General features: G+C 38.1%; 3 protein-coding genes across 4 annotated transcripts; 2 read left to right on the top strand and 1 right to left on the bottom strand.

Annotated features, from left to right (window-relative positions):
- The first annotated feature begins 22,503 nt into the window (after positions 1-22,503).
- Positions 22,504-27,864, top strand: LOC122070241. The gene is made up of 7 exons (XM_042634367.1): positions 22,504-22,686; positions 22,824-23,073; positions 24,992-25,159; positions 25,234-25,495; positions 25,585-25,751; positions 25,857-26,006; positions 27,322-27,864. Exons 2-7 carry the CDS (start codon positions 23,029-23,031, stop codon positions 27,667-27,669), a joined length of 1,140 nt encoding a protein of 379 aa, XP_042490301.1. The 5' UTR covers positions 22,504-22,686; positions 22,824-23,028; the 3' UTR covers positions 27,670-27,864.
- Positions 27,865-29,968: 2,104 nt separating this feature from the next.
- LOC122070244 lies at positions 29,969-49,464 on the top strand. 2 transcript variants are annotated; one of them, XR_006137708.1, is made up of 9 exons: positions 29,969-30,253; positions 30,333-30,426; positions 30,532-30,657; positions 30,757-30,915; positions 47,762-47,880; positions 47,994-48,185; positions 48,281-48,371; positions 49,022-49,218; positions 49,294-49,464. XR_006137708.1 is itself a non-coding variant. In XM_042634371.1 (8 exons), exons 1-8 carry the CDS (start codon positions 30,105-30,107, stop codon positions 49,133-49,135), a joined length of 1,044 nt encoding a protein of 347 aa, XP_042490305.1. In that variant the 5' UTR covers positions 29,969-30,104; the 3' UTR covers positions 49,136-49,367. The 2 variants fall into 2 exon arrangements, 1 of the variants encoding a protein (XP_042490305.1); XM_042634371.1 differs by having other exon boundaries at positions 49,022-49,367.
- A 17,095-nt stretch (positions 49,465-66,559) lies between these two features.
- LOC122070242 (transcription factor HHO3-like) lies at positions 66,560-69,474 on the bottom strand. Its single transcript, XM_042634369.1, has 5 exons — positions 68,893-69,474; positions 68,510-68,778; positions 68,130-68,400; positions 67,876-67,952; positions 66,560-67,170 (listed from the first exon to the last, which is right to left on the bottom strand). The coding sequence occupies exons 1-5, from the start codon at positions 69,014-69,016 to the stop codon at positions 66,817-66,819; spliced, it is 1,095 nt and encodes a 364-aa protein (XP_042490303.1). The 5' UTR covers positions 69,017-69,474; the 3' UTR covers positions 66,560-66,816.
- Positions 69,475-72,089: the final 2,615 nt, after the last annotated feature.

The raw sequence follows: 72,089 nt of genomic DNA on the forward strand, positions 1-72,089 counted from the left end.
TAACTGTTTCTCCGCCATTAGTGCTGTGAAGCGTTCTCCCACCGAGGACAAGACGTGAGACAACCCCGCTCCACTAGAGATGACTTTGGAAGAGAATCAGAGACTGAGTGATCGCTGGTCTAAGCAGAATTGCAGATTCAGATGCCTATGGACAGGTCATCCATAAAACCTGCTCTCTCTAGTCTGTGTTTCGCGAGGTAAAAACCAGAGCCCCACACGCTTTCCCAAAAGTGGGTTTCGAAACCTTCTCTGAGCAAAAAGAAATTGGGGTTTGGACGGTGGGTGATTTGGTTAATGACCAAACCAATGATGGCATCGTTAGGGCCTTAATGTTTAAATTGACCAGATTTGGAGTTTTTGGGTGACGGTTTCTCGGAAAGGCAGTGTATGAAGAAATGTACAAGCATTTCGTTTTTCCTTTTTGGTAGGATGTGCAAGCGTTTCCAACGTCCATAAAAGCCAACAATTGTCGACCAGGGTCAAATCAGATTAGGTAGGATTGGTCTAACTGTTCTTATGGTGTCAATTGGTGTGATTCTTGTGCAGATGACTTTATAAAAAATTTACCTCGTAGTGAATTGAATCTTCTATGTAAGATTTTCTTTTAAGTATAGTTAAAATCAAATCATTTATGAGCCGTTTGATAACACTTCTATTCCTAGAGAGTGTTCTTTTACAGAAGTGTTATTTTTCGATTCCATGCTGTGAAGACACTCTGACGGAACAGAAACAGCGTTTGACAAACACTTCTATTCCTGGAGAGTACAATAATGAAAATTCACTTTTGAACAAAGAAATCAATAATTACAAACATGCTATTATGGTCAAATTTAACTTAAATAAGGAAATAATTTGTTTATGAAACTATCTTTTAAAATACTTTTACTTAAAGGAAATAATAAAATATAAACATAAAGAGTTTCCACATTTATCTTAATAAGAAAACAAAAAAGTCTACTATTCAAGTTTATAGGAATTACAAAATAAAAATCATAGCTGCAAATAGGTGTCTTGAAATTTTATTACATAAACAATCAAATCAAGGGGTAACCCTTATCTACTGCCATCTGATTTGCAATTTGTATCCTTAGCTCATTCATCTGTCTTCCTTGTACACGTTGACTGCCCTGATGAATTGTAGTAGAAGTACTCGCAATATCACCATCTTCTTGTTCTCCGTGAGCGTTGACTACCCTGACTCTCTCTTCATTAGGATCATATTAGTCATCTTCCCCATATTGTTGAAAAAGTGCATCTGCTATTTGTTTAGATTTAATATAGTTATGAAGTTCACAACAAGCTATCACAATATAACTTTGGTAACTAAGTGAGAATTGAGACATGTTTTTTAAAATAGGGAATCTTGATTTTAAAATCCCAAAACAACGCTCAATATGATTCCTTAAAGAAGAATGTCTATAATTAAACAATTCCTTAGTACTTTTGGGTTGTCTTCTTCCTCCATTATAATCTGGTATATGATATCTCTCTCCTTTAAATGGTGTCAAGTATCCATTCCTACTCGCATATCCTGAGTCTACAACGTAATACTTCCCTACAATATGATAAAGCAAGACATTAAAAGCATACACAATAATCATTTGCATACATGATAATTTGGGAATTGATATACCTTGGGGAGGATGAGGAAATCGTAAAGTATGATCCTCTAGGGCTCTATTGAATACACGACAATCATTTGCACTGCCTTCCCAACCCGCATATACAAAAGTGAATTTCATGTCAAACGAGCAGGCACACATCACATTTTGGGTTGTTATCCCCTTCCGTCCTCGATATGGGATATGTTTTCCCTTGAGAACTATAGCAGTAACATGTGTACCATCTATGGCACCAATGCAATCCTAATTAAAATAAAACAAAAAACCAACCAAAAGCACCATTATGTGAAACAAAAAACGATCATAAGTTAAAAAAGGATGTAAACTTATTAGAAAGAAAATTGCCAATTTACCTTAAAATATGGCCACCATTTGTTGTTTGCAATTATTTCCATAGGAATCTCATCAAACGATGGGGCTTTGATATACTCCTTAGAAAGCTTAAGCACCCCTTGCAATACTTTGCCAAAGTAATAGCTGACAGTCTGTCCTGAATGTTGGAATCTCTCCTCAACTGCTCTATTAGTAGGACCTACACCTGTTATTCTGAACATGAACATTGCCAATTGCTCATCTACCCTAATTTTGCGACTGTCTTGTAACCAACCACGATGTCTCATTAGTAGGCATAAATTTAAAAACACATGTCGTTCTATGCCAAATTCTTCGTAACAGCGGTTTGCATGCCCATGCAACACCTCATGTACCCATGCTGCCCCTGTGAATGCACTATCCCTGCATGGTTCTCTATTATATAAACCGCTGGAATAATGATATTGTACTATCAACAATGTTGCGAGAATCAATTCTTCTACATCATCGTCAGTAGAGGAGATTATTTGAGTATTATCGACATTTGCCATAACTGATTCATACAAATTATAAACTTGTTAATATCATACAAATGTTTATCCCCTAATACAAATTTTCCAAAAGATCTATAAAACTATAATCATCCAACATGCCCTAATTATCAGATGATGTAATAAGTATTTAAAACAAAAAGGCATCCAACAGAATCATTGCTACAATAATAGTAAAATTTAACTGGCATATTTAGAAAAGTAGCATAAAGTGTAAATATCCATATTACACTTTTACATCAAGTGTAACTAACAAAATATATCGATCCTACTACAAAAGGTCTTAAATGTATTTTATTACAATCATCCATATTAAAAAGAAAAATTTAGATTATCATCCATCAATCTAACACATCAAAAGCCAATTGTTTCGTTTCATCCTTGAGAGTAATGAATAATTCTCTCCATTCCCAATCCACCAATATCCTCTTGCACGCCTTAATATGCAACCCTCTTGGGATATCATTCATAGTTTCCAATAATCTAACACAAATAGAAGTGCTGAAATCTGTGGTATTTGGAGTGAGACCCATTGGAGTTGAGCTAGGGGTTGAAGTATTCTTGTTTGCTACTGACTCGGCTAGGGTCTGTATGGCGCGTTCAATACCAGTTGTCCTACTCTTCTTCCTATATCCTGTAGGTGTCCTATCAAGTCTTATGTTGACTCTAGGACGATCAGTTCCTGGATCTTGGCTTTCATAATAACTTGTTGGCAAGGTATTAGCCAATGGAGTAGTTGGAGTTACATCTACATCTGCATCCACCTCATCATCAACACCTCTCGATTCCTCTTCAAACCTGAAATCAGATTCATTCCCGAATCCGCCTATCCCACTAGCATATTGAATCCCCAAAAATTATACATAGTTCAGGCCAATGTGGTAGCCCATTCCTCCTAAACTTTGACCAATCACGATTTGCCTGAAAATTTTACAAACTAGCTATTAGATAAAATTACACCGAATATTAAAAAAATCATATAAAAGTACAGTATACCTTGATGTGTACATCCCAAACACTGTCATCTTCAACTGTACAGGTCCTCGTCATGGAATTCCAACCAAAACCTGTAGTATCCAGTAGTCTCTTGAAAGCGCTGTAATCGAATCGCATTTTATTCATCTTATTCCTTAATTGAACCATCGTAAATGACCGATTAAATTTTTCCTCAAGCCCCTTCTTGATATTGTTCCACCCACCTTTATTGAAAGTGCTAGAACTCTTATTACCAACTTTCACTTGTTCAACCATTAATTTCAAGAGATAATCTTGTTCGCTTTGAGTCCATTTTGCTGCCTCGTTATTAGCTCTCGAAGTGGATGCCATTACTCTAAAATTAGAAACACATCTCATTATAGCCTTAAAAAAGAAATACATGTCTTTTGGCAAGGTATTTGTTTACATCATGCTCAAGAACTTCAAATTGATCTTTCCATTTGTTTACATAATAAAAGCCCTTTTCCAGCTCCAAAATATCAATATCATTAAGCACTAAAGATTTTATTAGTTTAAAAAAGGATCAATAATGGTAACTCTGGTCTTTTAATCCTCTAAGTATATTCTATAGGAAAAGGGACCTATAAGGTGGATCTCCAACCAGAGAAATAACAGGAAAAATGATAGGGACTAATGAACAAAATAGAAGATAATAAGATAAGATTTAAAATCAGACAATTTAGAGTAGATGAACTAGAGGAGAAAATTAATAACTAAGAAAAGATCCAACTGTCCTAAAAACCTAGTCAAGTGATATTTATTATGAGGACTGTTGAATGTCCTAGTGCTAAAGGAAGGCCAGTGACAAGCCTTTTGGTTGTTCCCCAGTGATGTGGATACTAACAACCTGGAATTTAAAGATTGTATTATGCCTTCAATTCGTCCCTTTGGCATGAATTTTTGTTCCCCAGTTTTCAGTTTGAGTTTTACTGATGGGATATTCTATATGTAGCTGCCAGTGAGTGATTTGGTTACATTAGGTTTGTAATTAAACAAGATTACTATAGTTTGGCATATGGTTGTTGTTCTTTTTCTCACTTGTTTTTTTTTTTGATGGAGGACAGAGTCCCAAATCCCTTCGTAAGATTAGTATGTGGTTGTCTACCTTATATTACATAGAAAATAGCTTCAAAAGTATACAGATTAAAGACACACAAGCTCTTTGGTCCTAAGTTGGTTGGATATAAATGGAATCAGGATCAGGAACTAGGCCTATAACCGACCTCATACTAGATGCCACCTTTATTCACTTTTATGATAAGTTTGATCTCAAGTCTGGATTTTTCATGAGTTGACATAAAATCCGAACAAATCTTTAACATTGAAATCTGATAATTGGAAAATGAATTGGACATGCCACATGCCAAATCTAAGAGCTTATTGGGATATCGAGAGAGTTTTGTTAATACCTGCTGCAGGGAAGATCGTGAGTTGCAGGGAAGCGACGATCGTGAGAGGCAAGGAAGCGGCGACCGGCGACCGACCTGCGAGTGAGAGAGAGACAGTGAAGCGACGAAGGAGAGAGAGGGCAGCGGCGACTGACCTGCGCCCAACCTGCGACCGAGAGAGAGAGAGAGACAGTGAAGCGGCGAAGGAGAGAGAGGGCACCGGCGACCGACCTGCAACCGACCTGCGACCGAGAGAGAGATACAGGGAAGCGGCGAAGGAGAGAGAGGGCAGCGGCGACTGACCTGCGCCCAACCTGCGCCCAACCTGCGACCGAGAGAGAGAGAGACAGGGAAGCGGCGAAGGAGAGAGAGGGCACGGCGACGCACCTGGATACTAACAACCTGCGACCGAGAGAGAGAGAGAGGGAATCGGCGAAGGAGAGAGAGGGCAGTGGCGAAACCTGAGAGTGAAAACCTGCAATAGGTTTTCCTTAGGACTTGGGGTTTTTTGATCGTGAGATGGAGAAAAGGGATTGGGGGTTTTGAATAGGGGATTGTTCTTTTAAGTTTATAAAAGAATAGAAAAGCAACTTTTTGGTACTCTTGCAATGTATTCTTTACTCATTCTTTTTCATTGGTTCATTCCGGGGGAATACAAAAATGAACCGGACGTGCCAAACATATTTCTGTTCTATTTGCATTCCCGCAGAATAGAAGAACACCAGAAACATTCTCCCAGAGTGTTATCAAACGGCACCTTAATATACGACTTCATATATTAAAATCAAAATTATTTATAAATGATTTATCTTTAAATGGTTTTAAACGAGCAGAGTCCTTTATACCCAAAAATAAAAAGGAACAAGGCTCTTATGGATGCTCCAAGGGGTCGCTCCATTTATGGACAATCTTATAGGTCAGCATTCGCCATGAGGCGTGTTGGAAAGTTGAGGAACCTTCAAGATTGGTCAAAGAGGACCGACGTATCTCACCATATGTTCAAAGGCAAACTTTTCTGATGTATCTTGCCACATGTCACCTCTTGATTGATAGGTCATAATTTGGTTCATAAGTCACCAAAACAAAATTTTCAATTAAACTTGAAATGGCTAAAGGAGCAGCCTACTTTGGTATCGCATGTGGTGTCCCCCCTCCCTCTATTATTCTTTCTAGTGGAAGGCCTAATTGGAGGTCAAATCTTTGACTTTTTTACTTTCATTCTTATTTTTAATATTTTTAATAATGGCATTTTATAATAATTCCTCAAATTCTTTCAAGTAGGATTTTTTATTTTATTTTTTTCAAATTTCAGTCGTACAACATGCCCATCTAATGGCTAAAAGGAGGTTTACCAAAAAAAAGGGGGCTAAAGAAGCAACCTGTTTAGGCATCAACATGGTGCAACCTTGCACAAAAATCCTTTGTGAGGAGATAGTGAGCATTCAATGGCTGAGGTGTATTATTGGATCCTCCTAGTCTTTGAATTCTCATTGTCGCTCACCGCTACAGAGGATTCTTGTCCTGCATCCCCATCCCTACTCTTTATGACATTTTTCCTCATGAAAAAAACTTGCTCAAATCTTTGGATTTGTTACAAATAAAATAGTTCAAAGTTTGACTTTATATCTTTGAGGGATGTTTTAGGATCCTAGGATGGTGGGTCAAACCTTCTTATGTGGTGGAGGAAAATATATTTAATGAAAGAGAGAACACCATCTAATTGCATGATCTTTATGCTAATACGAGACAAATGGGAGTAGTGTGTGCCCAAGCATCCAATGTAGGGTGGAATGGTCATTTCACCACCCTTGTGTCTAAGCATAAGAGCGCACGATCTAATAGTATTCTCTTATCATGACACCTCATGGAATCATGTCATTCTTATCTACAGTTGTCTATTTAGGCTGTAAAGATCTCCTAAGTTGCACATTCCATAATTGTGAGGATAATAATAGGTATATGACACCTCATGGAATCGTGTCATTATTATCTATAGTTGTCTGTTTAGGCTGTAAATGTCTCCAAGGCTATACATTCCATATATGTGAGAATAATAATAGGAAACTCATCATGTATATATTGACCATTAAGGACTCAACATAATTAAGATGGTGCGATTGCATCTTCCCAAATATATTGTTAGCACATTCTCTTCTTTCTTTTATTTATTATTTATTTATTTATTTATTTATTTTAATGCATACACTAAAGAGAATAATAGAAAGTTTCTCCACATCCACGGTGAAGGTGTCACCCAAGGCTTAGCTTTGCTGTCAAGATATTATTAGAAAAAATATATATTTTTTGAATTTTTGAGGTTGGCTTACGTGTCCATCTCTTTCCTCAAATTTGGTTTTTTTTTTTTTAATTTTGATTTTTTTTACGACCAAATTAAACCCAAAATATTAGGATCAATATCACTCTCCCTAGTAATTGAAGGTCAAAATATCCTATCTTTATACTTTTTTGACAACTATCCCATGAGAGTTAAAACTCCTTCATTGTGGGAGCAAGAAACTATCTCCAAAAAATTTCAACGATAGTATCATTTCATTGCAACTCCAAATCCTTTTCAGGAAGCTTCTCTTTTCTGCTTCAAAAACCCTAGTTTACCAATATTTCATATATAAAGGCTAATGGAGCAAATTGTTTTGCCGTCAACCAAAATGGTCAACTCTTTGGCTTCCTACTTTTTATTCTTGCTAGAAACTACACACGTGCAAATGCTTGTGTAGTAAAACATTTTTCTTAGAGTGATGTGTTGATAAAGAGACATTCATCGCATTTTCATTTATTTTCTGTTGTCAGCAATCTAAATTAATTTCCAAGATTCAACAACTCTTGCAAATCTAAGCGTTATAAGCTTTTACTCGTAAATATTTTAAACGATATCTTCGTCAAGAGAGTTGCTCATCCTTTTCAGATATGTATTTGGATTAAGAATAAGTCTTATATCAAAATATGTATATGAATTAGCAAATACCTTTCTGTTAAAAAAAAAAAGCACCTTGATATTTAGATCTACATAAGAGTTAATAAGCCTTCCTACAATTTAACTAAATTTTGAGTTTTGTCAACATGACAAAAAAAAAAATTTTTTTTTGGTAGAAAATTATTAGGACAATCATTCCCAAGGGAATGAACTTCATGATATAATTACGGTATCCCACATGTGATGGTCTCACACGATAGTGATGGGTAATTGTCAAGCTAGCATTTTTTTTTATTTGTACACATACATGATTAATGATCTCAAACCATCAAAATAGAAAATGAGAATATAGTTTCATTGCCGTCAATTGTTAGTTAACAAATGGTAGCTTTAAAACCTCTCAAAGTCATGAAATTTTAGTTAACAAATTTATTTTCAATATTATAAGATGTTTGTATTTAAGCATGTTTAGCTCAAGGATATATACTTGATTGCATATCCCACAAGTATATGTCTCTATTTTGGATTCTTTCAGCGATTAAATTATGGATGTCCAGTCTGAAACTGACATGTTTACATTCCTTGCGACGCATTGAAATAAGTAAGCTCTTAGGCTTAAACAATTTTATCCCAACAACTCTAACTCAAAAAAAGGGGCTTGGTGAAGGGTTTTTTTTTTTTTTTTTTTCCTATCTCCTTTCATTTATAGTCTAGATTGGGAATGTAAAGGCAACAAAGAACTACAACATAATGTCAAGAGTAACTTATGGCAGCAATGCCAAGTTGCCACATGAAATATCCTGTGAGCTGCTTTTCTATTGCAAAGGGGCATGCTCATGGTATTGTAATAAACTACTATCTAGAAACCTAGGCTAAAATTTATGAGATATGGTCTTATAATAATCAGGCACTGGTGAAGAAATTGCTTTTTCCAATTAATACTATAGCTTGTTCATGTGTCAAAATCAAACAACATTAGGAAAGATTTGTGACACCCAAAAATACGACAATTGTCAAGGGGTTTGGAAGATCGATGAAGATGTACAAACTTTAGTCTCTCATCACCTATGGGGAGATTACTAACTAGACTAGTTAATAACTTATAGTATCCTTAACATGACACAATGCGTTTTAAAGCCTTGATAGGACAATATTGTGCAAAGTTAATAAGGCTAGGGTGTTATAAATCGTACTAGAGTAGACCCCGACAATGTAGGAGGGAGTAAAAACACAAACCATTAGTTTCACCATAGGTTATGAGAACACCTTTTGTCTAACCCTTGAATTTTTAGTAGAGACCAGAATTTGCTTAATTTTCATCGTAGAACTTTTTAATTCTCAAAAAATTTTAAGGCAAAATAAAAAGGGGGGGGGGGCAAGAGTGAATTACTGATTTCTCCTGATTCCCCATGAATATGTTATCAATTGTAAATCTACAAAAATAGAATAATAAGAATAAATTGTACATTATATCATGCATGGTGTTTATTTTTTTATTTTTTACCAAAACAATGGAAAAGAAGTATAAACTAACTAAACTGTAACGATTCTAACTAATATAATGCACAAAGATGGATCCAATAACATTCTTTCAAAGATTTAACAATCTCTCACAACAAATATAACTTTCTCAATGAAAAAAATCTATTTAAAGTTGAAATTCCATGGATATCAAAGCAACGACAAGGGAAATTCTAGGGCAAATACCGCACCTCTGTGTAGCGATTTGAGGCTACCTTGAATCAGAATCATAGTAGGGAAAATAACAAAGTCTATGAAAACACTCAGACTTATGGCTTCCTATGTGAGGCTTCTTATGGGATCTAGATATCGTCTAATGGACCTGGATTGTAAGTTGCGGCAAGTGGATAGTTAGTGGGTATCTCTCTCTCACTCTTGGTTTAACCTGGTCAGTAAGTTACGGGTTTAGGAGTATAGGAGTTTCAAATTGATACGGCAGAATTTGTCACCAAATAAAGCGAGGACACGTGGCGACCGAGGGAGGAGCACGTGTCGCCCATCCGATAGAGGCCGCAAGGCTCCAAACCACATAAGGGAAGGTTCCAGAAGGGGTAAGGCTCCCAACCACATGAACGGAAGGTTCCAGAAGGGGCAAGGCTCCAAACCACGTGAGGGGAAGATTCCCGAGGGGGGTTTCCGAAACCCTAGGCCCAGCAACCCTATAAGAGGAAACCGAAAAGGGACCTAGAGGAGGTACGCCGACACCCACCATTGCTCCTGTGAATACACTGTTCTATCGGTCACTAACTAAGGCATCAGAGGACTAATCTTGGGGATACCTCCAGGCCTCTGCCTTCTGTGCTTGTGTAGGATTAGCTCGTAGGGGATTTCGGCAGTAACAGATTGGCACCGTCTGTGGGAACGACAGTAATAGTGGAAAAAACCTACAATCATAAGAAAACAATAGTAGCGCCGAGCATAAATATGGACGAGGAGGAACCTTCAGGAGGGCTCCCTTTCTCAATGGAAATCAACGAAGAACGGGGAAACAATGATCGGGAAGGTCCGCGAGGAACTAGCGTTCTGTCAGATATTCGATGCACGGAGTTAGTAATCCTCTCCCTCCTAGGGCACAGGAATATGTGACAAGGGATCAGTTCGAAGCCCTTTAGGAGAAGTATGACCGGATGTCTGAGGCAATAAAGGAGGTCTCTAAAGTCGTCTCTCAGAAGACCGGCAGAGCACCGTAAGGCCCCCATATCCAGCCAGAGCACACTCAAGACAAGGACCGAAGTAGTATAGGATCGATAAGGTCTAGTCGAAACCATCGAAACCGAGCAATGAGGAAAAGTCCCGCACCCAAAGAAAGGATGCGACACACCGCTGGAACCAGGCATGGGGAACCACACCAAGGAGACAGACAGAGACACGAGGACACGGGGTTGAAGCGGATGATCCTAGACCTGAAAAACGAGATCAAGAAGCTAGTGGAAAACCAGACAGGAACTCGCGAGCCAGACCTCACTAATGACACGGCTCTAGCCGATGAGGTCATGAGGGATCTGCTCCTGATCGATTTTTGCCTGCCCAAGTATGACACCTATGACGAGTCTGTGGACCCCGTCGGCCATCCGGAAGGCTTCAAGGTTGCTATGCAGTTCCATCGAGTATCAAAAAACATCATGTGTCGCGCCTTGCCTTTGACGTTTAGAGGAGTGGCAAGGCTGTGGTACAACCGCTTGCTGACGAAATCGATCCACAACTTCAACGATTTAAGTTACTTATTCGTGAAAGGATTCTCCAGTAGCCAACCCCTTCAGAAGACCACGTTGAACCTGACTAATGTCTAGCAACATGAAGGGGAGTCACTGCGAAACTACATGAAGCGCTTCCAACAAGAGAAGATCACGATAAGAGGTCTGGACCCAAAAGAAGAGTTCATGGCCCTGCTGGGAGCCATCATGGATAAGAAGCTAAAAGGTCTTTGGCGAAGCATACACCGAGGAACCTAGCCGAGTTGAGGGCTCGGTGTGATAAGTACATCTAGATAGAAGAAACCCTCCAAGCCGATGAATAAGCTAAAGAGAAGACACGAAGGAAAAGGAACTTTGGAGCCGATGACAAACCTTCCAAAGAAGGCAAAAGATGAAAGTCTGAACCTGATCGGGTACCCAGTCCACCGAAGAAGTTTGAGAAATACGTGCCCCTGAACCAGAAACGAACGGATGTGCTAATGCAGATAAAGGACTCCCCAGACGCCAGAGCCATGAAGTGGCCAGGGATAATGGGACGACACCTGGAGAGACGCAATATGGACAAATATTACCACTTCCACAAGGACCATGGCCATGACACTGAAGATTGTTGGTACCTGAAAGGGGAAATAGAAGGAATGATCTGAAGAGGATATATAGGCCGATTCGTAGAATGCGAAGAGGAGGCCCAAGACGGTAATGACCGCAGGGATAACCGCTCAGAGGCCGTCATGAAAGAAAGAGACCAGCCTGCAGAGGCAACCAAGAACGGTAAAGGGATCGGACACCTAAGGAAGCTGACCATCGCCTCCGGGATGAAAATAAAAGCCTAACTAGGGTTATAGCGACAATCTGTGGAGGCCTAGCCACTGGAGAAAGTTTAGTCTCGGCCAGCATGTGGCTGAATGGTCGAACAAGAAGGCGAAGACGGGGACAGTTATTTCCTTCTTGGATGAGGACCTGGAAGGGGTGCACATGCCACATGACGATGCCCTGGTAATCACCATGACCATAGCCAATTGCAGAGTGAAAAGGATCTTGGTGGATAACGGCAGTTCAGCTAATATCTTATTCCTTGAAGCTTTCCAGAAGATGGGCCTGGACGAGGGAAAGCTGAAGAAGGTTGAGCACCAGTTGTAAGGATTCTCTGGTGCCCCGGTCAAAGTGGAGGGATCGATTGAGTTGCCAGTAAGAGCCGACACCGGAGACCACCAAGTAACAGTCATTATCAACTTCCTGGTAGTAGGCATTACTTTGGCGTACAACGCCATACTAGGGAGAGTTGGTTTAAACCTGCTAAAAGCTGTCGTCTCCACTCCACACCTCAAAATGAAGTTCCCAACTAAGAACGGTGTCCGTGAATGTCGAGATTGATCATGAAGCATCCCGGAGGTGCTACGCCACCACCTTATGGGGAAAAGAAAAGGTGGGTGAGGTGCTCCTAATAGAAGATCTACGTGACAACACCAGTTATTAAAGGGGGGAGCCGACTGAGGAGTTGATATAGGTTAAATCTGAAGAGGGGGACAACACTCACCAATTCCAAGTGGGGGCTCCAATGCCAACGCAACAACGAAAAAAACTCATCTCATTCCTTTGAGACAATTCTAACGTCTTCGCCTGGTCAGCCTCAGACATGCCTGGAATAGACCGAGAAGTAATAGAGCATCATCTGAGTGTCAACCTGACTAAGAAGCCTGTACAGCAGAAGAAGAGGACCTTCGCCCCCGAAAGGCAGTGGAAGATAGATGAAGAGGTAGAGAAGTTGCTGAAGGCCCAGTTCATCCGTGAAATCTAATACCCGGAGTGGATATCCAATGTGGTGATGGTTCTGAAGGCAAATGGGAAGTGGAGGATCTGCATCGACTTTACCGATCTGAACAAGGCCTGCCCAAAGGACGGCTACCCCCTACCAAAGATAGACTTCCTCATCGATGCCACAGTAGGACAAGAGGCATTGAGCTTCATGGATGCGTACTCAGGGTAAAATCAAATCAAGATGTCTAAGGTCGATGTCCCGAAGACATCCTTCGTGACCGAGGGGGGATTGTACTGCTATGAAGTCATGCCCTTCGGACTAAAAAACGCAAGGGCCACCTATCAGAGATTGGTGAATAAGATCTTCAAGGAGATGATTGGAAAAATCATGGAGGTATATGTGGATGACATGCTTGTGAAATGCCTGAAGGCAGAACACCATATTCGAGACCTAGAAAATGCATTCCAGGTGCTGAGGCAATACGGCATGAAGCTGAACCCGATAAAGTGTGCATTCGGAGTAGCATCGGGAAAGTTCCTCGGCTTTATTTTCTCGGAGAGAGGAATTGAAGCCAATCCAGTGAAAATACGGGTCATTCGAGATATGAGGTCACCACAGAATGTGAAGCAAGTCCAGGAGCTAACAGGTAGAGTCATCGCCCAAGGACGATTCATGTCTTAGTCGGCTGACAAGTGCCTCCCCTTCTTCAAAGCCTTGAAGGGATTCAAAAAGTTTGAATGGACGGAGGAATACAAAAAGTCCTTCGAACAACTGAAGGAGTACTTGGCCACACCCGCATTGCTTACAAAGCCAAATACGGGGGATACCTTGCAGTTATACGTAACTGTATCGGCAATGGCACTGAGTGCGGTACTGATAAAGGAAGAAGGAAGACAACAACGACCAATATATTACGTTAGTCGAACGCTTTTGGACACAGAAACAAGATACAGAAAAGTGAAAAAAGTAACATATGCCCTGGTGATAGTGGCAAGAAAGCTGAGGCCCTATTTCCAGTCGCACATGTTGTGTGTGCTCACAAAACAACCACTAAAGAAGATACTATAAAATCCGGATATGTCCGGCCGCCTAGTAAACTGGACCGTAGAATTGGGAGAATTCGACATTCAGTACAAGTCGAGAACCGTAATAAAAGCACAAGCTCTAGCGGACTTCATAGCTGAGACAACACTCCCAGATGAACCCCAGGAGCCTATCGAGGTTCAGGCGAAAAGGAATTGGGCATTGTACGTGGATGGTGCATCCAACAATGTGGGAAGCGGCACTGGGATCATACTTGTTAGCTCCAAAGGATTCAAAATCGAGTATGCAATACAGTTCGACTTCGATGCCTCCAACAATGAAGCTGAGTACGAAGCCTTGATAGCCATAATAAATCTGGCACGGGCCTTGACGGTACAGGAGTTAGTAGTGCACAATGACTCATAGCTCGTGGTGCGACAGGTGAATGGGGACTATGAAGCCAAGGAATAAAGGATGTCCGAATACTTGAAGATGGTGCAAGGAACAAAGGAGAATGCTAGCACAGACGCACTGTCACAATTTTCCACCTCCGACTTCACAGACCTTGGGCGATCGGTGTACTTTGAAGTATTATCCCATCCAAGCACCAAAGAACCCCAGGAGGTATTACCCGTAGGCGAATACTGCCCTAGCTGGATGGATGCCATAATCGAATACCTAAAGGAAAGAACACTCCCCGAGAATAGGGACGAGGTAAGGAAGGTACGAATGCGGTCAGCACACTTCCTTTTGAAGGACGAGACGCTGTATAAAATAGGGTTCACCACTCCGTACCTCAAGTGCCTGAACCCTGTCAATGGTGAGTACGCACTCCGAGAAATGCATGAAGGGATATGCGGCCAACACCTAGGAGCCCGATCCTTGGCCCATAAAGTGTTACAACAGGGCCTGTTCTGACCGACAATGAGGAAGGACACGAAATCGTTCTTCAGGAAGTGCGTTAAGTGCCAGATATTCACCCCCGTTCCCAGGCAGCACTCTACCGAGCTCTCATCTCTATCGGTCTCAATACCATTCACCATGTGGGGAATGGACATCCTGGGCTTGTTCCCCCTGGCAATGAGACAAAGAAAGTTTGTAGTGGTGGTGGAAGACTACTTCACGAAATGGGCAGAGGCCAAAGCACTGGTGATGATATCCGAAAAGAATGTAAGGGACTTCTTCCAGAGGGCGGTAGTCTATCGATTCGAAATCCCTCGGGTGTTGGTAACGGACAATGGAACTTAGTTCTCCAACCCCACTTTTGGCTTGTTTTATGATGCCCTCGGCATTGACCACAGGAAAACATCTATCGGTTATCCATCGACCAACGGACTGACAGAGGTAACCAACCGTATCCTGCTCCAAGGAATAAAGAAGAGACTGGATGATGCCAAAGGACTATGGGCAGAAGAGTTGTACAACATCCTCTGGGCTTACCGCACGACTGAGAGGTCAGCCACCGGAGAAACACCCTTCATTTTAACTTACGACACTGAAGCTGTACTCCCGGTGGAGGTAGGAGCCGTAACCCATCGGATTCAGTACTACAATGAAGAAGAAAACGATAAAGGACTCTGAGCTAATTTAGTCCTCTTGACTGAACTCAGAGACACCTCGCAATAAATGATCGCCGCCTACCAGCGGAGGGTTGCGAGGCACTACAACTCCAAAGTCCCAAAGAATGAGTTCATAATAGGTGACCTCGTCCTCAGAAGGGTAGAAGTATCGGACCCGAGGCATCAAGGAAAGCCAGCTCCAAATTGGGAAGGTCCTTATAGAGTCTCAAGGATAATACGACTAGGGTCCTATCACTTGGAGACTACGGGGGGAGAAAAGGTACCCCGATCATGGAACCCGAAGAACTTGAGGAAATTCTACCAATAGAACATTTACATTTACATTTACATTTCGTAATTTTTTCCTAAGCACTTCCAAGTTGTAACTCTCCTTCCAAAACACTCCGAAGGATTTTCATCTCGTAAATATATGAGCTGGCTTACGGTTATCACTTCCCGATGGTTGCAAATATAAGGCTCAGGCAAAGGCTGAGTGGACCTTACCGAAAGTCACAACCCCGGTAGGGTGTTCAGGCGAAGGCCGAGTAGACTTGACCAAATGTCACAATCTCGGTTTGGGGGCCGACAACTGGTAGATGTTATGATGGAAGCACCTGCAGCGATGAAAGACACCCGAGGTCCGTAGGAGCCTCGGCCTTTATTCCCCCACCATCGGACCAATGGCTCAATAGGACCGAACCTTGGGAAAAGGTTAGCTCCCATAGCCACTCAAATAAGAGCTTCGGCCTCCATACCTCCACCCGTAGGCCGAAAAGCTGAAACACCCCATCGGATTCGGTATTGGTTTTCGGGATTATAAAAAAAGAACTTGAATGAGAGATTCAAACTTCATACCTTACCTGTAGGCTGAAGATCTAGAAAATCCCTCCGGATTCGGAATCAGTCTTCGAGATTACAAAAAAAAAGTCTGGAAGACAACATAAAAAAGGGAGCATTTCATTCATGAAGCCCGAAGGCCAAAATTACATGAAGCTCGAAGGACAAGATTACCAAAAAAAAAAAGGCTAAGTTACAAAGTGGCCTCATAGAGCGTCTGTTGGAGGGATGGCCTCACCCCCGGCATTGTTGGCAGTGTCTGCATCGGAGTCTCCTCTCCCAGGAGTAAAAGGGACCTCACAAGAGGCATGGGCCCCCTCTCCCTCACTGTTGTTGTCCTCGCCATCTGTGACATCAATGGCGGTAGGAGCTGCATCGATATCCTCAAAGATAAGGCCACTCCCCTCGAAGGACACCTCGGGATGATGATCGAGGACCCAATCTCGAACATCAGTGGCACCCATGATGAATCCAGGGGTGATGGCACGCTTTACCAACTCCCTAAAGTCCTCAGAGGACTTGTAGCTCTCGATGGCTCAGGTTTCGACCTCCCTCAATTTCGTGACCATCTGCGCCTTTAGCTCTCAGAGTTTTCGATCGCTCTCTTGATGTGCGCGGAGGGAGTCGGCCTCCGATGCTCCACTTTCTCAAGGAGGACTATGCACTTCTTATCGAGGGTCGACTTTTCACGCTCGGACTCCTCGAGGTCCTTGGCCAGAGCTTCGATCCGGATAGTAAGCTGGCCGACTTGGTTCTAAGCCTGAAAGAGATCAACAGTAAAAAAAAAATTTTTTTTTTTAGGCCGAAGACCGAAGATTACTGCTGCTATAAACATGCAAGTGCTTGTTATCATTGCCTTGGTCCCTTGGCTTTGGGCCTCGGCCATGTCTCCTGGCAGGCTCCCCTTCTAGATGAGCTCTCGGGCAACCCGCCTGATGGTCAGTGTCTCACCCTCCTTAATGGACCACTGAGGGACGAACCCAACTTCGGCCCGAGGATGACTACACCTCGGACTTTGGAAGTCTGCACTAGAGGAAGAGGCCCTCGAAGGAGATGCATCGTGGATTGGGGCCCAAAGCGCTTGAGCTACCTCGGTAGTAGGGCCTTCGGATCTAGGCTTCTTCCTTGGGAGGTCCTAGGAAGTCGAAGCCCCTCTTTTCTTGCCTTTTGGCTACTTCTGCTGGACGTCTCGGGCCCTAGCCTCCTTCAGCTGGCCTGCCTCTCGGCCACGGCCACTCTTGCTTTTGCTCTCGATATTTGCACTGCAGAAAAGAGGATAAAGATCAGTACGAGAATGCTAAATCCGAAACAAAAGCAGTTGCAAACCTAGGACTCACCCGGGCTAAGCTCGAACTGGAACAGGAACGCATCCGACTGGAGGCTACTGGACTCGACAGGCTGACAGAGGGTCTTGTCCTTAGCCATCGATAGTGAATCTGCATCTATCTCGAAGAGGGTAGGTGCAGAGTTCATGTCCTTTAGGTCTGGGATGTCCCAAGCATTACCGAAGGGGAACCCTTCAGACACCTGAGTCAAACCCAACTACTGACCGAATTCTCCCTATACTCCGCTTGAACAAACGTTAGGCGACCAACTCTCCCGAGTTGAATGTCTTGTCCAACCAAAACTTATGTCTTCATTACCAACAACCCCTCTTCCTCCTTCAATCCCTCCTTTCAAACCTTACATCATACCACAAAAAACAACAAAGTCAACTTAATAAATCATTTTTACTTGATCAAATTAACCATCGTCTCGCAACCTTGACGGCTCCCGAGACACCAACACATGATCAATCTACTGTCGAATCTGCTAATTGTCGGGTTCGCACACTTAAAAAATACTCCTCGGGTTCCTCATCCAGTTCTAACCCTGAGGTTCCCTGAGTTAATCAAATTGGTCAAAGCTCAACTCAACACCCGATCTTCCTTGACCTCCAAATCGAAGCTAGGGGAACTACTCACTAGGATTCTTACCAAAGTGATAGCATCTATGAATGGAACATAGATGGTCTCTCCGAACATAATCTTATGAACAAACTCCAAGAAATATATATATATATATATATAGTCTCTCCGAACATAATCTTATGAACAAACTCTAGGAAATATATATATATATATATATATAAGGGTACCAATAATTTATACAAAAATATATTAAAAAAAAAAAGGAGAGAAGGATAAAATACAGGGATAAAGTAGTCAAGTGAAAGATTTGCCACTTCAAGCTTTTATATAGTAGTATAGTATGATTTCAATTTTAATGACTTATATTAAAGCTTTTAGTAACGCATTTGATTATAATGAAATTTCAGGGCATTCAAATTTTTCCCATTTTTAAAATTTAAAGTCACTTTTAGGGTCTCTCATTTGAGTTGAAGCTTGAGATGGGTTTGGGATAGGACCTCCTCTTACATGGTCAGTCTTATGTTTTCCATGTGGCAAGTTGTGATAAATGTGAAACATTACGAAACAATAGCAATATCTATGATGTACTCTATCTATTTGTGATCAGGTCACAATTATTCATAAAATTAATATTCAATTGTTAATTTTAATTTGATTTTCGTGAGTAATTTGACCACATATTGAGATGGCATAGATTTGATGCTAAATGGATGGATGTGGTTCAGTCTAGAAGTAAGGGCAAAGGGTCAAGGACAGAGTTGGAATTTCTAAGAGAAGAAGATAATCTATTCCACACGTTCTCTTCTCCCTCTCCTACTTTCTCTCATGTTTTTCTCTCTCCTTGTCCCAACCATCTCCTAAATACCCTCATCTAGCCGATCTCTATCTCTTTCTGTCCTAATCTAATTCATCTATCTCACCCACGTATACCCTCTCTCTCTTTTCTCCCTATTTCTTCTCTCCCATCCCACGGTTTTTCTCTCATAGATTTCCTACTAAATTTCTCCCCTTCACCCATGCTTCTCACTTTCTCTTTCCCAATCCCACACAATCTCTACGATTCCACGCAATCTTCTCTCTCTTCCCTTTTTTTCTCTCCTAATTGCATTCGATCTCTCCCATCTCTCACCGAATTTCTCTTTCTTTTTCTTTTCCTATTTTCTCTCCCCCATCCCACGGTCTCCTACATCTTACACACATTCCCTCTCTCTCTCTTTTCCCTATTTCTTCTCTTTTCTTTCATATTCCAATTCTAACTCCCATCATCCACACACTTCTCTTTTCTTTCGTACTCCAATTCTAACTCTCATCACCCATGCACTCTCTCTCTCTCTCCCATATATCCCTCTCGATCCTTCTCTTTAGGGGGACTTTTGACACTCATTCTTGAGGAATTAAGGCTGCCATATCACACTTTCACAAACATTGCTGGATTTTCTTTCTTAGTTCTCATAGTTCTCTTTTCTTCTGGGATTGCACCTTCTTGTGGACGGAGTTGCAGAGACAGCATTGCACATAGATGATTGCCATGACATTAAGGGTTCATCACCATCATCATCATTGCTGCCATTACTTCATTAGCGCCATGAGCGGCTAAATTCCTTTCTATCTTCAGGTCTAGATGAAGTTTTGAGTTATTGTTATTTAATTTTTGGTTTAAATTCATACTTGATTGTTTGATTATAAAGACCCCTTCCCATTGTAGATGATTTTTAATGCTTAAATTAGTTTAAGATATTTGTTTCTGTGATTCAATTATTCTATTCAAGCAATGGTATTTCATGTGATTTTTGGCAATACGCTAATGATAACCTTTAACCAATCAAACTAAGAGTTCTAAGCGAAAGCGATAGACGATAGTGCTGGACAGAATAAGTTATGCTTAGTATAGTCAAAGATTGTGTTTTTGTGGTTGCATTGGAACTTATAGTTTCATTGAACCAAAGTATAAACCAAAAATCGGTAATTATGCTAAAACGGATTCGAGACCTAAGGATAACTTCTTCTCATTAATTATTGTTCTTGTTAATTGGTTTATTTAGTTTTAATTTAAATTCTGAAATTTACAAATTTAATTTTCAAAATAACCTTCACCTCAATCTTAGTAAATTTAGCCTTCTAATTCTTTGTGGGTTCGACCCTTTTCTTATCACTATCTCATAGTTTAATTAAGGTTTATTTTGATTCATTCACGACAACGATCAAATTGAAAGGAAAAAAAAATATAAAGGCACTTTAGTTAATAAATGTATTTATATCAATACCCCTAGATTGTATCTTTCTTATGCCATGTGAGTTTTTTGTTTTTTTTTCGTTAAGTCATGTCATGCGAGAAGACTAAGTTATTGTTTGTTATTTGTTGTTTGTAATTATGTCATGTGAGTTGAATGAAAAATGAATGAGATCACCCGTGAGGGTTTTTTTTTTCCCTCTCATCGAGTGATGTAATTATAATCACAATTCACAACCCTTCAAAGGGAGAAGAGTTGCAATTAAATATTACCCCATGCTTCAACGTGGAGAAACCATAAAGAGTATAATTAATTACATAATTTATTTCTTTGATATTATTACTTAATTTGTTAAAATTTATTACATGTTAGAATTAAAAAAATAATTATTTTGACATATTTTGTAAATAAGAATGATTTTAGGAGATAATTATTAAGAAAATATGCAAAAGCTGCATTCTCATTTGAAAATACTCAACTCAAGCGGCAAAAGCAATATATAATGTTTTTTTGGTAGAAAAAACGCAAGATAGAAATAAAACCTTGGTAAGCCGAACATGTAATAGGTGTCATTGGGGCAGAATCAGGTGGATGGGATCGGTGTTAGTCATGGCCAATTCCAATCCTGGGGACTGGGGTGATCCCGTATCCTCAATACGGACGAAGGGTAAAAAGGTAATTAATCAGTTTTATTATATATTTACCTTTGGCCCTTACTTGTGTATCGGGCGGGATTGGATGGGGGATCAGCCATAAACAATCCAATCCGGTCCTGGTTTTAGAACCATGTTTCAGATCTTCTTTTGTATCTTCAAATAAGAGGGGGTTATTTTAAACATTTTACTCTTCTAGATGAACAGTGTAATGTGAATGAGCGTGTGAAATGAGTGACAGATATTATTATTATTATTATTATAGTAAATTACATCTCCCTTTCTTATACTTTGCTCTTATTATAAATCATCCCATGTATTTTTAAACATTACATCCTTATCCCCAGTTAGTTGACGGTGTTAATGTGGTGTTAGTTTTGAATGATAAAAATCGATTTTGGCCTTGTAAAGTATTCGTCCAAACAATTACCTAATTTACCCTTAGTTCTTCTTAAAACCCTTTTCCTTCAAATTGAAATGAGAAGAGTATATTGTGTTTAGTTCACCATCTCCAGTGAAGGTGAGGTAATGAAAATCTAACCCTACCTTTTGCAATTGTGAAGGGTAGTGACCTTCTTCGACGAAGGTGACATGATTTTGTGTAATTTTTGTTTCTGTTGTAAGACATAATGGAAATGATAATATTGAGTTTGATGAGTTCAACCCCACTGGGATGGGTGTTGCACGGTTAAACAACATATGTATTGTTGGTTATCTCTTCTATCTTCTTCCTTTGCCTTTGGTAAGCCTTTTAAATTTTAATTTATCTACTTCTTTCTCCCATCCTCCAGTAAATTAGCCACTTCTACGGTTTTTCTTGTGAAAATTTAGAGGCAGTTAAAGCTTTAGATAGCATCTTGATACACTCAGAATTCTCATCTCAGGTAAGAAATGACGCAGATCTCTCAATTTCAATCTCAAATTTATCTATGGCTCAGACATTTCCCAAGGGTAAAGTGATGGAATGAGTGAAACTTGGAGACAAACTTTGCACTATTTCTTTGAGTTCAAATTGCACATCTGGATGTGCGCTTCAAACTAGATTTATCAATCTAAGAAGGAAACCGTGGGGTGTTTGCTGGTAACGAGAAGTGGCTAATGTAGAATGGTATTATGGGTATCAAATATAGGACAAACTTAACGATATAAACTTACCAGAGTGGGTCTACTTGTAAGATCTAACATATTACATGGGAGGGGTTGTAATTTTTGAAAACATAAGGGGTACTTTGTAATAAAAACAAAGTAGGGGAGGGATGTAATTTGATTATTATATTATTTTATAAAAAATAAATCAATTTTTTGATCTGAGAGATTTACCCATATATATATTTTTTTAAAATTAAATATTTTTGGATCATCCTACTTTTATACTCTACTAGTGGATCGGTATCAAATCCGTCAGGATTGGGGATCGATCTCGGCCGATACCGATCCAATCCAATCCAAGCGATCCTGACCGATCCAAAACCCCGCAATCATAAGGACGTCAAACTCGTCAACATTTCACTAAGCCAATACTCCCTTCGCATCCACAAATCCTTAATAGAGAAGGAAACGATGAAATTTAGGGGTAACAGGGTGACAGCGACGATGGTGGGATCACGTAGAGGCGGTAATATAAGGATTATGATCGGTACCATTATTGGAGGCATCGCCGGCTTCTATGTAATGCACAGCGTTGAAACTAGCTACAAGGTTGTTCCAGTTCCAATGTCAATTCCAATTCCCAATTCCAGTTCTGTTTCCGCTCTCTCCATCTTCTTCTTAGCGTTTCGATTACTGAATGAATTGTATTCTGATATAATTAGTTATTTCTCTGATAATATGTACAGGAGAAGATGAGACAGAGGTTGATTGAGTATCAAAACCAATTGGAGCAGAAAGAGAAGCTGGAGGAGTTGGAAGATCACTCATAGCCCAGAAGAGTCGTCGTCGCTTTCTTTTTTTTTCTTCTAATTTTTTTTTTTGGTTCCATTTTGATTTTCTTTTCCTTTAGGTAGAATTGGGGAGGGTTGATAGGTTTTTGGATTGTTAAGGATGATGCTGCGTTTTGGAGACCCGGCGAAACTAAAAACTAAGAGGGTAAGCATCTGATTCCAGTATTGCGTTAAAGTTGAATCGTTTGTTGGTATTTTCTTTGTATTGAAACTAGTGTTCAAGTCTAGGTTATAAATCAGTGAATTTGGTAGATGAATGGTTGCACTTTTTAGAGTCTGGGTTGGCTCGCTTTGTGCTTCATTTTAGATAGAGGTGTGGAACCATGTTTCATATGAATACTTCACTTTTTATGAAAATGAATTTAGCTGTGAGCTTAGTTTCCTTTGGCAAACGTAACTTCAAAACCTCAAATGCTACCTTTTCGGTTGCTGATATTATCAGAACAGGATACTTTGTGTGTTGGGTGTTCCTTCTCTTAATTTCTCTACCCCTTCTATCTCAGGAATTTATGAGCTGAAAAGTAGGAGATTAGAAGAAGAAAAGGGGAAGAAAAATGGTTAAGTATCAGGGTAGATCATTGATAATTGATGTCGTGCTGAATTCTAAAACACATGAGAAAGAGAAAGGTTTCCCATCAATAATTAAAGGTTTCCCACCAACAATTGTCACTTATCTCATTAACAATAATATCTGCCTAGTGAAAAGGGGACCATATAAAAACCATAACAAATTGTAAATAAATGACATAATTGCACTAGTAGCTCATTCAATTACTAAATAACTTTTAAAGCAGTTTCCAAGCCTTTTTAACTTCCCTAAGAAGCACAACTGCCAACACTGCGTGGTATATGAACTACTTTAATTTTTGAAGGGAGATTGATGCATGTGCAATCCCGCTTGAAGGGCACCACAATAATCACTAAAATCTGGGAGTTTCAGATGCTATATTTTAGGAAAGATGGGCCCGTTTTTTCTCTTGGTATATGTGCCCAGTAAGGTCATACTATCAGTTCCTTTTTAGTGGCTTTTAGATGTTCCAAGGATTTGGGATCAGTAGTTATCTTCTAGTGGTTGAGGTTTTTGTGTAGGTGACATCACTGCAAAGAATCTTGAGATTTTGATCAGATAAAGTTTCCATTTGCTAAAAACATGTTGAATATGCAAAAAGGGTGAGGAATGTACAACAATCTCCACATCGCGTGATTGCAAAAACAACTGGGAGCTATAACTTGTATCTACTCTTGATGAACTGGGTGGAATGTGTGGAACTTACTTGGATTCTCCTAACAACTTGGTTTTTGTCTTGTTTGGGTTTTTGGTGGCATCCTATGGAGAGTGATAACATTTCTATTTCTTGGGTGGTTTTTTAAGGAAATCAACAAATTTTAGGGAAACCAATGGCTCTGCCTAGGATAGTTATGGACATTTGGTCCTATCTATTCCACTGGGTATCTGCAGCTAATGAGTTTGCAGGTATTGGTAAAGCATCTTTTGGACCAGATTGGAGTTGTGTTCTTATTGTATATTGCTATTCCCTTTCCTTTAAGAGAGGAAACTTAGTACTTTTGTGTACAAATCATGTATGATAATTTATTTTTCTGCCCTTGCTGATTAAAAATAGTAGTTATAAAAAGATGTCTCCTGAAAATGTAATGGATTGGTCGAAGAGTCGATGAATATTTCTGAAACATGAGTGGCTTGTCAAGATTGTCATAGTAGAACTTGTCATGCCATGAGAGTATCCATCTCATAAATATATTGCCCACTTCACTGGCCAAACATGGGTTCTCTTTTGTGGAACATCTTTGAAGTAAAACATTTTCTTTTAAACTAATAGTTCTATGCTAGAAAGAGGTTTCCTCTAAACCATATGTCAAATTACCCTCCTTCTTTTCTCTGTTATTCTGTCATGGGATGATTTGAGTAATTCTGCCGTTTTTAACTTTTAATTGAGTGGTAGTAGCAATGTTGTGTGTTATTCCTCTTACCCTGGGACCTCTAAGGGAATAGGGAAGTTCATTTTAGTCTCACCGCTTTGGTAATGAAATATCAACTTTGACAGGTGGTGTTTGAAGAAATTTTCATTGCACTTGATTCTGGCACATTAGAGCAGCTGAAAGAGTTGAGTTCCAGGCGCAGAGCTGTTGAAGAATCAATTAATGAGAGCAGCTTCATGACAGAGGTTATTGCGAGGGAAATGGCAGGAGGATTGACTTCTCGTTATGAGCAGGTAGTCCTGTTTTATTGATATTGAGCCATGTTTAGCATGTGGCTAGTTGCACTTACATTTGCAAAATGTATCAGGACCTGCAAAAACTGGAGCAGTATTTGCCACTTTTAGAAAATTTGATGATTCATGTTCAGTCACTTAGCAACAATCAAATAATTGTTCGTTGGACTTCAGGCCTTAAGATAAGATGGACTAGTGCTCTTAGTGCTTCTTCAATTTTCAACCTTAGGGGCGCAAAGTTCTATAATATTGATAGTTTGCACTTAGAGCTTGGGATGAACCTTTTCCTTTATGGTGCAATTTTGCGAGAAAGGGCTTTGGAAGTTCTAACAGAAGGTACTTGAGCATAATTCCTCATTGACTTTATTTTTTTATGTTTCTCTTTTCCTATACTATATGATAGTTTTGGTTCTTCCAATGTCCAGATCTGGTGCAGTCTGCTACTCTGTACAGGAAAGCTGCCGGAGTTTATCACTATCTGGTTAATGAAGTACTTCAATCTTTACAACCTCCATTCACTCAGGAAAGACCGCCAGAATGTACCTCATCTGTGTGTTCCATTATGAGCTTAATTTGCCTTGCTGAAGCACAGGTTGGTATTTTTCTTCTCTTATGGTTGTATGAATGGATTTTCATTGTGAAATTGTTGATTCCTGAAGACTGCACCTTGTGTTCTTTTCTTGTTGCTACGCGTTAGGCTGTGACTACCAGAAAAGCTGAAGAAAAGGGTACTACTCACAGTCTTTTAGCTAAGTTACACTATGGCATTGCAGAGTTGTTTGATGAGGCTGGCAGTATTCTACATTCAGTGAAGAAAGACTGCAAAGATATTTCGGCACGCTTTGTGGTATGTATCTTTTCTATACAATTGCAAACAAGGATTTCCTTTGTCCTCATTCAACTTTTCTTTTTCATAATAGTTGTCAGTATTTTGCTTTTGCTTATCCTTTATTGATAGATTCTATGCTATAAGGATATCCATTTATCATGTCTATGTTTTCTTGTCTTTAAGTCATTACCATTTTGTTTTCAGAAATTTCTGTGAGCTTCAACTTATTTGAACAAATTTTTCTTAATTAGCTGGGAAACAGGAGTGATGATTGTATACTTGGTTAATATTTCATAATGATGATGAATGATTGTTGTCAATCTTCTTGTAAAATATGTAGGTCTTTGTAATGTATTCCTTCTTTTTCAGTTAGTAATTTTATGTGTTAATGTATCAGTCGCTTGATAATTGTTTCTAATGATTCTATCGTGGTCTATCAGAAAGAATTATGGTTTTATTTGTACACATATGTACATGTCAAAAAGCAATTGCATGATAATAGAAAAGGAAAGAAAAACTTATTGTCCTTGAGTAGCCCCTCTCTCTCTGAATTACAAATGCATACTATGGTAATTGCTGTACTTTACCAGCTTGTGTAAATTACAAATGCATACTATTCCAATGGATTTAATCAATGGTGGTAATTTAAGATGAGGGGAAAAAATGGACTTGTGTTAAAAAAAAAAACCTTGGCCAGCAAGATTCGTATTCCTCTTGATTTGTTTTGCCTGGGGGAGCGTGAAACCTTAGGTGTAAAACCTGAATATTGGCGAGACTTTGGTTAAAAATGAATCCTCAAATGGGAGCTACAAATCTGAGCCCCTCATGAAACCGATGAATTTCCACTGTGAATGGAAACTCTAGAGACGCAGAAAATTCATTTAGTAATCATTTTCTATTAGCAGTGGAATTAAAAAAAGGAAAACGTAAAATTAGACCATTGACTATAAGTGCTCATATACTTTTAATGCCTCGGGGGTTAATACATCCACCATATTTTTGTGCTTGATTTAGTAGTGGTGCATGCTTGATTAAGATTTCAAACCATGGTGAAAAGTTCAGGGCTATTTATTTATGAAATTGGTGGGTTTTTTTGTCCCTGCTACATCATTGCCCTCCCTCTTGACCTCGTGTGTTGGAGGATACTCTTGATGATCACTTACAACTATATTAGTTACAACATTCATGTTTAAGTTGCTTCATTGAATACAAGCAGCAATAGGATGCCTATCTTTTCTTTTGGCCTCTTCATTTGGCATATTTTTTTTTTTTTTTTTTGGGTTTTGTTTTGGAGTTCTTAGATACTTGTGGATGGTGCATGTGGCTTGTTCAGGGCTTCATATCATCTTGCAGAGCACTACATGAGTTAAGAAGCCAGAAACATCTTGCGGAAGATTTGAAGGGTGCTGGCCAACTTGGGGTTGCAATTGGAGTTCTCCGCTATGGTTTAGCAAATGCAAAGGCCAAAATGCCAGGGGAAGAGTCATGGTGCTTGGTTTTCAGGCAGGAGATGGATGCTGTTTGTGAGATGCTCAGGAAGTTTGAGCATGAGAATGAATTTGTATGGCGCAACAAGATTACCACAGGTGATGAGTTGCCGTTACTGCAAGGTACGAGAATCGTGAGTCTCATCCCATATAGTACCCAGAGATGGGAGAGGGAACTAGCTTTCAGGATATAGAAATATATGATCCAGCTTCTAAGCTGGGTATACATCTTCCATTAGGGGGAAGCAAAAGATAAATGTCTCTTTGGCTTTCGCTTATCGAAGCTGTAGAGAAAAGGTGTTAGGGTGTGATGTAGAGTGAATTTGGATCTTCCTGTAAACGTTATGAGCCTTTGCTTTCGTTAAAAATGACCGAAGGTTTTAATTGTTTGTTTTTGTTGCATGATTATTATAGCAATTTGAAGCCCACTCCTATTTTTACCTCCTCATCGTATTACTTGAAGGTTAACACTCAAGGCATGCTTTCGACATGGGAATGTGCTTTGATGTTGCTGGCATGTGCCATGATCTCATACTAGAGATACAAACCCATCAGATCAAGTTTTTGAAGCCATTAAATCCTTTATTCATGGAAAGGTAACATTGCGGCATTGCCACTTTAGATCTGCCGTGGGACCGTGTCTTGTTGATTGGATGATGCAGGATCAAGGAAGGCTTGTAGTCCATGTGCTTACTACTAGCACTGTGGCTAGACTTTGAATAAATTGTTCTTTCAGAGAAAAGTTCTTTTTCGTAAATCTCGAACGAAGAATACTGAATTCAACTCAGCATCCTAAGCTTTACATGTCTTTCTTTTATGACTTATATAGTTTTTACCTTTTGCTCTTTTAGCATTTTCAATTTGAAATAAATCACTTCTCCATGTTAAGGGTATTTAAATGTCTCCATTGCTTATGTACAAGCCATTTAAACGAGTTTGTTGCAACTTATCATGAATAGGGACAACGCCTGATGCTTGCTCTAATATATCAAAGAATGTTACCTTGTTGGGGGCAGAAAACGCCCAGACACAGCAGGGTGTGTAGAGATTGTACTGCCCCTGCAACCATGCACTGAAGATGTTTCTGTTGCTGGCATGTGCCTACATCAGTAGGGAAAAATTCTTTTTTCCTTATTTATTATAAGGGGAGAGAACGATACCTTCTGATGCAGGTATACGTTAATGTGAACGTTAATGTAAGCGGCCAATGGAAGAGTGTGTACGAACATTATCACGGGGCAGTACTGCCATTATTTATTGGGCAGTTCTCTACACCTCTTTGTATGCTAGTGTAGACTGATCTGAACGATATTAGAAGCATGGTTTGCTTGGCCAATTTAGCGGGATCTTATTGATTAGGCAATTTACGATGCCTAATCACCAATATCCATCACTTGGAGGCATGGTTTGTAATCTGGGGATCACATCGGTCAAGTGCCCTTTATCGGATTGGTATTGGCGACCTCAATTCTTGATATCCATTAGTTTGACCCGAAGGTAAAAAGATAATAAAAATTATTTTTATGAGGGAAATTGGATGGGGCGCAATCTTTGGAGATAGGCTTCTAACTCTCGTTCCTTTGATAAGATTTGGAAGATAACATTTGGAAGGTCATCTCCTTCGAGGTCAGCTCCTCGATTGATATCATCACAGTACCGTCCGAAATATCCCAAAGAACAAGCTCATTGTTGTCTTTTGGGGCCTCTCCCCCATCATCATCTCCCCCATCCCCACTTGATGTTCCCCTCCCTTTTATTTTGGGATGCTTCCTTTTGTAGTTAGGCCCCTCGGCCTCTTTGTCCCCGCTTCTAGGGCTTAGAGTTTTGCCCCCCCTCTTTTTTCCTATTGTACATTTTTTCTCTTTTGGTGATGAATTATTTATTTAAAAAGGAAAAAGAAAAAAGAACAAGAGTAAATTCGTTTGACAACTCTCCGATTCAAGGCAATTGGATTGGTATTGGGCAGCACCAATCTTGATCCAAGAACTAGTTACACCATGTTAGAGGATTACAATCCTCTTCAGCATGGAGATCAGATCAGATTCATGTACGAGAACAATCTTATACGTTTTTGATCCATGGATTTGAAATCCACTTTATTCACTTTATTTTATAGATTTTAAATCCATAGAATAGGGACATACGAGAATGTTCTCCAAATTCTCCAACATGGGAGGGGGTGCTAGAGAGGGACTGATGACGTTTCTCTCTTTCTCTCTCTCCTTAGTGATCCCTCTCTAGCATATCTCATGCAGGAGAGGATCCAAATGTACTCAGGAGAGGACACCATGGGCCATTTGAGTGTATCCTCGTGTATTAAGATGCGTATTCAGATCGTCTCAGCCATAGATGCCTAGCGCACAGCGGCTATATATTTAGAGAGGTTCTAAATCTGAAATATTGATTATACCATCGTTGTGAAAAATAGGCGAATTATTGGGCCGAGCTGAATTTAAACCGGCCAAACCGAACTGAACCAACAAAGATATTAATGGCTTCAATTCGCGGGAACACTTGGACGCAGATGAGACGCTCAACTCGAAGAACCTGCAAATCAAATAGTTGTCGATTTTGATTTCCATAAATTTTGTAGCAGTGAGCCTTGCGCTTCCTTGTCTTTGATACCTTCATGGCTCTTCAGTTCAACTCTCTCCTATACTCTTACAAAACCAGTATACGCAGCAGACCCTCTATTCCATCCTCGTCTCCCCATAGGTTTCCCACTTCTTACAGTCCAATCTCTCTTCCTTCCTGCAAATTGAAGCTGCCAAAACGCAGGTTTCTCTCTCTCATCTTCTTCTTTACAAGCTTATGTCACGAAGGTGCGAACTATATCACCACTCACACTCGTTTACAGGTGCAATCGGGTTGTTTCTGCTGTGGTTTCCGAAAAGAACGCGGTTGAATCGAGTTTCTCCGGCACTGATTTATTCAAACTCACCTACTTGGAGGTGAGTCCTTGCTCTCCTGGGACTAAAATTTTCCTTAAATTTGCGTTCTGTTGCATTTTTTTTTTTTTTTTTTTTTTTTTTAAATTATTGTTGATATTTGTTTAGGGGAATAGTTGGTTGTGGGATGTTGGTGGGTCGAAAATATTGGTCGATCCAATCTTGGTTGGTAACTTGGATTTTGGAATTCCTTGGCTTTACGATGCAGCCAAGAAGTTTTTGAAGAGTTTCCAGGTAGGCTGTCGATATCCATGAATCTAGTTTCATTAAAAAAGGTTCTGCCATTTTTGAACTAATTAAGTTCGTTATCATTGAATTGTGGTTCTAGAGCAGCTTAGAGATCTTCCGGAAATCAATTGTTTACTCATTACACAAAGCCTTGATGATCACTGCCATATGAAGACCTTGAAGCCGCTGTCTGAAAAGTTCCCAAATCTTCCAGTCATAGCAACTGCCAATGCAGAAACATTGTTGAACCCCCTTTTCAGAAATGTAAGTGACGCCACTCTATGACTGTGTTGACTTAATTCTGTTGTCCAATGGCCAACCTCTTTTTTGGGTAGAAAATAGAAAGGCAGGGGTGGCGGCCCTGCCTGGGGGGGGTACCGACGTCCATGGTAGGGTCTGGAATCGTGTCCCTGAGACTTGGGGCCGGTAAGAAATTGGGTCTTTTGATTATTTTTTCATGTTTCCTTTAATTTATGTTAGTTGTCCAAGAAACTCCATGAAGCGAAAGTTTACCTTGCAATCTCATTTTCTTCTCTCAAAACATCTCATATGATGAAGCATGTAAATTACGTTCTTCGTGTTATGTTTAGTCCGCGTATTTTTAATTTTGACGATACAAATCGTATACTGCTTTTTTTGTTTTCTGTTACATAAGCAGCATCAACTTTTAAACCAAATAAAAATACCTATATGTGAAAACATTGGAAAAGGAACTACCTTATATATAACTTGTGAGAGAATGATTTGGAGGAGGGTATGAAATCATAGAATCAAGAATGCTCTATATAATGGTTACGTAGAAAAGAAGATGTGAATGAAGCTCCTATGGGCCTACAATTTGCTTCCCATGCTGATAGTCTAAAGTGAGGAGGAAAAATTAAATGTAGAAATACAATCTTGCTGCTTATTTTTCAAAGCGCATTCCTGATTCCAGGAAATATTGAAAACGGAATATGAGGAATTCAAAACCTGTCCTTCTCACTGGAGAGGAAGACCCATTGAGACTTAATCTTGTTGCTTCTTGACAAGAATCAGGAAGAAACTATGTACGGTTGAAAAGGCATAGAAACTTTTAAGTGACTCTGAAGTAAAGCCTTTATATGCTTGGCAAAGCTACAGAAAATCAATATGTTATATACACTGGAAAAGGAAGAACAAAGGCTTTATGTTTGCTGTGCAAGAAGGGGAAGCTGAAAAACTTAAGCATGCAGATGCGTCCTGAGCACTCCTGCTAACTAGAAACTGTGAGCTCCAAGTAAGATGCACAAGGATCAGCTAGCAAGCCTATCTGGTAAGTCAAAGTCTCCCTAGCTGTTCTGAAGGTGGATGAGGGACTTGATAGACTAGGGTAGCTACATGACAAACTTTTTTCTACATTCTCTTTCACTTAGTCACCTTCTAACTCGTCTTTTTTCATTTCAGCAAGCTTATCTTCTTCTTCTTCTTGAAAATAGATTTCTTAACCAGGTCCTACAACAACTGACCCATTCTTTGGCTATGCCAGGCAATCCAATCTATTGTGGTTGTGCCTTCTTTATTTCACTATCATTGGAAGGGATGTCAGAGCTGCATTGTCCTAGTGATGAGACAAAATTGGTTTTCAATATCCCCATTGTGAAACAGCCTCAAGAATTTCAAAGCTTCTCTTTATCATGGGAAGGCATTATGAGTATACTTTCTTGATATGAGCTATTTCTTCAACCATGTGGAGCTACCTATCTTGGAAAAAAGAGGTTAATTGCTTTGGGATTCTGCTTTTTGAGCATCCCTTGCAAGGATTTCACATTTGGGATCCAAAATTCTCTCAGGCTCTGCTAACCCCAGTACAGGTTGGCCAATTCAGCCCACAGTGGCTGAGTTTTGGGGGATGCTGGTGGGTGTAGGTATACTGTCTTTGGTTGTTATTGGCTGGTCCTAATGTTTAAAACCTTGGTTTTATATAAGTAGTAACTATTTATTCAGGTTTTTATTTATATCTATCTTATTGACTAGCATTGCAGGTCTGGCTGGTTGGTCAAGCCTAAAAACACTTACATATGTGGTTTAACGCCCCTAGAAAGACGAAAGAAAGTAAATTAAAATTTTTATTTTGACTTGAGCTAAATGCACCAAAAAAAAAAAAAAAAAAAAAAAAAAAAAAAAAAAGAAAAAAAAAAGACGGATGTTCTATTTCCAGAATTACTCAAATAACAAAGTAAAAGACTCCAAACTAAACAGAATGTATTTTTAAAACCCTTTACACATAAGATAGTGATAGAGCAACCAGGGACTGAACACAGTTTAGGTTTTGGTCAGAAATGTCCTTGTATCAAAACATTACAAAAGTTGAACTGAAAATATTTTTTCTTTGCATGTGATTCAACCTTAAAACAACACATATGCTGTGGAAGTTTGCAGGTGCCCTTGATGGGAAATCAAGGACCTGATGGAATCAAGGCATCCCTAAGGAAAGTTTCAGATGCCGATCCAACGGGCAGAATTGTAAGGCTCAAAACCAGCAGGTTAAATACCACAGTTAATCTCTAGTCTAGGGCTCAGATTAGCCCCAAACTCAAGTCACATGTAAGTAACTAGTAGTACTTCAATCCCTCAAAATAGCAATGGTTGGATTCCAAGTTATTCATCAAGGTCTGGAAATAGAAAGTCAACTAAGCCAAGGAGGTAGCTCAGTTGGCAAGGACCAACGCCTCACAATTGATAGGTAGAGTTCAAATCTCTTTGGGGCCTTGTTATATATATATATATATATAATCCTCAAATGCCCATGGCAAAACAACATATCAACACAGCCAGATTCAATACTTGACAGATGGAATATAATACTTCAAAATTAATTCAAATCGTCAGGTTTAGAGTAATCAGCGGGTTACCAAAATAGCAGGTAGATGAAAACAACACTTGGATTTAGAAACCCAAGAAACCACCTCAAACTACTTTCTCAAAACTTATCAAGAATCAGGGCAACTCCCAAATCTGCTCTAATATAGTCATTCCTTACTTTATCCTTCCTAGTCTTGTCATACATCCTTCTCAACATCCTCAGCTCTCCTACATGAAGCTAGTCAACATGACACTTTTTAACAGCCCGACATTCCGCACCATACATCATAGCCGGTCGAACGACTGTCCCATAGAACTTTCTTTTGAGCTTTAAAAGAATACGTTGGTCACACAATACTTTGGACACACCTCTCCACTTCGTCCACCCCACCTTAATCCTCTAAGAAACATCATCTATATCACCTTTTTTAGTTATAATTGATTCCAAATACCTAAACTAATCACTTTGCGGTACCTCTCTTTCCTAGTGTTAAGTGTTTCCTCATTTCATTAAACAATGGGTTGCTGGCAATTATAGGTTTAGTAATTGGAAACCTCAACTCTTTTAGCAAGGATTTCAACAACATTAACTAGGCTGTTGTATGGGCCGTGGGTCTATACTCAGACTAAATACTAGACCTAGCCATAGTCGTTTATTTCTTACTTCTCCATGTGATAGGATTGATTTCCACTAATAAAAGTGCACTAACTTGGGTAGACCTTCTATCACCATCAACACTAGCCCAATCTGCATCAAAATATCCAACCACATCAATATGCCAATTAGGTCACGAAATGAGTCCCCTTTCTTGGAGCACTCTTATGATACTTTAGTATTTGACGTGCTGCCTACCAATGAAGCTTCTTAGTTGATTCCATAGACTAACTAATAACCCCAACAACAAATGTTATGTTTGGTCTAGTAACGGAAAGGTAAATGAGTTTACCTTCTAATCTCTTGTATCGGTGCTTATCATCAAGCTTCTCACCATCATTTGTTCCAAACTTTTGGGGTGGATGCATAAATTTATCAACCGGTTTGGAAGCAAGGATACCAGTCTTAAACAAAAGACCCAGAACATATTTTCTCTGTGAGAGATTGTTAGAGCACCAAGATATATGATAATAAACCGAGACAAATTGCACAACACACAGAGATTTAACGAGGTTCACTCACCGATGTGGTGTGCTATGTCCTCTGGCGAAGAAGAAGATGTTCAGTATGCAAAAGAGAGATTACACCCAAGCAGCGGCGAGAAAACTCGCCCTGAAACCTTAGCTCAAAAAATCCCCAAAATACAATGACTTTCTCAACAAGACAACATTACATTATATACTCTAAGTCGCGGGTCGACCCATTGGGTCGCGGTCAATCTGGTCGAACCATACCGCCCCCGCACCCCCATACGAGATCATTGTTGGGCTCCGGGCTTGGGCCTATCGGCCCAACCCCTCTGCTTCCATCACAGATCTCAGAAAACTTCCCATTCGGGTCGCCACTAAAATATGTCGGAGCGGGTTAGTCTTCTAAACGGGTCAAGAATTCAAGACAAACTTAATAGAGACTAATCCCATTTTTACTCCAAAGTACATTAACACCAAGAAAATACTTGAGTGCACCTAAGTCCTTTTGAAAATGTTGTTGTGAGTAAGATTCCACCTTTATGATCCCAAATGTATCATCTCCAGATATGATAATATCATCAACATACACAACAAATACAGTTATGCCCTAGAATCTTGGTGATGAACAAACACAGAATGGTTAGAATAACATTGTGAGAACCCTCACCGAGTAACAATCAAACGAAACTTATCAAACCAGGCTCTAGGTGACTGGTTGAGCCCATAAATTGCATTGCGTAACATACATGTTTGTGAGCATTCTCCCCTTGAGCAACATACCTAGGAGGTTGCTTTATGTATGCCTTATATAAATCACCATATAAGAAAGCATTTTTAACATCCAACTGATATAATAACAAATCATAACTCAAGGCTAAAGAAATGAGCTATGGACAGAAATAAGCCAAGCAATAGGTGAAAAGACCTCAAAGTAATCCACACCATAGGTCTGAGTATAACCCTTCATAGGACTTTGAACCGCTGAACTGAACCATCTGAATTGTACTTGATAGTGTACACCCTACGACACCACATAAGGTCCTTACTCGGAGCTAAATCCACTAGAGTCCATGTCTAGCGAGAAATCAAGGCATCCATTAAAGGTGCTCACTAGGTCCCCAGTTTGGTACTCTATGACTTATAGATGCACCTCCAAGAGCACCACTAGAGCGGATTTTCTTAATTGGTTGACTGAAGTTGACATGATTTTTTACTACAAGTCTTTCAAAATGATAATAAGTTCAAGCTCACCCCACTAAATTCATTGGGTACGCATATTCGTGGTGGGATGATGTTTTGTAGTTGAGATTCATTAGGCAACTTGGACCCATCACCAATTGGGAGGTGAGTAGGCAGATATGGGTCACCAATGAGGAGGTGATGAAGTAGAGATTGAATGAGAAATTTGCTGCTCCCAACTACGAGAAAGTGCTCTTCGACAAGATGGTCGACTTATACCAAGGTAGTAAGATTTGGATACTTACACCATGGCATTCTATAAGTTGTTTTCCAGATGCAGGCTTCAAGAGACAAACCAACAACGGGTATTGAGGTATATCAGAGGGCTGAACCAAAGATTTGGTTAGAGCTTGCCAATGGGGATTTCAGATCAGGTGATGTGGCTGCCGTGTATGCCAAGACAGGCAAAGAAATGTACAACTAATTGAAGGACAAGCTCAAGGCTTCTTCAGCTTACAAGCCTACACCTGGGGTTGAAGAAAAAATTTGAGCCTTGCAAGATTGAAGAAAAAAGTTGAGCCTTGCAAGATTGAAGAAAAGATTGTGTGTCACAATTGTGACAAGAAAGGTCACTCCGGCATCAAGTGTCCCAACAAGACCCATTCTGTGACCGAGGTTGAGACGTTGGTAGGGATAGGCAACAAGGATGATGTGGAGGTTTGTGAGCCTTATCCTTCTGATCTGGATGTTGAACCCAATTATGGTCATGATGACGAGGTTGAAGCCAACTCAGTTAGTTTTACTACTACTCCTCCAATAGACTAGTAGAGAAGACTCATTTTTCAACAATAGGGTACTTTACAGCCTTACGAGGATTTTACAGCAGTCTATATAGTTGTCAGACACAAAAGCAGAAACCAACCTCATCTTAGCAAATGTAGTTTGAGCACTTAACCTTCCATGAAAGCTTATTTTTAAGATAGTTAATTGCAAGGTTTTGGGCTTAATGCTAGAGAAGAGGCCAATGCAATTGTATGAGTTAATCTACAGTTTGGGCTGCTTCACTACCAGGTGCCTTGCCTAGTTAGACCCTTAAGGCATTGTGACGTTCTCTTAAGGCGACCATGATGGCCTAAGACTGGAATTGAATGAAATATTTTTAGTTTACACTAGTTGCTGTGAGAGTTTAAGGTTGGTTCGACTGCTGTTTCTTCTTCTCAAGTGTAAGCTACCATTCTTTTTTTTACGTATCTGGTGCATGAGGCTCCCACATGTGCGAGATCTAGGGCGAGAACTATGCAGCCTTATGTTTAGGGGTTGTTTCGACCGCTTGACCACTAGGTTGCAACATTCGTTTCTTACCATTGGACCAAGCGATAGTTCACTCTGCCCAAAACAGTTTCAAAGATTTATTATTATTTTATTGGTCAATGATTTGATCTGCTACGTGTAGCATTCAAGAGATCTCTGGTTTAGGAATCTAATCCCCAAATTTCATCTTGATTGGAGTTTATACGAGAGAGAGAGAGATACCACCTAAAATTGAACTAGGTCCCCTGTTGGTTCTGTTGAATCATGAAGAACTTTCTTCTTAATTATGTTTGAGGACAGAATTTTCATAAATGTTCTGTTTTACCCTATTCTTACTTAAAATATTCTAGTTTCATCCTTCCCCTTTAAATTGAGTTACTCTTACACCCTTGATTATTACTGGTCCAAAAGAGGTTCCGAACTGTTCTAAATATTTACGATATTACCATTGATCCCATTATTTTGAGCTTTTTTCAATTTTTTGGGCCCATGGTGACCTAATTAGGGTGTTTTGGACCCTAGGTTGCATTACAAGGCCTGTTCATGACATAATTTTCCTTTTTTATCTATTAAGGTCGCAATAGATTTTAGCCTGGACTAGTTGCGGTGAACAAAGTTCAAAATATCGGGTTTTGACCCTTGGGGAGATCGAAATTTCGGTTGAGATCGAAATTTCGGTTGAAATCTGGGAATTTTCGAGGAAACCAGGGAAATTTTCACAGTTTGGTGAAAACTTTGGTTTCGACCCCCCTAAAATGTGTTTTTTTGCCTATTTTTTGTGTACGTCCTATTTTAGACATTTTCAAGCCATTTACATAATTAGTTTCGTGGATAAAACACTTAAAGTCATATTTGTGGTGTTGACGAAAGTTTGCTAATGTACGTTGAATCGTTGACTGAAACTATACTACATAAGTGCATATATAAGTTACTAACTAAAAATGTGAAATACATGATTAAAAGTTTAAAACAAACAAAACATAATGTAAATGATCCAAAATAAATAATAATATTTCATAATTGTGAGTTATCTCTCAAGTCTCAAGTCTCAAGTCTCAAGTCTCAATACTGAACATTGAACACTCAATAGCCAACACTCAACAGTCAACTCCAAGTAGAATGTCCAAGTATATTCTATAAAAAAAATGATTTTTGGGGAAGATGGGATTTACCTTTTTGGTCCAAGCTCCCTTCCCTAGGTAGATTTGCTATGAATGTGTAAGATCCAAGCTTAGAATGAAGATATGATGGCACAAGGGCAAAATCTTAAGTGCTTTCCCAAGTTTCCCACTTCATAGAGAAGAAATATGGGGTGAGGCCGTGAGGGTCGAAATTTTGAAATAAGAAGGCTTGATTTCTCATTTAAGAGATTTTATAAAGGCTGGTTCAAACCAAAGGGTCGAACCCATTGGTCCACTTGAAAATTCCCACATTTCGTAATGTAGGAATTTTGGTTGATACTGGTCGAAATTAGTGACTTTTAAAGTCACATGGTATTTGGCATAGGAGTCTTGGGATATTGTGGAAATGTGGGAAATTTTGACGGTATCGGTTGAAACCTTGAACCATGGCGGTGTCCATGTCCATCCCTTTGTTGTTGGATTCCTGGCTTCCTACTTATGAACTAACTCGTCATATTCCTCTAGTTTTTTGATTTTTGGATTACGGAGAGCAAGTTCTTTTATTTTCTCAGGGATGCATCCTAGCTTCAATCTAGTTGAACATTCTTTAGATGACAATAATTCTAGATGATTGTTACATCCGTACTACATGGTTGTAACTTGCGAGGTTTAAGATCTCACTCTCGCCACCCATCTTATTGATCCAAAAAAGAGAGATCTGGGCGAGATCTCGCCGAGATCATGTATTTTTTCCCCGGTCGACTCGGTGGCCGTATGGTCTTTGTAGCCCTTGAAACTTGGTATTTATCCTATTTTATGCTTTCTAAACACAATGGAAACATCAGTTTTTCAAAAATCAAACTGAAAGTGGTACTTTGACTTCGTGCCCTATGTAAGTAGTCTCTGACTCTTCGGATCCTAGGCTAGTATGCTCTATTCCACAATCCACATTCCACAATCAACACATGATACAACATAATCGTAAGAATTTAAAAGACATCATAGATAATTACTTAATTGTTTAACAATTAACATTGATGACTGATGAGTTACATTCACTTACATTGAAAATTTGAAATGACATAAGATAAGCCACATAACAACATAAGGTCAGTGTTATATGCTGTCACACCCTACCTTCAATACGACACTGGTATGCCGGCGTTGGGCACATCACCGTATCTGGTCAACCTGTTTTCCTCAGGATCTAGACTCTGGGTAATCTACAACACCACAATACCTAACTAGAGATCAGAGCTGCTGCATACATCATATGTACAGTACTAAAATTCATAGCCATCCAGTGTCACTATGTGATACCATATTTATATTTATAGACGTAATACAGTCATCCATATCTTACAGTTATCCACATATATTAAAGTTATCCAAAATATCATGGAATATTTACACAAAATATGTCATCTCCCAAAAAGAGCTCAGATCACCAAAAGTGATCTCAGCAGAAGCTTGTATGTACACAAAAAGAATGGTCAATGATATCGCTACTTGTTGGGATTTAAAATGTAACCGCAAGCGTACGGATTAGTGTAGCTACGGGTCAAACACAGGGAGAGCAGCCACTTTATTTTTTTACTTCTTTTAATAATGCGAAAGTGAACCGATTAATGATTGTGATCTAATTCTAATTACCGTCCTAAATATATGTATCTAAAATAACGTCCTAACCATTCGTCATCTAATAATTTAAAGACGCAAGCCACGCAATTAAAATTAAATAAATAAATAACTGAAAATAAATAACCCACGTAATAAAAAAAAAATAAAGGAAAAAAATGCTGAAATAAAAATAAAGTAAAAGAAAGGGGATAAAGCTAGAGAGAGACTCACAAGTAGGTTTCTCTACTTAGCCTGAGGGATGCATCATAATATGAGCTTCCCTACTTGACCAGAGAGTCACTCTTACAAGGGTTACTCTACTTGGCTTTAGGGAAATGGAGACAATTAAAATAAAAGCAATAAATTGATGGTTCTATGGCTAGGAGGGGCAAAACCAACACATACACTAGCCATGAACCTTGGGGGAAAGGGATAGCAATGATGTAATGACTGAAATTAAAATCCTAAATTAAGAAAGAAAGGGTAGTCAGAAGAGGGAATGAGAGGGGGGGAGAGAAGACTACTGAGGGAGCCTACTTACTTGAACTTCAACCCTTGAACTGAAAACTTGATCGATTTGATACTACCAGTACTAAAAACCAGATCTAGAATAAACCAAATCTGAAATTTCTAGTACTATAGAAAACAAATCTGAAGAAAAAAAATTGAACTTGAAAGATATGCTTCATAGCTTGTTCTTGTCACCTAGAACTAAGCCTAGAACTAGAACTTGAAAATTACAATTTCAATTGCTTAAACAATAAAAATAAAAGACTGAACAAAAACAAAAGTGTTTGCATTAATTGAATAAAAAGAACTTACAAAAGTGTTTAAAGCATAAACCTAGAACTAGAGCTAGGGAAGAGAAAACTAGAGAAAAAAATAGAGCAACTAAGAGAAAAAACCCTAGAAGAAGAATGAAGTGCCTCCTCCCCTTATGTTAATTCTATTATATAGAGAATGGGGGAGGGAAGCTAACAATTTTAGCTTCTAAAAAAAAATATTTTTTTTATCTTGTTGATGAGGTGGAGAGAGAAGAGAGAAAACGTGTGGAGAGAGATCTCCCACGATTTTTCTTACCTATTTTTTCTCCATTTTTCTATTTTTCTCTCTCTTCTTGCGCAAGAAACCCCCCTTGGCTGATTTTCCTTGCTTGGATTTGGACAATATTCTATTTTAATGGGAAATTCCATCCATGCCCTTGTCTTTTCTTTTCTTTTGTTCTTCTTTCCTATTTTTTCTCTTTATTTTCTCTCTATTCTTCAAACTTGCGTACAACTATCTTAGCCGACCTCTTTTGAGTGATGAGTAGGAGAGAGAAAATATTCTAAAAAACCTTAACAAAATGGCAGGTAAGAGGTTCGAACTGGGGACCTCCTAATAAGCAAGGGATTTTGCACACCACAACTTACCAACTACGCTAGGTAGTTGTTACAAAAAACGAATCTTCAATCACTTAAGGATGTGGTCCATCGATCCTTGTTGGCATTTGAAATATTCCTTGTACCTCTGGGACAAATGCAGACGGGCTGGTTCTGCATCTCGGTTCAGTTTTGATCCATTATTTTTTTTCTGGCCCGAACAGAATAATCACTTGTACGGTTAACCAAACGAATATGTACTTTTAATTGAACACGTCCATCTTGCTTAGAATTTCGTCCTCTTCGCAACTATGAAAAGAAATAGGACCTCTTTATGTGTAAAATTGGAGATATAACGTCCGATAGTCCTTAAGGCCTTAAAAATATAAAACCTGCAAAAAGAGAGAAACCCATGGTAGCTCCATTCTAAATATGTAAAATGCATGTTTTACTACCCTAGATTTCACACATAAATGTGCTCATCACTACTCCTCGGTAACACTGGCCTCCGTAGGCTCAGTCATCACAGTCACAGGCAGGTCCATAGTCGAGTTCATCTTCTTGAATATAGGCCATGTGATCCATGGCCATTGTCTCATAATCATTGCCGGGAGTCGGCAGAATACCGCCTTCGTCATCTATAGGATCAAAATAAAGGGGGGTGAGCATGTCATGCTCAGTGAGGGGTGGGAGAGAAGAAGCACACGCATCCATATGCAATGCATACTCCACACATAGAGAATGATGCTTATGAGTCAATTTAATTAACTATTCTCATCCCCTAGTCCATTACTAAGTCTCATCACCTATGGGTATAGTGCTACGCAACAGAGGTGGTATACCCTACTGATGAGCACATTTATGTGTGAAATCTAGGGTAGTAAATCATGCATTTTACATATTTAGAATGGAGCTACCTTGGGTTTTACTCTCTTTTTGCAGGTTTTATATTTTCAATGCCTTAAGGACTATTGGGCGCTATATCTCCAATTTTACACGTAAAGAGGTCCTATTTCTTTTCATGGTTACGAAGAGGACGAAATTCTGAGCAAGATGGACGTGTTCAATTAAAAGTACACATTCGTTTGGTCAACCGTACAAGTGATTATTCTTTTCGGGCAAGAAAAAGAATAATGGATCAGAACTGAACCGAGATGCAGAACCAACCTGTCTGCAGTTTTCCTAAGGGTATAAGGAATATTCCAACTGCCAACAAGGATCAATGGACCACATCCTTAAGTGATTGAAGATTCGTTTTTGGTGACAACAACTACCTAGTGTAGTTGGTGAGTTGTGATGTGCAAAATCTCTTCCTTATTAGGAGGTCTCAAGTTCGAACCTCTTAACTGCTATTTTGTTGAGGTTTTTTTTAGAATATTTTCTCTCTCCTACTCATCACTCAAAGGAGGTCGGCCAAGATAGTTGTACGCAAGTTTAAAGAAGAGAGAAAATAAAGACAAAAAATAGGAAAGAAGAAAAAAAAGAAAAGAAAAGACAAGGGCATGGATGGAATTTCCCATTTAAAATAGAATATTGTCCAAATCCAAGAAGGAAAATCGGCCAAGGGGGGTTTCTTGTGCAAGCAGAGAGAGAAAAATAGAAAAAAGAGAAAAAATAGGGAAAAAAAGGCAAGAAAATCGTGGGAGATCTCTCCACACGTTTTCTCTCTTCTCTCTCCTCCACCTCACCACAAAATCGTCCAAGGGGATCCACCCTTGGACGTCCTTCTCTCTCTCCTATTCCCTATAAAAGGGAGTTCACAAAACTCTAAAAAATTGTCCCTCTCTTCCTCTCTAATTCATTCTTCTAGGGTTTTTTTTTTGCTCTATCTCTTTCTCTAGTTATTTCATTCTCTATCTCTAGTTCTAGGTTTATGCTTTAAACACTTTTGTAAGTTCTTTTATTCAATTAATGCAAGCACTTTTATTTTTGATTCAGTCTTTTATTTTTATTATTTAAGTAATTGAAGTTGTAATTTTCAAGTTCTAGTTTTAGGCTTAGTTCTAGGTGACAAGAACAATCTATGAAGCATGTCTTTCAAGTTCAATTTTTTTCTTCAGATTTGTTTTCTCTAGTATTAGAAATTTCAGATTTGGTTTATTCTAGATCTGGTTTTTAGTACTGGTAGTATCTCAAATCGATCAAGTTTTCAGTTCAAGGGTTGAAGTTCATGTAAGTAGACTCCCTCAGTAGTCTTCTCTCCCCCCTCTCATTCCCTCTTCTGACTACCCTTTCTTTCTTAATTTAGGATTTTAATTTCAATCGTTACATTATTGCTATCCCTTTCCCCCAAGGTTCATGGCTAGTGTATGTGTTGGCTTTGCCCCTCCTAGCCATAGAACCATCAATTTATTGCTTTTATTTTAATTGTCTCCCTTTTCCCTAAAGCCAAGTAGAGTAACCCTTGTAAGAGTGACTCTCTGGTCAAGTAGGGAAGCTCATATCATGATGCATCCCTCGGGCTAAGTAGAGAAACCTACTTGTGAGTCTCTCTCTAGCTTTCTCCCCTTTCTTTTACTTTATTTTTATTTCAGCATTTTTTTTCCTTTATTTTTAATTGCGTGGGTTGTTTATTTTCACTTATTTATTTATTTAATTTTAATTGCGTGGCTTGTGTCTTTAAATTCTTAGATGACGAATGGTTAGGACGTTATTTTAGATACATATGTTTAGGACGGTAGTTAGAATTAGATCACAGCCATTAATAGGTTCACTTTCTCATTATTAAAAGAAAAAAAAATAAAGTGGCTGCTCTCCCTGAGTTCGACCTGTAGCTACACTAATCTGTACGCTTGTGGTTACATTTAAAATCTCAAACACTTACACTGTATGTTGGGCCTCAGGTATACAAGCTCATTGCGGGCAGGAGCCACCCGGTCCCGGTCAGAGCCTTGGGCCCCCAGCTAACCCCTAGAGGGTAATCCCATATAATAATGTCCACCAGGCATACAGTATGTCGTATTCTGTCTCACATCCACAACTGATATCACACATCTCATCACAGGTGCACTACTGATTTGGCAGCCACATAAGTCAGGATTAGTTCGTACCTAACCCTCTACGGACAAGGGGTGTAGCACTTGGGGTTGTGATACCTAACCCAACATTCTAAATGATGCACAACCAATCATTGCAATTACACATGCAAACATGGGCATCTGCACGTGACCCATCTCACTTGTCTTACCTTTCTCATTTTCATTCCATCCCATTCCTTCACAATACCATCAAAGAATAAATGCAGGTAAATGCAAATGCACATGCACAAGCAATTTAATGCATGAACGACATTAAACAAATACACCAAAAGAATGGGGGGTTGAGAAGGGCACCCACTCACCTGGATGTCCAAGGTTAGCAAATTCTCCTTTCCGAATTGAGTAGGTTTTCTCACTGCAACTCTTACTCTCTATGTCATAAGATATTTAAATCATCACTACTATATTTAAAAATATTATTATTATTAGTTCAGATTGCATAGGGTTATTTTCTTTCCCTTTCTTCATAGGTCTTAGCTTAGGTGACAATTTTGTTCCCACTTGTAACCTTTTAAAATTGAGATTTACAAGTATGAACACTGCCATGTATAAGCTATATGGCCTTATATCTCACTTATTTAGGGTCCGGAGTAGGCTGGAAAGGTTGCAGGCCCATACAACAGCCTTTTATAGCTTCTAGAAACTCAACCGGCTGGAGACTTCTGGGACGCTCGGCTGGCCAGTTCGGTTATGCCACAACCGGCAGAATTCGATTCTGCCCAGCTCCTTTCAAGTTCTGATATGTTAAGTCAGTTCCTATCACTTTCCCTGAGCTTCAAATCAGTAATAGCACATCTATTTCCTTAATCCAATCTTCCTAGTAACCCATGTTTGAGCTCCAATTATCAATTTCTATGATGGTGAATTTTTTTTTTTTTTCCAGAATTTCTAAATATACCTTAAACTCAAGGAATTTTGCAGAATTGAGTTTCATGCCCTATATATATATTCTTAATCAGAGCTACATACAAGTCAAGGATCTTAATCAACTAACAAATTTTGATTATACAAGGTCCCTGCGTCAAGAAGTTACCACAATTCTACTAAATGTCTCAATTTACAACATGGTTCAATTCTAATTTTTGGTCCTTTCTTTATCTCTGACTCCTATACATGGACATCAGGTCAAGTACCTTTAGCTAATCTAAATTTTAGGTCTAACTCACTTGTAGGAAACTTTGTGAGTATTCTTTCAGATCAAATTAACTTACATCAGTTCTGGACAGAGTAGAAAATCAGAAATCCACAAAATTTAATTAGATCCATTTCATTCCAGCCTTAATTTCCAGCCGCCACTACTTGTACCCATTTCAAGCTTAATCTGAAATTCTGTTATCTGATTTATCACAATTCTAAGCTTAATCTGAAAATTTCCATCTCAGATTTCAATTTCTCATACAGAATTTATAAAACCCTAGCTTCTTAAGAGAATAATTCAAAACCCTATGTCAGATTTATCATATCCTTTAATTAATGAACAACAGTACTTACTTGGAGCTTAGTTGATCCAAAATTTGCCTTAGATGCAGTAATTCTTCCTTAATCTCCCTCTCTTCTCTTCTCTTCCTTCTCTTTCTTTCTTCTCCTTCTTCCTTCTCCTTTCTTCTTCTTGCTGCTTGCTAGACATAAGGGGGTTAAATGGGCTTGACCGAATACTGTGATGTGTCTTTCCTTCACTGAAGACACTAAACCCACCCCCACTTTTTCTCTCTAAGTTGTCCTAAGCTCAAAGCTTAGGTGTGAGAGAAGTTGACACCTAACACATCTTTAATTACATATACGTAATATTTTTTTCTTCTAAGTGACATATACATATCTCCCCCTCCACCAAAATGGGCCTAAGGCCTCTTAGTAAAGAAATAAAATAACTCAAGTATATTAGTTAGCTATATTATTTTATTCATTTAATTATGTATGTACACATTTAGTTAGGTATGATGCTAGGATGTACCAATACTGGAGATTCTAGAAGCGAAGGGGACCACATGTCAAATAGGTGTGTGTATGTGTGTGTCCCACACCCTCATATCAGTTCTCTGCCAAGTCAACTGATCAGCCTGTCATTCCCAAGGCTCCCTAGTTGGTTGGGCTAAATTTAGTTCCCCTTGGGTTTGCAATATCCCCTATCACACCTAATCTTTATTGTGGATTATAATTTACCTGTTAGCCCATTCCTCTTGCTGGTTCCTCCATTACTCTAGGCAGGATGCACAAGTGCATGTAAGGTCATTTTTCCATTCCTGGCATTCCACTGCTGCCAACCAAGCCAATATTGGCCTTCTCTGCCTGGCATTGTTGCTTATCCACAAGGAAGGTAGAGAAGTGAAGTTAGGGTGTTCCAATTTCCCCTCCCCTTACAAAAATTTCGTACTGATCAGCCTGTCATTCCCAATGCTCCCTATTCAGTTGGGCTAAATTTAGTTTCCCTTGGTTCTGCAATATCCCCTATCACACCTAATCTTTATTGTGGATTCTAATTTACCTTTTAGCCCATTCCTCTTGCTGGTTCCTCCAATACTGTAGGCAGGATGCACGAGTGCATGTAGGGTCATTTTTCCCTTCCTGGCATTCTACTGCTGCCAACCAAGCCAATATTGGTCTTCTCTGCCTGGCACTGTTGCCTGTCCACGAGGAAGGTAGAGAAATGAAGTTAGGGTGTTACATATGCATCATTTATTTAAACAGAAAAATATATTTCCCTCCATTAATCTATAGATCAGTCTTATATGCATCACATATAAAAAAACCAATGTAAACCAACAAGTATTGATTATGTTTCCATGAAAATGGGTTTGTGAAGATTTTTTTTGTCTAAAATGGTTCTTGAGTAGAAAAGTAACTCCAAATGTGGATGAGGAGGTAATATTCTCTACTCTTTAAGCTTCAATGAGTGTAGGAATGGAGATCCTCAAGCAAAAATACCAAAATCCTTGTTCCTTAGTGTTTTTTCTTCAAGAGAGAGAGAGAGAGGCGAGATCTCGGTCGAGGTTTTGTGCAATTTATACCTCGCCATGCATCTTATCTCGCCTTTCTGAAAAAACGAGATATTAGCGAGATTTCCGAGATCTTAAACCAAGGTAACTTGTAACAACAGCATTTTACTTTTCCGAACTGACCTAAAGTGATGAGCAATAACCAGTTCCTTGTTACTGAACTATCTGGCACATGGTCACAATCTTGACAGTACTTCACTGCTTACCAATTCAAACCTTAAGAGCTTAAAAACTCAATCACCTGCTAAGACAGCAAAGAATGTCTGATACATGCTGCATGCATGCCTCAGACACATTAAGGGTTGGAGAGGAATAAAGCAACACTACATATATTCTAAGAAGCATTTCATCCACCTACCTCAAATATTTTTCACCATGAAAACTCAGATGCTTATATTGTTGTTCCTTGTACCAGAAATCAATGACGCCACTCATAGATGGAGATATCCAAATTGTCCTCTACTCTTTTTTCCTGCTTCTCATAAACTATCTGTACCTCTTAAGTGAATGTACTCTTGAACATTTTTTTTTTAAATTTAAAGGTTACATATTTGGAACCTGGTCAAAGCTCTGAAATTGAAGGACAGAATGGTTCTAAAATCACAATCAGGGCCACTACAGGACCTATTCTGGGCCCTCCATGGCAGAGACCAGAAAATGGGTGAATTCCTTGCACTTTTCGATGCACGATTTATACTTTTTCTTTCATAGTGGATTTAGCATCTGAATATAATTCCTCACATGATTTGCTCTACCTCTGTTATTCTATTCCAGGTATCTCATCACTTCTCCACAAGGCCAGTTAACTCTCTACTATGAACCCCACTGTGTCTACAACCAAGCATTTCTGGAAAAGGAGCAGGCTGACATAGTAATCACTCCAGTTATAAAGCAATTGCTTCCTAGTTTGACATTGGTTTCTGGACAAGAAGATGCGGTGCAGCTTGCAAAGCTTCTTAACGCCAAGTATATGCCACTGACCTCACCTTGACCGTTATTGTAACATGATTTTATTTCCAATGTATTTAATGCGTGATCTTTTCCCTGCTTGTCTTTCACAGATTCATTGTGCCTATGAAAAATGGGGACCTTGATAGCAACGGATTTCTTGCAAGTATAATTCAGGCTGAAGGAACAATAGAATCATTCAAGGTCAGGATTTGTCACTTGTTGGGAAACCACCCCTTACCCCGACCCCCCCAACCCTTCCCAAAAAAAAGAGAAATAAAGAAGAGAGGGAAAAAAAAAAAAAAGAAAGAAAAACTCAGTTATTGCTGCCACATGATTGGGCTGGAAATCCACTGTTTACCCACATTTTTGCCATATGATTGGGCTGGAAACCCACCTTTTAATAGCTAATTGTCTTCCAAAGGAAAAAAAAAAAAAATTTGATCATCATCATACAATTGCACTTTTGTATATTTTTATACGATAAACAACTAAACTTCTACCATATAGTTGTTATATTATATTCTTCTTTAAAATTAATTGTTTTTATTTTTGGCTAGCAATTTACTCACTATGATATTATTATGTTGCGGAAACTCTTATAGGTAACACCACCACCACACCCCGCCCCCAAAAAAAAAATGAGAGAAAAAGAATCTCTTATTGTCTTATTGGTCATGGAGTGTGATGACCGCTACATGTTCTTGCAATAATCTTTGATCAAATCTGATTGCTTATGGTTGATATTACCTTTGTAGAATATTTTAGGTTCTGCTCAGTACTTCACCATCATATATTTTAGCTCCTTCTGAAAGATATTTTAATTAAACAAATAGTTAATGACTGATATGCAGGAGATGTTGTCAAAAGAGCTACCAGATGCACAGGTACTAGAACCAACCCCTGGTGTACCATTAGAAATTCCCGCTACATCGATCAATAGTGTACCTTGCCTTCTTGATGCCTAAAGGAATTGCAATGTCTTCTAGCTCTCTATATTATTGAGATTAAGTGAGTGCTTTATTAATTATTAGATACATCTTCATTATTGTGTCATACCTAGACAAAGATAAAGAGCAGGACTTGTAACAAATACCTGATCATTACCAGGTTATGATTAAAATCTTGTCTTTGCTTGTTTGTAATCATAAGAAGTAAGACGTCATCATATTTGGTATTATATCTTCTGTCTTGTGTACATGGATTCATCTCAAACACCCTTAGAAGTCTAGCTAATTGTATTCGATGGTATGCATTAGTTTGAATAGTAACTCAAGCAAGGACAAAGTTACCACTATCCTAGAACTCATTCTCTAGATACAGTCATTCTGTCTAAAATGAAAATTCATGTAAACTGTCATCTGACCTGGATACGTGTAGCAGGAAATCTCCCATATTTAATCAACTTGGCTGCTTTGTGCGGTTGGCTTATTTTAGAAGCTTAAATGGGTACCAAAGTAACATCTGAAATTCAAATATAGTGAGAAGATCCAGCGGAAATGAGGAACTAGTTTTGACTTTGGATTATGTTGTTCCACAGTAGGAGAACTTGTCTTCAGATATAATAAACCATTTCCTGTGTGGCAATGTTCTTCAGTTATGCCAAGGGATGACATGGCCAATCCAATCTTGTGCTAGTCCATGTAATGTTCTACTCTAACATAAACCTCTCTTTGATATGTTTTCGGTGGTTACTTGTGATGGGTTTCTGAAAGCCTAAGGGACCAGGTTTCAGAAACTCAGTTTAAGACAGAATCACAGTGAATGATGTGTGACCAATTTTAAAAGAAATTCAATAACTAGCATTAAAAGTTCAGATGCAGGCAATATTCTATTCTGGTTGAAGTTCTGTATCATACTGAGAAACAGTCCCTCAAAAGATGATTCTGATTCAATGGTTGGATTTGGATCAACAGCAGAATTCTACTGAAGGTAGAACTCTTGATTAGGGTTTCCATATCAAGGGATGATATCAGGTCTTTAGGGAAGTCAAAACAGTATTGAAGAATTAAACAACAATATAACCGAGCAAGAACAATAGATCATAGACCCAATTTAAATTCAAAGTTGTATTTTGATCTGTGGATCTGAAACAGGGTTAAACCAAACTTTATTCAACAATAGAAAATCGTGGGGACTTCCAAAAGCCTTGCATCTTAAAATAGAAACTGAAAAACAATATTACCATAGGAAAGAGAAGTAAAACAATGGAGAAAAGAACGCTACCAGGTTGTACGCTTTTATGCCGAGACACAAAGCAGCGATGTGACCATCCTGCCCCTTATGTTGGATGCCTTGGCGCATGCTTCCATTGACCCTGTGTGCTGGTGTGGGCCACGTGACAAGACAGTGTTTTCTCTCACAAAAAAAATATAAGAAGTGATATGCGTAAAATCAACCTTCTTATGGGTGATCGACATGTGGCAAGAGACTAGGAAAAAATAAGTTAGGTTAAAATTATCACATTCCCTTGAGACTCGAACTCTCTACCACACAAAGAACTTGGCACTCTTCGTATAGGTAATTCCTGATGAGGACAAAGATGGCCTTTTACAACACTCTTGGGATTAGGGTTACATCACCCCCCATCCTTTAAATAGGAAAGGTGGGGCACAAGAAACAAGATTTCAATTCTTTAATATTTTCTTAAGCCTATTGTTCTTTTAGATCCCAGTACAAATTATTAATGTTGCACGAAATTTTGACTTAGGCATTGGAGAGTCCCCATTGAAGTCCATTCTGATATTCTTCCTTACCCAATCTTTATTACATGGTTCTCAGGTGACCCCATAGCAGGACGGCATATATATCCGTACCAACATGAAGCATCTCTAATTAAAAGAGTTTTAATCAAACAAGGCTCTATACAACAACAACAATAAATACATCCTTATCCCAATTTAATGGGATTGGCTATATGGATTCATACAAAACAAAAAGAAAAAGGAAAGGGAAGGAAAGGGAAGGGATGGGAAGGGAAGGAAAGGGGAGGGGAGGTGGGAAGAAGATAAAATTATGACAGATGAGAAAAGAAAGATAAGAAGAGAGTAAGAGGAAAGAGGCTTGTTCCAACAAGTTAGGATAGTCTCAACCTGGCTACATGGATCTTTGCCCTCCAATAGGCTTTATCTAAGGCCATACTTGAGACAAGACTGAGACTACATGTTGTTCCTCACTACTTGGCCTATGGTCATTTTTGATTTGCCCCTAGTTCTTTTAGTTATTCAATCTAAATCCGATTACTCCTCCTTATTGGGCATTCTCAAACCTCCTTTGAATATGACCATAGCACCTTAAATGAATTTCGCAGAGCTTGTCATTGATTGGAGTAACTTCCAAATCAGCTCTAATATGCTTATTCATTACTTTATCTTTTCTAGTTTTGTCGCACATTCATCTTTACATCCTTTCTTTTTTAATTTTGCCAAACAAGGCTTTATCTAACTTGTAAAAGGAAAGGGGTAAGCAATAAATTAAATAAAATAAATAAAACCTAATTTAAGCCCCGCGACTTGGAGTGAATCATAAGTAAATCTGGTTCAGTCTAGGAAAAAAAAAAATGATACAAAGCAGAACCGGAAGCTGAGCTACTGCTGAGTTAACTCAGTCTTTTTTCCTCTATCGGTACTTTTTAGGGTACGTTCCTTGATGCTTATCTGTATCAACTTGGCTGGAACAGCTGAACGAAATGTGGATTAAAAGTGTTGGAAGATGTGAACCTTATTTGCACCTATATCAACCCTAGCTCTTTTCACCCACTTTGGCTGCCACATTTTTAAACCTGGGCTGGGCGAAAAGGTGGCTAAAATTTTTGTGGGATATATTGGACGTCTCCAAAGAGACTTTTTTTTTTTTTGGTGAGTCTCCAAAGAGACTTGGGATATATGAAGATCGAGTGGTATAACATACAAATTGTCCCAAGAAGTAATTCTTTCTTTTTAATCTTAAATGATATATTATGGAAGTAGCTGTTTATATATTTATTTCTCACTGAAGCAACTACATTTAAACATATATTACTGTATCAACCAAAAGATTGGACTTCAACTTAAGGAATAGGAGGGAATTAACAATTTTAAAATAAGGGAAACAACTTCCCCATTCGCCCTAATATGAAATCATACAATAGTTTGTGTTTGGTTGATGTATGTACAACTTGATGCTTTAAGATTGACCCCATCAACAACAACTGCCTAGTGCACCTAGCTGTTATCTATCAGCCCTCCCTACCTTAGAAAAAAAAAAAAAAAAAAAGATTGACCCTATCGACGCAGTCTATTAATAGAAAATTGGAAATTGGGTCATCTAAAGCAAAGACTTTTTCCCGATTATTTATTTGGCAGAGGGTTGTTTAGCCAGCATAGAGAAGCATATTAATGGATTCGGCAGAACAGTTTAATAAAAGGAAAGTGAGATAATTTCATATGAGTAAAAGAGATATTATTTGGGAGAGACTTCTTTGAGCAGAATAGAGGACAATAATGAGGTGGGGCGGAATGGTTTCGTACATAAGAGGAAAGTGAGGTCAAAATTCATATGAGAGAGAGAGAGAGAGAGAGAGAGAGAGAGAGAGAGAGAGAGAGAGAGGGTTCTTTGAGCGGCATGGAGGAGCACACTAATGAGATGCGGCAAAGCGATTTCTTACTTAAGGGGAAAGTGAGGTCATTCCATTGGAAAGAGATTATTTGGAAGAGGGTTCTTTAAGAGGCATTGAGGAGAACACTACTGAGGTGCAGTGAAATGATTTCGTACATTAGAGGAAAATGAGGTAATTTCATATGAGGAGAGAGATGATTAAAGAGAGGGTTCCTTGAATGGCATAAGGGAACACACTAATGATGTATGGCAAAACGGTTTCATATATACCTTACCAAAAAAAGGGTTTCATATATAAGAGGAACGTGAGGTCAGGGTTTCCAATGAAAAAAAATTATTATGGGAGTTAGTATTACTATATTTTTCATTTGAAAACTATAATTAATTTTGTGGAGAAGCAAACAAAACCTAAGGTTCCTTCTGTTTCAATTAGGGTTATAGATATTAGTGTTGGTGGACATATTGATCATAGTCGATACTAATACGAGATGAATGGAGCCATATCAGCCTATACTATTGGAGGTAAATAAATAAAAAACACCACTAATTTTTGGCTGATACTCTTGATCTGTATGAATTTCATATTAGTACGAATATCAGCAATATCGATACATATCAACTACAATCGATACAATACCAATACCTTGATCCATAGTTTCAATAAAAAAAAATTAAAAAAAAAAAATTACAAGAATTGTTCCACAAATATGTTTCCAAAACTCATTTTTCTACTAAGAAATTAAATTTCCTACTCAACCTAAGTTTCTAGGATGCATGTTGACAGTAATGCTGAAAAGTAGCATATTCGAATGAGAACTTACTTAAAAAAAATTAATTAATTAAAAGGAAGCCCCTCCCAAGAATAATGGCACAAGTTGATTTGGCTTTAAATAGAGGGGAACTGCTAATTTACACTTGACCAACCTAACAAATAGATAGCAATATTTGCAATGTGGCAATTTAATTGACATCGAATTTGTTGCATGAGATGGGCGTCATCATCCATCTCAATGTCAAGTTTGAAGTCAAAATGAGTTACCACTTGGCAGACAACATTTTCCTAAAATTGTTAAAATTTTAGAAGGAAAGGCATGTACATAATTGGTCAAAAGGTTGAGTTGGCCCTTCAATGAGTCATGAATCCAATGGGCACCTCATGTTGATACCCACCCAATTATTCTTTTGACTAAATAATCTCTTCACATGGCTAGAATACAGTTGTCCTGTTATTGTGCTCGCCTAACATTATATGGTGAAGAAAATATGTCGTTTGGAGTAATAGGTCATGCGAATTAAAAAAAAAAAAAATTATATTTCTTTTATAAAAAGTGTCTAAAATACCCTCAAACTCGTGAGTTTAATCTTTCGTAATGCCTCATCATGGTCTTGAAGACTATTTTGTTTAAGTTGTTTATCTATATTGGTAAAGTGTGCACATTATGTTCGTAATGGTAACCTTAATTTATCAAGTTCTGACTACCTACCCTTAATGCTATGATGTGCATAGAGTCTTTATCTATATCAGAAGTCAAAGTCTTAAGCTAAGCAGCATCATCATTGAAGGATTCGAGTATGACCTTCTCTTATCTTTGGGCAACCATTCCTAACTACGTGAAAATAAATGTGGCTGCAACTGAGTTCTCAACCTTAGAGGCAAGGGTAAAAAATATCCTCCGCAAGTGGAATTTCCCAAGCTTAGGGATTCAATTTCTCTGGCAGCTACCCAGTTTTGTTTTCACCCATTGGCTAGTTTTGATCTATTCTCTATTATTAGACAAGTAATAGAAGAGAATCGCTATGCTTACGGACGTATAAAGAAATCACCATATTACTCTCTCTTCTATTCTCTTATGATGATAATGGTGATCGTGATAGTCATATGGTGATGAGGTCAATGGTGATGTTGAAGGTTCAGATGATTTGATGGTGATGATTATGACCAGTTGAGAAAGAGGGGGAAGGTGGCGAAGGATTACAATGGTTGACTTTACGATTGAGTTGATGGGACAATATGCGATGATGACATGAGAGAGAAAGAGAGCGCTACACTGCATGGGACTGGGGAGTACCGGAGTAGAGAGGGTTCGTTTCATTGGGAAAAGAATCGATCAATGGGTGAGAGGGTCTGAGGGAGCACTGGATATCAGAGTTGGTTAATTAGGAAAAGAATCAAAGGATGTACACACTCATAAATTGCACACAACTGCTTAGTTTGAAAATAAGGTAAAAGGGTTATTGTTCTAAAGATACTGTATCAATCGTTTTTTTTTTTACTAACGACGGATATTCAGGCCTTTCTGACTAGTCTCATGGGATCATATTGACCCCACAATCGTATAAATTGGGTCATACTGAGGTTGAACGAGAACTATTCAACTTTCACTAAAAGTAGTGAAGAACACTAAACATCCCCGTGTGAGTGGCCTAAGATATGCCCAGTGAGAATCGAACTTAGGACGTCCGAGTTTACGGCTCGTACTAAGTTCGTTGCTCACCAACTGTGCTATCCCTTGGGTTACCAACCTTTTACTTCAACTCACATCCCTTTTACCACCCCTTTTGCTTTCCCTTGATGATTATTTTTACCTTCTATACGGGATCGACCTATCATGATATTCCATGGTAGCTTTGAACCTGGTAATGGAAAATCAGGTTGGGCTTAGTGATTTATTTAACCATAAATTTGTTTGGAGATCTATGGACTTTGTAATAATAGGATTTTATTTTTCTGGTAAGAAATAATAGATATTCACAAGAGACCAAGAAGGATTGTACGGGGAAACGGAGAAGGGAATTGCGGAGGTATAAAAAAGGTGCCTTGATACAACCTAACCTATCTGTTGGCCAAGGGATATATTTATATATTTATATATATATATATATATATATATTTGGTAGAAGCCAAGGGATATATTTTCTTATATCTTTAGGGTTTGAGAAACAATACCTTCTGCTTGAGACGGTCAACATTCAGTTTATAGTAGCTTACAAACTATCTACTATGGCATGTAAATCCCAGATTAAGGTTGAAGTAGATGTAAATCTGGATATGCTAGATCTTTCTTAATGTATTCATCACTTTTCCTAAATAAAATAGAATAAAATAAAACATTTTTCATTTTCATAATAAAACATGGTGTAAAAAACCAAATGACATATTGCAATGGAACTTTTGTTCTAGACAAAGATAAAGCCACAGAAGCAACTCATGGAGGGGGAAGGGGGGGGGGGGCTAACTAAAGATTCAAACAACAAAAACCAGGGCATATCAAACTGGAGGGAGGGAGCAATTGCATCCATCAAAGTAGGGGAACATCCAAATCTAGGGCATGGAAAAAACAAAGCAAAAGAAGCAAGCAAGATGATACACCAAAACTGGAGGAGGGAGGCGGGAGGGGAATAATAGAAAGATCCCAAGCGAGGGCAAGCTGCATGTTGCTAGAATCTAGACACACAATATAATTGTGAAGAATTTCAAATCTCAAAAAAGATGTCCCAAATTTGATCAATTGTGCATGATAAGGAGTTCCATCTTTTTTTCCCCATTACATGTGATGAATTACTATATAATGATCAACTTTATGAAACCCAATTGCTCGGTTGGATTAGAGAGGTCCAACTGAGAACAAAAACCACTTTACGACTGCGGGTACCGCTAAGAAGAATGAGTTTCCGAATGGGTCTAATAAAACTTCGTTTCCAGTAATACAAGGACGGACTAAGACTCCGAACTCCCAATGCAGGAATAGGGTGGTTGTAGATCAGGAAGGAGTGTTTTAAAATGCATTGAACCTCCTAATCGAATAAAGCAAGCTTACCAAGAATCTCACATGAAAATTTTCCATTGAAAGAATTCAAGACCCACTCCACTCCCTATCAAAAGGAAAACAACTCTAGAAGAAGGCCAACATTTTCTAAGAATTCTTTTCCAAACTGAGGAAGAAAATGGACATAAGAAAAACAATGGTCCACATTTTCAATCGATTCCAACAAAGACAACAATAAGAGATTGAATTATTTCTCTGAGAAAGGAAAAATCCAAACAATCTTGTACTTGAGAATAGTTGGAGCTCTCGAACACACTAGATTCGGAGCAGAGGTGGCAAAAATATTTTTGAAAAATCAACACCCCACTGGACTAAATCCTCTAGACTTCAACTAAATATTTTGAAGCTTGCTCCAAACATCCACGAGTGAATGAGAATTCTTAGGGCCAAGAAGCCAGGGACCACCCCGTAAGATGTCAAACACCTTAGCAAGCTTATCAGAGCTCGTATCATACTTAATTATGTCACCATATTAATAATAACACGCCATCTGCTAGATGTTAATTATCAAGCCAAAGAAAAGTGTCAAAGCCACTACCAATAGAAGGGTGAATATGAATAGAAACGAGAGTCCGATATTTATTGCTTTGATCAACACAACCACAAAGGGAGATCTTTCCACAAAGCTCCTTCCATCTCAGCCCTATGCATGAAGCTGTGTATTCTTAATGAAACCCTTCTGCAGGATGATGGTGAACACAATGTGGCAAACAAAGACTATCTTTTCTAGGAAATATTTATTTCTTTTCTTTCGCTATTAGATTCAGTAAGAATTTTTTTTAAGGGTTTTTATCCTCCTTGATAGACAGACACTTTTACACATTACAGTTCTCTCCCTTTCTTCTCTTTTTGATGAAACCTTTTATGAAAGAAAGAAGTTCGTATACAAGAACCAGAAAAATCAAGCTTGCAAATTATATGTATGAAAATAATTCAAGTTTCATAATTATTTCAAATACATATAGTATGCCATATGATGTGTAGGGATTTACAAAAGTCGTGTACTGATCATTAGCTGAAATAAAAAGTAGTTACATTTTCATTTGATATACAACCAATTTAAAGCATTTTGGAGAAATATTTTAACAAAAATCATTAATGAAAACCATTTTTTATCAAAACATAAAAATGATTTGGTAACTGCTTGGCAAAAATGGTTTTTTTGTGAGAAATAGTTTGGTACCTTTATGTGCAAAATGATTTTTTGAAAAAATGGGTGAAGAGATTCCCTTCACCCATCTTTTTTATAACTGTCTTTCTCCACTTTGGACTAAAGAAGAGGGGGGCAAAAGGCTTGGATTTCTAATTACAAAGCAAATGATTGCTTTACCCCTCCATATTAAGACTTTAAGCACGTGCTCATAAAGTTCAGTGCAAAAATAACTGAAGACAAGGATTAAAGTATCGGTATCGATTGCAGTATCGGTCGGCCAAAATTAAGATACGTATCGGAGGGTATCGTATCGTATCGGAGATACACTAAGATACGCTAAATATAGACACATAAATGGATAGGAAACATTTTTTTAAACACTTTTGCATAAAGAATTTGTTAAAAAAAGCTATTGATAACATGTATTATGCATAAACACTAAATTGATGGTATCGTACTAAGAATTCAAGGTTTGTAGTTGTCCTATAAATGTAAAATCCTTGTTCTCAACCTTGATTTCCACTTTAGTTAGAGAGAAATATGGCTGACAGCAACTTTGGAACAAAAACCCTTCAAAAAATTGTGTTTTTCTGAAAAATTTCCCATCTTGGCCATTATATGACCGTGGCGCACTGTATCGGTACATACCGATACTCACCGATACGTACCAATATATACCGAAACGAATATTTTACCTCAATTTTATATTTTTCATAAAGTCGTATCGAGGCATATCGTATCGTATCGATGTGTATTGGTGGTGTATTGATGCATATCGGTATGTATTGTAGGATATATATCGATATGAAAAGATTTTAAAAATTTCATGTATCGTATCGGTGTGTATCGTATCGATCGACTAAATTTAAGATACGTATCGGAGGGTATCGCATCGGTATCGGAGATACTTAAAACCATGACTGAAGATCAATTTTGGCCAAAACGCATAAATGACTCTTGATCTCTTTTTGGTTTTTGTGTTTTATCAAAATTTTTTTTTTTAAAAATTGAAACAAGCTCCATAAATGATACCAAATGCAGCCAAAACTATTTTTGTGAAAAAAAATCAAAAAGAAAAATGATACCAAATAGGGCCTTAACAAGCTTTAATTTATCCCAAATAAATGTTGCAAAGGTTGTTGCTTCCATAATAGTAGCTAATGATGAAGCTATATACAGACTACGTAGTATAATAAGTGTAGTATAAGGATGTGAATTTGAAATCGAAACCGTTTACTGAAATCAAACCGATCCATTTACACCGAAACCGCAAAACCGTTTAGTAATGATTCGGTTATGCTTTCAAGTTTCAAGCCGATTAGCTAAACGGGTTAAAACTGAACCGATTCGTTTAACCCTTTGTTTCAAACAGAATTGAAACCATGAAAACCAAACCGTTTAAACAGTCAAAACCGATCCGATTAACCCGTTGAAAGATTAAATAAGGTGGTTGCAAAATATCATCAGTATCTCTTTTGATTCAAAGATTGAGTCCTACAAGCCTATAAGTAATTCTAGAGGTAGCTTGCTCATTGTTTGGAATGCCGATTAAATTAATCCAACGCACTAAGTAGAATGTATACTAATAAAAATGCAATTTTTGCTTAAACCATGGCATATTAAATATATATTTTTCAATATTATAACATTATTTGGGGGGCAATAGAAGAAGAAAATCCCTGCGGTAAGCATTACTTATTGACTTGTTAGATGCGCTTGAGACTATTTTCTATCAAAATATTTTCTTTTGCTTAGCTGTTTGGTTGTTTTAACAAAACATAATGGTTTGCATTTCATATTCTTAAGATTGAATTGTTTATCATCAAAAGTAAATTTTAGTAAACATGCGAATAAACTAACAAACCAATTGCTAACCGTTTAGAAACCGTATGGAACAAATCGAAATCGAAACCATTTAAAAACCGTGGAAACCGAAACCGTTTACTAAATGGTTATGGTTTCAGAAAGTGCAACCATTTAGTAAATGGTGCGGTTATGGTTTCAACCAAAATATATGTGAACCGAACCGATTAACGTCCTTAGTGTATTTTTTTTTAATAGGTAAATATATTGTATAAAGAATGATTTAAAAAAAAAAAAAAGAGTAACCCAGTGCATGAGGCTTCCGCTGTTGCAAGGTCTGAGAGGGGCAAGTGTAAACAGCCTTACCCCCTGCTTCACAAAAGAGGCTATTTCAAGTTTTTGAATCTGTGACCATACTCCCTTTTGGGGGTATGATTAATGTTTGCTTCTAGCACAATCCATTTATTTCAAATTTCAATAGTTTACACTTTACATGTAATTTAGAGATTTCAAGAGTCATTTGGCCCTTAAATCCAACGAAGGGTCACTTGTAGTATTTGTCAATATTCAACTCAAATCCAAGTTTCATGTCTACCTTATTCCATTCTTATTCAAGAAAGTAAACATTAATATATCAAGTCAAGTATTGTCTGCTACAATATGTTAAGTTAGTAAGATTCTCAATGGTTTAAAATATTATCCTTCCAAATGATCTCCTTAATGGATAAAAGTCATTCATCATCAACCTAGGGCGGCATATATCAAATAACAAATTATGATTAGTTAGAGTGGACATTATTTTAACTTATCACTATAAGATGAGATGTATTAAATTGAGAGGGGAGTGGTTCAGGGTTTAGAATCAGAATATTTCCCTTGTGTTCCTTGCCAAGAAGATGATGATCACTTTTAAAATTGCAGAATATGCTGACATGGATGGATAATATTTATCATCAGATATATATACCTAAATATAGCTTTTGAATTGGCATGGTAGGTAGGTATAGCTAGAATATTCGGAGAGGATCATATATATTATTTGTGGTTCAAGCATCATTGACTTAAGGGAAAGATCACATATATTAGTAAGGCATATTCTTGGGCAGTTGTCAAGATACGGCATAGTACCATTTAATGCATATTTATTAATGGGTAAGAGAATTTGTAAGAGGGATCTGCGCCAACGTGTAAGCCAATGGAAGGCTGAGCTAAGGCATCTGGTCGGGCCAGTGTCATCTTTTGCGTCTACTTGTATATAGGCGTAAAAACAACCAAGCAAATAGGGTTTTTGCCCTTTTATTATATATAAACAAAGGAGACAGGAGAATCTTTAGATCAACCAAGTGATTTTTACTATTATATTCCTTTGTTTGCCCTTTCAAATTTGGGATCAGATACCCTTTTTTTAATACTGATTTGATCAGGTCAGTGTCTTGACAATGTCTTGGGCTTCACTTCAACATTGACTCATAGCAACAAGAATGGAGTGGTAATTGATACAAAGTTTCAAGCTAGAATATATTAGCCACTCTCTTGCTTTAACTTTGATGGAACAATAAGAACTTGCTTCTAAGTAAACTCAACTTTGGTGAACGGTAGGCCTCAATGGATGCCTTAGTGGAGAAAAAGCACATCATCTTGTACGTACTTATAGGGCAATTGCTGAAGATTTCTTCGTAACCAGAAATAAAGTTGATTTCTTTGTGACCAATCAACCATTCTAAACAAACTGTAGCTTTTGACTACTGTTGATATATATCAGATAAAATCAAATTCTAAATCATTATATGTAATTACCCATTGTATGGACATGGAGAAATTCTCTCTCTCTCTCTCTCTCTCTCTCTCTCTATATATATATATATATATATACACACACTGTTGATTTAGTATTAAAAATTCAAACCCATGAGTTATAAGCTATTATTGCTTCTTTGGTAATCAAATTGTTTAGTTGTTGGCTAGGATTGTAGTAAATTTTATTTGGTTCATCAGCCCAAGATTCATTACTTTTCTGAAACACTGAAAGAGACCTAAAAACTTAAAATTTGTTAATTAAATGATTAAGGAAGCAATGATGATAAAAGTTGATAGTATGGTGCCCTGTTGATAATCAACTAAGGATCAACCTAAACAGAATGTGAACCCCCAGATGATTCTGCTATCTATCTCTCTCAACTCAATTTATCAACTAAACCTTATTCCCACTAAAAGGGGTAGGATACATGTCTGTTGAGTGTGTGTCTTGTATACAGCAGGTCCACATGATTATTATTGGGTGTGCATGCAGGTTAAACTTCTAATTGTGTGGAGATTAGGGTTTTCTGTTCCTATATTGTCTCTATAGGAAAAACCCTAGATACAAGCAAAGGAGATCACTTTGGAAGGTGGAGTGGTATAGAAAGTTTTCTGGATTAGTGAACAAACCTTTGGTTCTCTTGGGTAGATGTAGGACTTTGTGCCAAACTATGTTAAAATCCTCATATTGTGCATGATTGTTTTCTTAAATTCTTCCTTGGAGCTAAGCATCTGTTCCACAGATGGTATCATTGCAATGTTCAATAGATCATCGTAGGGTGTGCATAGAGATTTGAAGAAAGGAAGGTATGTAATGAGAGAGGAAGAAGGTAAAATAGTAGATTTTTTTCCCCTCTATAGTGCGTGTATCTGGTTTTTCTCTCTACATCCACAAAGTTTTAGACAAAAGAGAGAGAGAGAGAGAAATAGAGAAGGACAAAGGTGTAGAAAGGAAAATTTTATATGATTCCAAAGTCCATTTCTAATTCCACACGTGAGGGAAGAAGGAGAGGATGAAAAAAAATTCCAGAGTCCAATATGATTTTGTCCATGAGGGAGAAGGAGAGAAGGAAAAACAAAGGTGAAAAGATAACCAGTTCGTATTCTTACGGTGCCAAAAAAAAAAAGGTTGTATAAACCTAAAAAAAGGAGGTTTATAGTTTCCTAGGTAGAGAAAGAGCTACAACGTAGACGAGAATTTGTATATGACAAGGAAATTGGGAAAAAGGTCAAACCATTTTCATACGGGTAGGATTTTGTATGAAAAATCTGAATTTGAAGAAAGGGTGTGGTAGAGAGGTTAGGTGTTCGGTGTTCCTAAGGATTTTCAGTATTTGGACTTAGTGGAAGGGACATATCAAGTAAATTCTTCTCTGTTGGTATGTATCGTGTAGGTTAGTACAAGATCAATGGCAATCAGGTACTTTGAGGTTGATGGCAGGCACAAAAGGTATATATTAGGTAAATTAGACGATGATGAAGGGTTTAAGCTTCTCCATAAAAGGCTTCAATGGCCATAATGATTTCACTTTATTGCAACAATGGGTAAGAAAAATTCTTATGGGAGAGGAGACAGTCAAAGCTCTTAGGGGAAAAAAAAAAAGGAAAATCGGAGAAGTTGAAGGAAGACGAGTGGCAAAAAGTTAAGGGATCTAGTAAATAACATGATCCCATCGTATCTTGTAGATAACATTTTTTGTTAAGTCATTAGTTTGGCAAATACAAAGGAAGTCTAGGAAAAGCTAGAGAGCAGGTACAAGTCTAGGTCATTGACAAATTAATTATTTTCTAAGAAAAAATTGTATGGTCTTTAGTTGTTAGAGAGAAAAATTTGAAGTACACTTAGATGAATTCAACAATATATTGACATAATTGTGGGCTCCAAATGTAAAAATTGAAGAGCATAAGATACTTATCTTATTGGCTTTACTATCTCAGTCAATTGATTATATTATGATTACATTATTGTTTAGTAAGGATGCTCTCAAATTTGACAAGGTTATTGTTGCTTTGCTGATAAATGAGATATGGCAAAAAAATAGTGGAATGGAGGAGTCAGGGGAGGGTAGTGTCTTGGTTACGTACGGTGGTCAAGGAAGAAGCCGATCAAATGAGAGAGTGGAAGAGTTTAGCGCATACAAACATCACCAAGTTGAAAGGTCGCAAATTACTTGCAATTATTGCAGGGAGGAAGGTCATGTAAAGATGAATTTTCTCAAACGTGAAGAGGATAAAAAGAAGGGGGAACGGCAATGTAAACAAATCATCAAATGCTGTTGTTTTGAAAAGTTTCTAAACTGATGGAGATATCCTTCTCACTATTTCATTATGTATGAAAACTTCATAGGTTTTAGAATCTAGTTGTTCATCCCATATGTGTTCACTCAGGAATCAGTTTACTATATATCTTACATGTGATGTCAAAATGGTTAATGTTTGAGATTTTAAATGTAACCGCAAGCGTAAGGATCAGTGTAGCTACGGGCCGAACTCAGAGAGAGCAGCCACTTTATTTTTTTTTTTCTTTTAATAATGCGAAAATGAACCTATTAATGGTTGTGATCTAATTCTATCTACCGTCCTAAACATATGTATCTAAAATAACGTCCTACCCATTCGTCATCTAAGAATTTAAAGATGCAAGTCACACAATTAAAATTAAATAAAGGAAAAAAATGCTGAAATAAAAATAAAGTAAAAGAAAGGGGAGAAAGCTAGAGAGAGACTCACAAGTAGGTTTCTCTACTTAGCCCGAGGGATGCATCATAATATGAGCTTCCCTACTTGACCAGAGAGTCACTCTACTTGGCTTTAGGGAAATGGAGATAATTAAAATAAAAGCAATGAATTGATGATTCTATGGCTAGGAGGGGCAAAGCCAACACATACACTAGCTATGGACCTTTGGGGAAAGGGATAGCAATAATGTAACGACTGAAATTAAAATCCTAAATTAAGAAAGAAAGGGTAGTCAGAAGAGGGAGTGAGAGGGGGGAGAGAAGACTATTGAAGGAGCCTACTTACTTGAACTTCAACCCTTAAACTTGAAAGCTTGGGGGATTTGAGATACTACCAGTACTAAAAACCAGATCTGGAATAAACCAAATCTGAAATTTCTAGTACTAGAGAAAACAAATCTTGAAACAAAAAAAAACTGAACTTGAAAAAAATGATGCTCCACGGCTTGTGACTTTGTCACATAGATCTAAGCCTAGAACTATAACTTTAAAAATTACAACTCAATTGCATAAATCATAAACATAAAAGGCTGAATAAGAATAAAAAAGTGATTGCATTAATTGACATAAAAAAAAAAAACTATTACAAAAGTGATTAAAGCAAAAATAGAAAAGAACTAAAACTAAAGAGTGAGACAGGGAGAGAGAGAATAAAACTAAGCATAAACTAGAAAATAAACTAAGGGGAATAATAATTAGGAGGGGGGAGGAAAGGGCTTTTATAGGACTTTTGTCTTGCCTCCTTCCTTCTACAAGTCTTCTTTAAGAACAGAAAGAAAATAAAACAAAATAAAATCTTGGTAAAAATCCTCATTCTCTGAGATATTGTGTGAGGAAAGAGAGAATCCGTTTCCAAAATTAACAAATTCTATTCCTTCCTTGCAATATTAACCAATATCTTGCAATCTTGATTAGATCAGAAAGGAATCTCTACATAGCATCTTTAAGATCTTGTGAGGTGGCAAGGAGAGAGAATAATCTTCAGGATTTTGTAGGAGAGTGGATGTGGTACCAATGAGTGGGTCCCACCTTTGGACTGGTTCTTGATTCACTTTAAGCACTTTCTCTTGTAAACTTGGAAACTAAAAAAAATAAGAAAAATAAAAGTAGTACTATCCAAAGTGGGGCAAAATGTACACTTATATCCCTAAGATTTCACACATTATTGTGCTCATCAGTAAATAATATTGAAAGCAAGTTTACTGGGATTGGGACAGTAAAAATCAGTATGTTTGATGGGATTATGCAAACTTTGAATGGGACGAGGCATGTGACAAATCTAAGAAAGAATCTAATTTAACTAGGAACACTGGATTCAATAGGTTTTTGTTCTTCATTTAAGGTGGAGTTCGACTTTTAATATTAAACTATTCATATGCAGATGTCCATGTTGTCTCCTCATAGACTCCGAAAGAGATTGCACTTTTGGGTTGAGGGAGGTAAGTAAATCAAACCCCCACAGGTGAGAACCAGGGATTTTCCACTCAATGAAAGCCAAAAGGGAAACAAAACCTCTCAAGGTTTCAAGAGGGTCCATTGTTGTGATGCAAAGACGGATGGTTGAGAATCTGTACAGACTTGTAAAGGATGTTGAAACAAGTAGAACTACTATTGTAACTTCGGCAATAGGTATACATTGATAGAGACTGTGAATGGTTCAAGCAATGAACAAGTATAATTTTTGAAAGAAGAGAGTGACTTTTGTTTCGGATCTTGTGATAGAAAGTGATCTCTCTGAACAAGTGCAATTTTGGAAAGAAACAAGTAACTTTTGCTTTAGATTTTGTGATAAAAAGTGATCTTTTCGATCAAACTGTAACAATAGAAGAGATGTGCGAAGAGGAAGAGGAGGAGGAGGAGGAGGAGGAGGGAGAGACTCTTCGATATCTAAGTCAATGTGAAGCAACAAATGTGACTTTTGGAACCAAAAAAAGAGAAGGATTAGAGTTGTTTGATCCATTGCCTAGAGACTTTGGTTCCATTTACAGTGATCAAGAGCCCGCTAGTGTATATTCCATATTCCACAAGTCCCATTTTTCGATTGTTGTGCAGGTAAATATCCTCTACTTGATTGTGACATCCTTCTCCAGTGACTTCTAGTGAGAGGTGCCTTTATACGTGGCATGACGTTATAGGTGAACTTGTACAAGAAAAGATAATGGTCTTGTCCTTTATCCCCAACCAGGTGGCATATCCTGATAGGAGAGGCCTTTTATGTTTATCAAATCCCTTATCTGTTTTTTATAGCTTTCACATTTGGGGAGACAAGAATAGACCATAAAAACAGAAGCATTTGAAACTGTTCCACCTGATGCCCATGCTGGCCTAACCCAAACAAAATACTTTGTCAGAGAAATTTAACTTCGGAGTTTATAGAATTACAGCCCAAACAAAACATTTTAACAGGGAAATATATTTTTGAAGTTTATAGAATTACAGTTTAAACACAACAAGAAAGAGAGAGAGAGAGAGAGAACAAGAATATAAAACTGTCAAGGCAATGCAGCTATCTTCCTTTCATATTATGATCTTTGTGTAAGTACAAAGAACGGTTCGATCTCGAAACAGGCTCCCGGTTTTCTCGGGGTAAAGTTGTGTAATTCTTGCCGTCGTATCTCGTACATATAGGAGCCTCCTGCACCGGATACGCCATAAGGGAAGATAGCAGCATTGCCTTGTATTTCATTACAAAACTTGTCATTACACTCTACAGTCTCCACTCTTTACATACAAAATCAGAAAGATGGTGGTGAGTTAGTAGTAGTATGGGTGGATGACGACGACGCCGGTGAATTCGAATGACTCTTTTCATCTGCAGATTGGCTCCTCCTCTCTTCCGAGTGCGAGGGGGATCCCTGTGATTGTTTTACGGCTGCCGCTGGCAGCGGCGGCATCGGTGCAGCTACTGGAGAATATATTCCATTAGCAGCAACTCCATTCATCTCCCCTTTACCTGTCGCAGCCGCCACTGTGGCGTATTCCGGTGGAGGAACCCAGATGCCTCCCACCACCACAAATTGAGGCTGCTGTGAGTTGCTGCCATTAGTTACTGCCGCCGAACGTGGTCGTCTTGTATGAAGCCTAAATTTCTGTAACAAGTAATATCAATCGTAAGGGTATTTCCATACATGAAAAGGTAATTATACAGATGAAGAATCAAACATAGTGTGTCTATCCATAATTCTTAATTCAATAATAAGGGTATTTCCATACATGAAAGGGTAATTATACAGATGAAGAATCACTTCATCAAACACAGTGTGTCTATCCATAATTCTTAATTTGTCCTAATCATTTGGCAACCCACGAATGAATTTTTCTGATACAATTTAAAATCAGTATCAAATTGACACCTATACCATGACCCCAAAATCCCATCTCATGAACCATAAAATAGTCGATTCATGATCACTAGGGGGACTTTTACAACTTAGGATACCACCTACTCCGCTTGCTTGCGGTCAATTTAGATAAATTTTTAGGAAAAGATTCGCATCCAATAGAAAGCGACTGAATGAAATCTGACAAAGGTGGTCCCTACTCCTTTCTAGTCAGTTCAGTACTGGAAGAGATAGGGGAGAGAGAATCCGGAGAAGGAATCTCAGAATAAAAAAACCCATTAATAGGAAAACTTAATTTCGCCAACGCCCACGGCCCATGGCATCTCTAGGATTCTCCACGGCTACGCTTCTACCTAACCCCATTTTTAACTAACCAAATGGGAAGTTGGAATTAAACCATAAAAAAAAGGAGATTAGGTTAAATTAGATAGAATTAATTCTCAATTTACAAACCTGTAAATGGCTTTTAACTTCATCGTTAGTAAGCCCATCCACCTTCATCAACTCCCTAATCTGCTTAGGCGTTGCAGCTGAAAATTAATCAAGAACCAAAGCAGAAAGGTCTATAGAGATCAGTCTATGTCAATGGAGATTGCTTTAAAGTTAAAACCCAATTCTTAAAATTTCATAATTTGATTTAGGAAGAACGTATTTTTATTTTGATTTTGAATTTGCAGAGATAGATAGATAGATAGATGGATACATACTATGAGAACCACCCAGTTGTTGAAGGGCCTGTAAGAAGCGACGATGAAGCTCCGGTGACCAACATCGCCTGGGCTTCCTCTCTGAAACTCCTTCTTTCTCTTCTCTATCTTCTTTCTTGTAACTCCCACCTCCATTAGCTACTGTATCAGTAGTTGTAGTAGTAGTAGTGGAGCTTGCAGTGGCTCCTTTATTCTCTCTCTGAAAGAGATGAAATGCACCCCTAATTTTCTTTGGTTCAATCAATGATGATGCCTTTTGTGTAGCTTGATCCTGTAAAAAAAAAAAAAGGTAAAGATTTGTTTTTTAATTCTTGAACAGAGAGAGGAATTTAAAGGGCAAGAGAAGATGGCATTAATTAATATTTGTGTGGAACTAGAACCTGTTTAGGTGGTGGATCTGGGTCTGGGTTCCAGAGTTGAACAGATCTTAACCAATCAGTCTTCTGAAGGGCTTTATCCTTATCGTTTCTTTCTTCACATTTGGGTTTGTTGTGAGATTCTTCTTCCTCCGTGGAAGCTAACCTTCGTTTTATAGGAATAAATTCTTCCAACATGGGACCTTCGCTTGATGTCTGCTCTGAACACTCAGATCTTCCTGGGAAATGCTCTGTTCCGGCTGTCCCAAGCTGGTGCCGGCAAGCATCGATAGCTACAAAATACAGAAAACCCAAAACCCAAAATAAGCCATCCAAATCTGAAACCCAGAAAATAAAATCAAAGAAGTGAGAGAAACTATCCCAAGAAAATAAGGGTAATTAAATACCTTGGATGACAAGCTCGAGGCAGAGGGGAAGTTCGCGATGGAAGACCTGAATCTTACGACGTTCTTCTTCAAGAGCTTCCACATATTCTCGACCTCTCTGCATTCTCTCTGAGTAATCTTCCATTTTTTAGGATTTTCTTTCAGTTGGGAGGTCCTATGAGTTTTTTTCTTAATCGATCAAAAAAGAGATTTTATGAGAAAGAGAAAGGAAGAGGAGAAGATGGACAGGGAGATAAGAAGACTAGAGAGAGAAGGGTCGTCCGTTCTCTGAGACTGCAAGGAGAAAGGTTGAGACTTGGAAATGGATCTTAGCATATGGAATCAAAACAGAGAATAAACTGTGAAAGAGAGATCATTTTTTTAAGTTTTAGAGAGAGAGAGAGAGAGAGAGAGAGAGAAGGGGAGAAAGGAACTCGGACATCGGAGGGGTGTAGGAGAGGGAGTCGATGGCGGTGCGTCGCATACATGACGTAAGAATCAGAAGTGGGGGGTGTTGAATATTCGATGGGGTTGATTCCTTCGTCCCTACTCCTAGGGTGTGTTGTTCTGATGCTGACGTAAGAGAGAGAGAAATGGAGCGGAGGGAGATAAGATCGAGGATAAACACCCTTCGCTTTCCTTTCAGGTTAATGAAAATGGGAGTACACAGAATCGACCTCCCACACTCCAACGATAACGCCCCTGTTAGAACTGCGAATCAGTCGGAAGCCTATAATTTGAGGGAAAAAGAAAACTCCATCCGATAGCGTGGTTTACATCAATGCTCGTACGCGTCTTTCATGTGAAAAGGGTGTAAATTATGCCCCCACTCATACGATCACTTTCCTTTTTTATTTTAAAATTTTTAATTTTTTTTTAAATTGAAAAATAATGATCGACATCATTAATATGGGTCAAAGTTTGGTCACAACCATCCAAATCCATCATGACTCGTTCTTAGTTTGAACAGAGTTTGGGTCAAGTTTTTTGACATTGTGGGTAGGTTTAAGGTTGGAAAACCCAATCCTAGATCAAAGTTGGTCAAGCTCGGGTTGAGACCTTAGCCTAGCCCAACCCGACCTGACCTGATTCAACTTGACTCAAAAATTTAACTCTGAATTTTTATATTAGAATTTAAAACTCCTATTGGTATTTTATTTTTTTTATAATTTTTTAATGTATGATGGGTTACCCAGATGGTTAAGGTGAACTGAGATTGTGTGGATTAGGTGCACAATCTCAAGTTTGATTCTCCACGATTCCCCATCTGTGCATCTACCATAGGTTGGTATGAAACCGATAAGGTTGGGCCCCTAATCAAAACCATTAGTGGATTTATTGAGTTTTCTCATGCATATCGTCCTAGGGATAAGAGTTTAGATGATATCCATAGGGTATAAGAAAATAATGGAGGTATTATCAGTCATTAATAATACCTAGAATTGGATTGAGCCTAGGTTAAATCTTGAGGACCTAGTATTGAATTGGGGTTTTAAGAAGTCCGATCCAACCTGACATTGATTCACCCCTAATCAAAACCATTAGTGGATTTATTGAGTTTTCTCACGCAAATCGTCCTAGGGATAAGAGTTTGGATGATAACCATAGGGTAGAAGAAAATAATGAAGGTATTATCAGTCATTAATAAATAGCGGGCGCTCAGGGCAGATATCTATGGCCATTGATGAGGCTTTTTTCCTTTGTGGCCTTTGGAAGTAGATAGTCTTTTTGTTTGTTTTTTCGGTAGGAAGTAGATAAGTATCGACATTAATTGGGTTGGCTGATTATAATCATCTTTCCCTGTCTATCTCTTTCATAATTTAAAATTCTAAATTATTTCTTCAGAAAAAATAAAATCTAAATCATTTGATCCTGATTCTAATACTGTAGTTCTACCCACCACAAAATAGATTTGGCAAATCAGATCGGATCGAGCCAATTCAGCCCATGGATTTAGTCCACAATATCAAATTGGGGTTCGACTAGTTCTGAAATTGATATTGATGTTGATACTAATGTGTGCCGATTTGAAATCAATCGTATCAGATATCTTTATTTTGAAAAATATCGGTATCACCATTTTTTGAATATTTTACCCTCTATCTGTATCGTATCATCGATTAATATCAATCATGCATTGATATCAGTTTGACCAATACCAACATAAATCCTTCGACATGGATATGACTATATAATACCGATCCCTAATACCTTATTTCAGCCCCATTTGCGCAAATTCAGAGCCAACAACTCATAAAATCTCTAAGCAATGATCAAAGCTCATTTGTTTAGATTTTTCAGTCATGCCTTCAAAAATTAGGGAGACTTTGTCTCCTTGCTGCACTTATAATGTCCAAATAAAAAAAAAAAGAAGTCAGATTTGAGAGATATAGAGAACCATTTTTCATTTATATATATAACTAGTAAAAACATACATGCAAATGCACGTGTTGTGAAAAATGCAAGTGTCGGTGTTTGTTAGGACATGATAGAAATGGTGAAAATCAAATCAAACTGTCTAAATCTAGTCCAGACATAAAATAAAGCAAAGAAATAAAGAAACAAAATTGAAAATGATTGCCAAAGAAAAATAGGCCTCATACCCTATTTAAAAGTAGAAAATAGATTCTACTTGAATGCCTAGTTTGAAGTGGTATATGATTCCTGAATATTCAAAAGAAATTGATAAATTGCATATGTACCATACAATTTGAATTATATAAGGAGCAAATGAATTTCCACTTATTACATAAATGATCGCACTTATGCCCAATCCCAACATGTTGGTATTGCAAAACTATATTGGTCTTTTTATTCCAAACTCTGTCTGATGAGTGATTAAATAATCTTGAATAATGAATATGTTATAGGGTTGTAGGGCTCTATAAGCAAACTCATACATTGTACAGATTGCAAAAGAAATCACACAACATGAAAAGAGAAAGAAAAAAAAAATTGAGAAAAGCCCGTGATATCACCATCCTTTTTAGTTTAGGGATTAACTTTTTATAATGAGAAACAAAAGGATCGGCATTTGGAAACATCATATGAAGATCTCTATCTAGCTTGGAATAAATAAATCCACAAAAGAATAAGAGATTGAAATAGCCAAACTATCGTCATCATGAAGATTGTGTTAAGGAATGTAATTAAGGATATTTCAAGTTAAAATCAACTTAAAAGAAACCAATAACCAAATCAACTATTTGCAAATATCA

This window comes from Macadamia integrifolia, unplaced genomic scaffold (genome assembly GCF_013358625.1).
Source record: "Macadamia integrifolia cultivar HAES 741 unplaced genomic scaffold, SCU_Mint_v3 scaffold860, whole genome shotgun sequence".
Lineage (NCBI taxonomy): Eukaryota > Viridiplantae > Streptophyta > Magnoliopsida > Proteales > Proteaceae > Macadamia > Macadamia integrifolia.

What these genes read in the sequence shown, in the direction of transcription:
- LOC122070244 (XM_042634371.1), top strand. Translation starts at nt 30,105, where the DNA reads ATGGCTCTTCAGTTCAACTCTCTCCTATACTCTTACAAAACCAGTATA. An exon ending in TGAACCCCCTTTTCAGAAAT is followed by an intron (nt 30,916 to 47,761) that starts GTAAGTGACGCC and finishes TTAAATTTAAAG; the next exon opens with GTTACATATTTGGAACCTGG. An exon ending in TGGCAGAGACCAGAAAATGG is followed by an intron (nt 47,881 to 47,993) that starts GTGAATTCCTTG and finishes ATTCTATTCCAG; the next exon opens with GTATCTCATCACTTCTCCAC.
- LOC122070241 (XM_042634367.1), top strand. Translation starts at nt 23,029, where the DNA reads ATGATGCTGCGTTTTGGAGACCCGGCGAAACTAAAAACTAAGAGG. An exon ending in TTTGGAAGTTCTAACAGAAG is followed by an intron (nt 25,496 to 25,584) that starts GTACTTGAGCAT and finishes TCCAATGTCCAG; the next exon opens with ATCTGGTGCAGTCTGCTACT. An exon ending in ATATTTCGGCACGCTTTGTG is followed by an intron (nt 26,007 to 27,321) that starts GTATGTATCTTT and finishes TGGCTTGTTCAG; the next exon opens with GGCTTCATATCATCTTGCAG.
- LOC122070242 (XM_042634369.1), bottom strand. Translation starts at nt 69,016, where the DNA reads ATGGAAGATTACTCAGAGAGAATGCAGAGAGGTCGAGAATATGTGGAA. An exon ending in CCTCGAGCTTGTCATCCAAG is followed by an intron (nt 68,779 to 68,892) that starts GTATTTAATTAC and finishes TGTATTTTGTAG; the next exon opens with CTATCGATGCTTGCCGGCAC. An exon ending in ACAACTGGGTGGTTCTCATA is followed by an intron (nt 67,953 to 68,129) that starts GTATGTATCCAT and finishes ATTAATTTTCAG; the next exon opens with CTGCAACGCCTAAGCAGATT.